This window comes from Vipera ursinii, assembly GCF_947247035.1.
Source record: "Vipera ursinii genome assembly, chromosome: 4".
NCBI classification, from domain to species: domain Eukaryota; kingdom Metazoa; phylum Chordata; class Lepidosauria; order Squamata; family Viperidae; genus Vipera; species Vipera ursinii.
Genome location: NC_139514.1, coordinates 34,157,255 through 34,229,343, shown reverse-complemented (window position 1 = coordinate 34,229,343; position 72,089 = coordinate 34,157,255). Strand labels below are relative to the sequence as shown.

Sequence of the window (72,089 nt, the reverse complement as noted above, 5' to 3'; positions counted from 1 at the left end):
TTTAATTGAAGTCTGAGGCAGAACTTTGAGAAATACCTAAATCAATCAAAATTGAGGTTGCACAGATACTGTAGGTCAAATGTCAGACTTAAGATTAAGAAACCCCAGTTTATGCTCTCCACCGACTAGAACTGTTTCTTTTTGAACAGAATCTGATATACAGTGGTTCATTCTTGAGAAGTAGTTTAAAGAAAATGTTTTCTAGGCTTACCCATATGCTTTGAAATTGATCCCAGATGCTTTGGACTACATGAAACAATGGACTTCATGAAACAATGGTACCAAAGACTCAGAAGCTGATTTTCAAATGGGTATGTGAGCATGGACAGAGATCCCTACTTCTTTTTTTTTAAACAACTATATAGCAGACATGTCAAACTCATGATGTCACGTGACATCACGCAACATATCAGAACTTTTTCCCCATTGCCAGCAATGGGCAGGGTGCGGTTTCCTTGTGATGCATCTGGTCTGCAGGCTGGCAATTTGACACCCCTGTTATATAGGATCATCTGCCCTTTTTTTCAAAGGATTTTCACATGTCTATCTTCCAGCATCAGAATAATAAATTGAGGCATTAAATTGAAATTCTTTGAAACAGCAGTAGGTTTGTTTAAAATAATGTTATATAACTTATAGAAATTAAATGTAACTCCCTTCCATTGTGAGGAATCAGTACATAACTAAAATCATAAAAATATCTTTGAATAATAAAGAGATAGTTGGGTATATCAAAGGAAAAACAACAACTTGAAAGAAGTGTAAATAGGTTATTTTAGAAATGTGTACACTAAAGCAAAATCAGGGGTCAAGAATTATGGCATCTGAAATAAATACACCTAGAATACAAAAGAAATGGCAGTAAAGAAGCATGTTAAGATCATAAGGCCATAGAGACAGACAATGAGAATGAACAACACAATAAATATGTGAGGTACTTACATATGGTTCAGAGGAAACTGGATCAGTGAGGTTGATGAGTTTCTGAAAAATAAAAATAAAAAAGATAAATAATTTAAGAACAAAGGGAAATGTATTAAGTGAATGGACATTTCTTGGAAAAATGAGTGACAAGTAAGGAAAATATGTACTGTACAGCAGCAGGAGTTGTATTGGTGAAAAGTACTAATTTCTATTTTTTTTCTTTTAGCATATACTTTTTAAGCTTTTTTGCTTACTATTTTTTACTCTTTTCTTTTGCTTTAATACCAAAAAGAATAGTAAGAATTCTATGTATGTATGCAAAAGAATAGGTACAAGCATTTTGCTACACTATTTTAAAGTTAAATTTTTTTAAAAAAAAAAAAACTTCATATTTACAGCATAATTACAAAGAAAGGCAAAGTACTGGGGAACATTGAGTGATTGCTTGCATTTTGAAGAAAAATCTAGCAATAACTTCTTCTCCTTTCTTGTCCCATTTCTCTAGAGTTTTACAATGATATTAATCCTAGGATTTTCATTGTTTTAAAGCAGGGGTGTCAAACTCAATTTCATTGAGGGCCGCATCAGCATTGCGGTTGCCCTCAAGGGGCTGGGTGTGTGTGGCCTGGGTGGGCGTGGCCTACTGAGTGGGCATGGCTAGAGTGCGTATGGCCTACTGGGTGGGCATGGCCAGTTCTACATCGTTCGCATCAAGAGTGCCTATGGGGGCCTGGGCAGGAGTGGGACAGATCTGAGGGTCTCTGGCAGAAGGAGGGTCTCTGGGCCAGGGCCAAGGCAGTGGGGGCTGTTCCCTCAATGTTTCCAGGATGGCTTCGCGGGCCACATGAAACCACGTTGCGGGCCGGATCCGGCCCCCGGGCCTTGTGTTTGACATGTCTGTTTTAAAGGAATATCTGCTATTTTTTTGTTGAATCACTGTTATAAACTTTCATCCAATCTTAAATCCAAACTTTTATTCACTCATAAATCCAAGACCCAAATCTGCTTTTCAAAAGGCAACTGGTTTTTTGGGTTTTCCACCTCCCCCCCCTCTTGAAAACATTTCATTTCACATCCAAAAAGCTTATTCACTTCTGGCTGAATGGTAAAGAATAGAAAGATTTATATTCCTTAGCAGTCATCTGGGGGTTAGCACTCTGAAGGTTGGTCATTAGCTCTCTGAGAGTCTTTGAGGCTACTTTGGGGGTTATCTGTACTCTCAGGGTTACCTGAATTGCAGTGCAATTGGGTGTGGAACCTTCTTGGGACTGCTGAAAAGACTATGTTGTAGACAGGGAATAGGTGGTGTTCTATCTTGAGAGAGGGCTGTTCAAGAAAGTCCAATTGCCTTTTGAAAAGCAGTTTTGGGACAGCCATGACCTGAATGGTTGAAAATCTCCATAGTCATAAATCCAAGTATAATTTAGGTCATTTCAGGGCAATCTTGTTCATTTTAGGATACAATATAACATGTTCATAATTTGGTTATAATTTAGGAAATTCTTATCTACATTTCCAGTAGTTTGTGGGGTAAATTAAGAAACTTGCAAGTAAAATTTACTTTGGGTTCCTTGGCAGCTAAAGTTATTTCAGCTCATTTACTTATTGCATGTTCTCTTCCAAGTAGTAGTCCATAATGGTTCACAGTATATAAGTTAATTAAAATGAATTAAGTATCTTTACAGAATGTTTATAGTGATTAATTTTCAGTTAGCACTGCATATTTGCATAATATCTTGTCAGACATTAATTATACCAGAGTTAGCACATTACCTTCAACTTATCAAATTGACTGTTGCCATTAATTCTGTCACAAATGGAGAAGATTATACATAGCTTTATTACACAGGTTATTTAGCAGAGTACAAGTTATTAGTAAGGCAAATGTATGGCCTAAAGAAAGAGGATTGTGTCTGTATTGGGGGTATAATTAATAGCAGTATTATTACATCCAATTGTAGGGTGGTGGGCAATTATCACCTCCACTAGAAATGAAATTAAAAGCTAAAAATTTAAATAAGGAATGAAAGTAATGTTATGAAATTTAAGATTACAAAGGTGGTAATAAGATTAATGTGGAAGGAACAAATGCAAAGAAATTAATTTATAATAAGGACATGGATAGTACCCCAGGCAAAAGTCTCCTATCTTCAGACACATGAGAATAACCTATTATGGTTATAATTGTATAATTGATACACTCAGAGTGTGTGACATTTTACAGAATTAAGAGATAAGTCTGGTATTTCTTACAATGAGTTTGTGTGTGTATATGTGTTTCTGTGTATACCATTGTATTGCATTAATAAGGCATTTATAGTATGTAAATGTTTTAAATGAAAGAATAGTATTGTGCAAATCCTTTGAAGAAGTGACTTGGAATGAATGGAGTGTATTTGAAAAAAAAAATCAGTGTGCATCTTTTTCTAAACTCACAGTGGTGTAGCTGCTCTCACAATGATGTCACAGCTGGGAGTAGCTTCCTAGGCAGCCAGGTGAGTTTGCAAAAAGTCACTAGCACTTTAATATTTGAAAAATAAATGAATCTTGGGTTGCATTCTTGCACATTTCAAAATTCTTCTTTTAAAATATTTGCATACTTTTTAAAAATAATTAATAGAAATTACTTTGTGAATATCATTTTGAGTGTCACCATGATGTAGGATGCTCCAGTGATGATTTATTTAAAAAGTGATATTCTCGCTTTAGATTTCACACTAAAGTAAAAAAAATGTTATTTCTAAAAAATATCCAGATATTTATCTAATCAAAAGACAAGTATAGTACAGTTAGCTTTTTCAGATGTTTGGGTGAGTGCTATTTGATTTTAAACAATATGTAAACAATACTAAAACCAGGGCTTTTTTTGTCATAGAACGCTCAGAACGGAGTTCCGGCACCTTTTTTGGATGGAACCTTATAGGGTAGACAAGGCGGGTTGTATGACATGTGTGAGTTCCGGCACCTTTTTCTTTTACAAAAAAAGCAGTGACTAAAACTGTATTTTTGCAAAATACTATGTGCAAGGCCACCTAAGTTTAACTGTGCTTAATCCACTAGCATTTTATTGGTTATATGAAATGTTATAAGCATCCTTGCAATACATGGTCTTCTCTTGCTGGGTAATAGCATAAGCTTCATGAATGAATGACCAAGCCAATATATATTTGTATACTTAGTAAATATATTAACATTGAGTTGATTAATAAACCTTCAATATGAAATTATGATTAGATTGTCTAAGCAGCAAATGTTATGTGGAATTTTACAAGAACCATTTTTTTTAAAAAAAAAGTAATTTGTCGTCCTAAATTGATGAGACACAAACTTTGAAAATATTTTAAAGACAATATTAATTCCATAACATCTTTGTTTTCTGTGTCAGTGCTTGAAGAAGTATAATTAATAAATATACATAGAGCTTCAATATCTGGTATGTTTCTGCCTCCCATCCCAATAGGTCCTGGAAATGGGGAATGATATATCCACATCTATCTATCCTTACTTGTGCCTTGCTTTTCAGTAGATAGAAATGTTTTAGAACCATTAAAAGAACTAGGAAGTTGGTGCGCTCCAGCCTATGAATAATATAAGCCTGTTAGAAAGCTTTTCAAGTTGCTAGGGCATTTCACATATCCAAAAAATATAAAACTTGATGCACACCAAAAACAAACGAAAAAAGAAAAGAAAATTCATATCAGTGTACTCTTTATTTCAAATGCATTAGGTAATTTGAAAATACAGACACTACAAATTATTCATTCAGAATAGACCCAAGTTATAGATGTTGATTCAAATCTCTCTCACGCTCCCTCTCCCTCCCTCCCTCCCTCTCTCTCTCTCTCTCTCTCTCTCTCTCTCACACACACACACACACACACACACACACACAGAGAGAGAGAGAGAGAGAGAGAGAGAGAGAGAGAGAGAGAGAGAGAGAGACATATAAATATAGATTATATAAATAGATATACATATATGAATGGATTCACTTACAATATGTTTTAAATGCCTATTCTGGTTTCATACTGATGTCTATATCACACAATTTGAAAAAAATGTTAATTTTTTACAATAGCCAAATTTCAGTCTACATGTTAGCTTGCAAAGTGTAAATTATACTACCTGTGTATCAATTTGCACAAACCAGTTTCCTAAGTATCCTTATGGGCATTCAGATGCTCTCATAATGTTTGTCAAACAGTCAAGGAAACCCAAGATTGAAAATGTTAAAATTTAATATTCTTACAATTAGCATTGCCACCAATACTTACAAGATCAGTGGGAAATCTTATTCTTCTCTGCACTCACAATTCTTTTCACTCAGTCTTTACTCACTTACATCCATTTCTTTGCAAACCTGGCCAATGCATTGCCCCTGTAATCATTTGTGTTATGTTTCGGGATTGGTGAGGCATTGGTGAGGCAGTACCATGAAACAGCAACACGTTTATTCAGTTAACACAGAAGCAGCACTAACTGCTGCTTAACCTCTATTTATACGGACCATTGCTAGGTGGTGGCCAATGAAATTAAAGCAGTAAAAGGTAAAGGTAAAGGTTCCCCCACACATGCATGCTAGTCGTTTCTGACTCTAGGGGCTGGTGCTCATCTCCGTTTCAAAGCCGAAGAGCCAGCACTTGTCCAAGGATGTCTCCGTGGTCATGTGGCTGGCATGACTAGACACCAAAGGCGCACGGAACACTGTTACCTTCCCACCGTAGTGGTCCCTATTTTTCTACTTGTATTTTTATGTGCTTTCGAACTGCTAGGTTGGCAGAAGCTGGGACGAGTAACAGGCGCTCACTCTGTTACGCAGCACTTGGGATTTGACCTGCCAAACTGCCGACCTTGTGATCGACAAGGTCAGCGTCCTAACCCACTGATCCACTGCATCCCTTACATTAAAGTAGTTGCATCCCTTACATTAAAGCAGTACTTCCTGCCTAAAACCCAAGCTAAAGGTTCTGGAGACAAGCAGTCTGGAGTTAAACAAACACAGCAGTTAACTATTACTCAACAGTGTCCCAGCAATTAATGTCAATACATAACAATTTGTCCTTATGATCAATTGCATGGAATTGAAGAGAGTTGCCCTCTGTTTATCTGTCCCTATCCCTCCTGGATCCCTGAAGGCCTTTCATTCCCTACTGGATTCCCACATGCCTTTCTCTCCCCACTTATTCCTAATAGGCCTTTGCCTTTCCCATTCGCAGGGCCCTGCAGGCCTTAGGCCTGATGCTCCCACCTTCCAGGCCCCACCCCTTTCTCCTCACTTACCTTTTAAAGAGCTCTGTAGCCCTCTGCAAATGGATGAAATGGACCACTTCATTGCTTAATCATGCAGCATGATTCTGGAAGCAGCGGCCAAGTTCCAATGGCCTAGAATTCAATGCAACCACTGAGAAGATGGAAGCTACTTCCAAATTCTGCCATGTGGCAGTGTGATAAATTACTCTGTTTTGCTTACTTAATGTGGTCTGCACAGCACTGTGAAAAGCACCAGATTCCCAGAGCTTTCTATAGGACTGCCTGGACTGTATTAATGAAGTAGATTGGGTTGCTTTGTCATTGGGCTGCGGGGTGTGATTCTGAAAGCAAACACCATGTTTCAGGTCCCTTCCTGGGCGTTCCCCACTACTGAGGCACCATATTCACAACAAGCGCCATATTCATTTAATGGTAGCATCAGATAGAGCAAGGATGGGGATAATTAAATGTCTCACTTAATAGTGATCATGACATGCAGCCTTAATGAGCAGGGTCCATTATGGTTGTATGTTGAGTACTATCTGTAATACATTTATATATTTATTACATGTCTTTATATTGCAATTTTCTTTTAAGGTTGGCCTCATCTGCCCTGCCCTACTGTCTGAAAATTGTGGTATTTTATTTCTGAAATGAATGTACACTAATCGGCATACATTAAAATGAAATTTTGTTGCATTCAGCTCTCAAAGGGTCACCACCTCCGATATACACTACATAAATATGACAAAAATAGAGAATATGCATATAACCACAGAAATATAAATATACATATATAATATAGGGGATTTGCTATCAAAGAGCTTGTTATTTGTTTAAGGAAATAATATTTTTGTTGACCATTTTTAATGTGTGATTGCTCATTTTGGGAAAATTTATGCATGAACATAACCATAGCCAAATGGAAACACAGCCGAATGCAATTTAGCTTCTACTTTTGAACAGAAATCTGAAAGAAAACCTTATTCCCATGATTAATATTTAAGAAATAATATTAGTTCTAAAATGTTAGCCATTTGCATAGCTTATTTTGCTTGGGACAAGATTCTATTCTAACCAACATATTCTAATTCCATAAAGTAGAAATTTTAGTTTGTTTTGAATAAATAAAGGCCCTTGAATGTAGTGTAATTTTTTACATAAAACGGTGAGGAATTTAGAGTGCAATGTTATTAAGTTAAAACAATTTAAAAATCTTAATTAGAAATATCCAATGGCTAGTAATGATTCACTATGAAACCATTTGCACTGAGTGTGCTATTTAAATGCAAATTTATTTTACATTTTTTTTTCAAAACCAGAATCTCAACTGTACTTTGATTAGTATCATGCTTAATGCAGATGCTTTTAGGACTGTGACAATCTGTGAAGTTAATGGAATTATATCAAGGAGCAACTGTGCACTATATATCTCTTACACACTACTAAAAATAAAATCTAACTTAATTAAGAAAAAAGCAATTAACCTTTCTTAGATACTGCATTTACACTATTTTATAGATGAGAATTATAATTCCTCTTTAACTGCACTGGTGTGCCTTCATCGCTCAGCTAGAACTTGAATTACTTGATATTGCTCATTTAGTTACAAGTGTAAGTTTGGTATTTTACATACAAATTAACTTTACAAAAATAGCAGCCTTTGTAGTCATATTCACTGAGTCAATTTTCAGGAGCTATTGAATGTAATTTTCAGCAAGTCAAACATTTGGGTGCTTAATATACAAACTACTTTGCTAGTAAGCATTTCAAATTTGGTACTTCCTAGTGATGTTATTATCTCCCAGACTATAATTGAAAGGAAGAGATTGATTGACTGAATATATGCCAACAGGCTGTTGTCGACTCAGCAAACACATCGCTAGATTTTTCCCCACGATAATCTATACCTAATCTTCAGCTGTTGCAACACTGCAATTTTAGCCATATAACTAAGTCTATCCTCTTGCTTCTGGTCATCTTATTCTTCTTTTCCTTCTACATTTCTCTGTGTTAGAGCCTTTTCCATAGAGCTTGGTCTTCACATAATCTAAGTAGGAGAACTGGAAACTGGTTCTTTATGCCTTGAATGAAAACTCTGACTGATTTGTTCAATGATCTATTTGTTTTATTTGCTGTCCATAGTACTCTCTTGAATCTTCTCCAACACTAAAATTCAAAATCATGGAGATTATAGATGCTATAAAAAGGCAAAAAAAAAAAGGATAAGACTCCTGGCCCAGAAGCTAATATTACCTTAATACTTAAAGAACAGTTTGATTTAACACAAATAAAAATTATAGACCAATATCATTACTAAATGTAGATTACAAAATCTTTGCTTCAATAATGGCAGAAAGACTAAATAAATTTTTGATTGAATTTATACACACAGATCAAAATGGTTTTTTACCCAAAAGACAGATAAAAAATAATTTAAGAATGATTCTTGATGTGTTAGAGTATTACGAAACTCATCCAGGGAAACAGATGGCTCTAATATTCCTTGATGCACAGATAGCGTTAGATAACATATGACAATTTATGTTTCAGCAACTTGCAGAAATGGACTTTGGAACAAGCTTTATAAATGTAATCAAAACAATTTATTGTAAACAAACTGCCAAAATAATTGTAAATGGAAATCTTACAGAAAACTTCAATATTAAAAAGGGCACAAGACAGGGATGTCCACTATCTCCATTACTATTCATATTAACATTGGAAGTACTGAATAGAAACATTAGACAAGATATAGAAATTAAAGGACTGGAGATAAAAGATGAAAAACACAAATTACAAGCATTTGCAGATGACCTGGTTTTTATACTGGAAGATCGACTGGAAACAAGCACTAACCTTTTGGAGAAAATACAAAAATTTGGAAAAGTGGCAGGGTTGACAATAAACAGAAAAGACCAAACTGCTAACAAAGAATTTAACACAAAAATAAATCAACTAACAAAAAAACAAATCTTCAAATAGTTAAAAAAGTCAAGTACTTGGGAATTTATTTAACAGCAAGATGGGAAGTTATGGGAAAAAATGTTAAATTAACTAAAGCAGTTCCATATAAGGAAAACTTATATAAAATGTTTTACAGATGGCATATGACACCAGTGAGATTAGGAAAAATGTTTAAAAATACTTCAAACAATTGTTGGAAATGTAAACAGAGACCAGGTACTTATTATCATATCTGGTGGACATGCCCTAAAGCAAAAGGATTTTGGGTTAAAATATGTTTATGGTTGGAGAAAGTGACTAAAAAACAAATAGACTTTAAGCCAGAATTATTTTTGTTAGGAATAATAGGAGCTAATTATGAGAAAGATTGTAGATATCTAATATTACACATATTAATGGCAGCAAATTTTTTATTTATTTATTATTTATTTATTTATTTATTTATTTATTTATTTATTTATTTATTTATTTATTTATTAGATTGATATACCACCCTTCTCCCGAGGGACTCAGGGCGCTGTACAGGGCAATTAAAATATAACATACAAAAGTTAAAAATAAATTATTTATTTATTTTTATTTTTTTAAATTTTAATTCCATTTATATCCCTCCCTTCTCCGAAGACTCAGGGCGGCTTACAAGCTTAGCAGTTAAATTAAATTAAATTTAGCCCCAAACAAAATAAATTAAATTATGAAATTTAAAACTCCAATCCCTCAGTCCAGGCTGGCAAGCTCGAATAACCAGGTTTTCAGGTCACGGCGAAAAGAGCGAAGGCTGGGAGTCATCCGGAGCTCCACAGGCATCTGATTCCAGAGGGCAGGCACGCCCACAGAGAATGCTCTCCCCCTGGGGGCCGCCAGCCGGCACTCCCTGACCGACGGCACCCTGAGGAGACCCTCTCTGTGGGAGCGCACAGGGCGATGGGAAGTTGACGCCGGCAGCAGGTGCTCCCGTAAATAATCCAGACCCAAGCCATTTAGGGCTTTATAGGTCATCACCAGCACCTTGAATCTCACCCGGAGGACAACTGGGAGCCAATGCAGCTCACGGAGAAGAGGTGTTACATGGGAGTATCGGGAGGTATTTGACCAACATTTGAAAAATGAAAACTTACCAACTGAAGAAGTACTAATTAAGAAAATTCTAGAGTGTGCAAAAATGGATAGATTGACTCTAAACATAAAGGAGAAAGAAGACTCAGTGTACTTTATAATAAGGAATATTTTTTATTTATCCAAGCACTCTTGTCTTACATTAATTTAACTGATTTCCACTTTTAAAATATATTGATCTCTCACATTACAAAAACATTGATTTCTCAGCTTAGAAGTTAATTCATTCCTTCTCACAACACATCTTTTAAAAATAAATTGAGAAATTAATTAAGTTGAATATTGTATATGATGGTTCTCTTAGAGCAGATTATTCAACTTTCAAATTAAACTGATTTGCTTCTTCCTCCATAAAATCAAAGTAAATACTGAATGATAGTTGAAAATGGCAAGAGGAATAGAGATTGGGGCTGTTCTCTACTGCTCAAAACCCCTGAGATAATCAAAATAGATGGTTTGGAAATGTATCGTATGATGGGATAAAACTGAGCATACAAGACAACAAGTCACAAAATAAAATCAGAAGTTGTATACTGGCTCTGATAAGCAGAATTTAAAGGACAGAAAATCTTTCTCTGACATATACATCTAATGTATTGTTTGCTTATGCTCGGACAGATTTTTATTATTTTATCATTATATCCCATCTCTATTGGATGGAAGTTACTTATCATAATAAAGAACTTCCCTTATGTTAACTGGCAATGAAGGTTATACTACATTATTTTCTTTATGTCAGCACACAGATTAAATGCCTTGTAATGCAGACATGATAGAAGAAAGAAAAAGCATTTTCTTGATCAATATAAACATTGTTAATTCATTTTTGCAAAACGTTTTACCATATAAGGAAAAAGTATACTTGTAATATGATGTGTAGAAAACATGTTAAGCATTCTTTAAACTGGAGTTCTTTGGAGATCTTTCTTGTTTCTGGTGAAACATTACACATTTTATGAAACCATAAAATCAACATTCAAAGTATATTTTGTTCATTATTTTTTCGGCTTTCCAGCCAACAAGGCCAGCATCTTAACCTCTGCCCTTAATTTAAGTTTACCATGGTTTATATTCAAATGTAATTCCAAATACAGTAAACAGGTGAAATTATAAAAGAAATATCTTGAAAATATCCCCGTCTAAGTCTCATTAGAACTGTAAACTACCCAGAGTCATTTGGCTGAGTTGGAATGAATAAATGGAATGAATAAATGAATAAATAAAAATTGTTCTTGAGTGCTAGAAACTATGAGATATGATTTGAGCTTAAGACCAAACTAGCTGCAGTCATGTTTCCTAAAGACCAAAATCATTTTCAGCCAAACATGAAAAGAATTGGAGTGCAGCAGTTACCAACAAAATGACACCTGTAAACTTCTGAGTTATTAGATTAATAATAGAAGGCTGTTTTTCAACCATTGGTTAGTTCATTAGAACAGTATTTTCTATCACTTTGATTATATGGCAGAAGAAAGCATATACTATAATTCACTTTGATATGAATTGTAGATAGGTGGCTTGATGGGCTAGTCTAGTGGTTAAGATGCTGGGCTTGTCAACTGAAAAGTTGGCAGTCTGAGATCCAAATACCATCTGACGGTGTGAATTCCCATTCTTGCCCCAGCTTCTGCCAACCTAGCAGTTCAAATTCATGCAAATGCAAGTAGATAAATAGATATTATTTTGGTGGGAAGGTAACAGTATTCCTTACACCTTGGCATATGGTAATGTCGTCTATATGACCACAGAAGCATCTTTGAACAATGCTGGCTTCCTCACCTAGGAAACAGATGAGCACCAAACCCTAGAGTCAGACACAACTGAACAGGGGAAATCTTTACCTTTACCTTTTTAAATAAATTTTAGTGTTTATCTTTTTCCCAGACCATGGCTATCTGACACCTGTTCTTGTGTAGTCTCAGAATTGCCTCCATTATGTTCATCAGGAACCTTAGTGCAAATGTATTCCTTATCTTGTATTTTATTAAAATAATAAAAATTTAGATATTAACCATGTGATTTTCAGAATTAAACACATCAAACGTAAATGTTTCCTTAGTTTTAGGATTCATCCCTTACTGTGGGTAAAGCCCATATGTGGTTGTCAATACAAGCACAATTTTATGCAAATAGAAATGTCTGGATACAAATATGTTCAGTCTAACTCATGAAAGAAAATTATGCACAGTAGGATAATAAAAAGTCGGATTGTTTAGTTCTTAGACTTTTCAAAAATGTAGCAGCAACTTACCTAGGCTACAGAAACCCTATTTTTTGTGCTACTTTCAAAATGCCAAGGTATATACAGTAATTATTTATCTGACCATTCAATGTAGATGTAGGTGCAGATGTAGACAGATATAGATAAAAATAATACACAATCAGACAGACAGACAGACGGACAGGAGTTTGATAAGATATTACTCCTTAGAGTAATACCAGTGAATTTCCAGTGATCACATTTGAAATATATTAGCTCACTGATCAGCAGAAGTCTATTATTATGTTGCCCATTTCACAAAACCATCAATTTTCTCTAATTTAAGAACTTGTTTTCACTGAGAATATCTGCTGAAAATGTCCTTGTAAAAGGAAAATAAATACTTGTTAAGAAGGAAAATAAATGTCTTAATTCTGATGTAAAAGTGACCTATTTTAAAATGGAAAATAATCTATTTTAGCAAGTTGTGTGCAGAGATGTGTGTTTGGAAAATTGTGATCAAAAACTTTTCTGCTTTTCAGAACAATTTATCCCCATAAAGCACATGGTGTATAGAATGGATAATTGACTACAGGTGCAAGGAATTAAATATCCATTTTTGGAGCCCAAAGAATAAAAGGATAAGAGATGCATTGATTATTCAGAAGCTGCTATTCATTATGGCAGCAATGTTCTAGAGCTAAAAACATCTAAGATTATAAAGGATGTACTAAGACATGGGTAACAGCGTTACATGGGTAACGCTGAATAACTATTTTTAAAAAGCAAGCAAATAAAAATGCTGACAGATTATATCAGTAACTCATTTACATTTTAAAGAGAAGTACAGTTAAGTTGATCCACATCCATTGCCCTCAAGATACAAGGTTTGCTGAACAAATATCTGTAGTTAACACTGATTATTTTTCATTTGAATGGATATATTTTTCCTAATGAGAAACTTTTTGAATTGCATTTGTCAAATTACATTTGAAAACAGCATTATTTACATCAATGGGAAAAATCACTTCACTTTTTATAGTATTTGTGCATAAAGAATATCTATCTTATTGGTAGGACTCCATTTCCCCATTAGCCTTAAATAATTAATACTGAGCAGATTGCTAGATAATCCAATACAGGTAGTCCTCGATTTACAACTACAATTGAGCCCAAAATTTCTGTTGCTAACTGAAAGATTTGTTAAGTAAGTTTGCCCCATTTTACGACTTTTCTTGCCACAGTTGTTAAGTGAATCATTGTATTTATTAAGTTAGTAACATGGTTGTTAAGTGAATCTGGCTTCCCCATTGACTTTGCTTGTCAGAAGGTCGCAAGAGCTGATCACATGACCCTAGGAGAGGGGTCTTCAAACCTGGCCCTTTTATGACTTCTGGACTTCAACCCTCAGAATTCCTCAACCAGTGTGCGTGGTTGAGGAATTCTGGGAGTTGAAGTCCACAAGTCATAAAAGGGCCAAGTTTGAAGACCCCTGCCCTAGGACACTGCAACTGTCATAAATATGAATCACTTCCGAAGCATCCATATATTTGATCATGTGATCATGAGGATGCTGCAGCAGTTGTAAGTATGAAAAATGGTCACAAGTCACTTTTTTCAGTGCTATTGTAACTTTGAACAGTCACTAAATGAACTGTTGTAAATTGAGCACTATCTGTACTGCAGTTTCTAGCATTCTAACTCTACCATATTTTCCAGTTTTAAAACATCTTTCCTTAATAAAAGTATACCATAGTGATATCGGTTGGATGTTTTTCATAGAAGCTTATTATTCATGAGTAGATCAACGTGTATCAATATTCCAACATTATATGAGAATTTATATCACGTAATTATATACTAGTATCAATTAAAGAGTCAGCTGGTTTCACCTCATCTTCTGGGTTAAGCTCAGACAAATGAAAGGTACTGTATTATCTATATTATATCTATATTACAAAGTAGTCTGCGTCTAATTCCTATTTCCGCCTTTATTACCTTTTCCTGTGACTCCACTGAATGCTTTATAAATGATGTTCATGTTTTCATAGCTATCTCAACATAGTTTGTTTCAAAACGTATTTCTCCACTGAATGGTATTTTCCCAATGATAGCTATGTTCTATGTTGTTGTCATTTCCCATCTATATGTTTTGTTTTTATGTGGTTCCATAATAAAATCCAAGTCCTTATTCTGAGTACTACATATAGCCTTTTTTGAAATACATCCTTACTCCGGAATGCATAGTTTGTAAATACTCATTAGTTAAAACATCTTGTTTGCATGCTAGTTGTTGCTGATCAATCCCTGTGTGAGAGTTTATCATGTCAAAAGTTTGGATCTTAAATATTGCTTTGCTGATTTTAATTCCACTGAACAAATTAGTGTCTTCTAATGATTTATAACTTGAAGATAGTCAGTGATAACATTTCCAGTTAAGTGACGCTACCTAAATTTCTTCTAACATTTATAGATGTCGGCTGGAATAATTTTTTTTAAATCTTTGTTGGAAATATAGTTAATTAATTATGCATTTGTAGATAACTTTTGGTCAGATGCAATTATTTTAATGTAAACTGTTTTGACATTATTTCTGATCTGTAAAAATATATAAATTCATTAATTTGAAGAAGTGACAGGCAGAATCAAATTTCTACCAGTTTAATTTTGGTTCACTAGAGCCTTCAATTTGACAGGCATAGTTCAGTTTTTAATTATTTTTAACATTTGTTCAAATAAGATTTACTTTGGGATCATAATGTGAGTTCTCTTTGCATATTGCTATATTTCAATGACATCTTTTCAATATGAAGATGCTAGCTATCATAGAGATATTAGATATTAGATATCATTAGATATTACTCTGCAAGCCACATCCCATGAGATAAATTCTAAACCATTTCATTAGGAGGATATCAGTATGATCCAGTATCATTGTCATTCTGGTTATGGCAAAGTGTATTTGTTGCTAGTTGTATGACCCAATTCATCAACTTTAACCATTATGACTATATGTGACAAACTGACAAATCTAAAATTCAGATTTTAATTTTACTATTTCTGATAGTAGAAAAATCAACAATAATATATTAATTAACATTTGAATGTCCTGAACCTTATGTTAACATAACACTATCTAGAAGTGTACTGTATTATTTTGTATGCACTGTGGACAATAATTTTCATTCAAATTTGAAAACTAATTGTATTTTAAATAACAACAAGGACATCCTTCATGGTCACTAAAATAAATATTTTACAAAGTTGTGGGTAAGTGTGGATCTATTATGCAATGTACTATAAAAATGTACTCCATGAAAATGCTAGAAATAATATTTTACCACTAAAGATTGAAATGGACACAAAAACTTTTTTCTTTTCTTTTTCTCTTTTGATCTAGTGGTTAAGGCACAAAGCTAGAAATGAGACTTCATGAGTTCTAGTCCTGCGAGGCATTGAAAGCCATCTGGATGACTTTGGGCCAGTCACTCTCTCTCAATCCAACAGACCTCACTAGATTGTTGTTGTGGAAAAAAGGTATGCTCACTGTCCTTAGTTATTTATAAAAATAATAAAGATGGCATAAAAATAATAAATAAATGTCTGGCATGGTAGAGCACATTCAGATACAATTGCAGTTGCCATGGCAATTTTTTCAATGCTATTTACCGTATATGTAATTAGGCATGTAAGCCTCCCTATGTCTATTTGCTTTTTGTAGCATTGACCTCTGGATCTGAAAAAAGGAATCTTTATCATGTCCTAGTAAAAAAGAAATAAGTACAATTTCTTTCATTTTCATAATTCATATATTTTCATAATTAACATATGCTTCCTTTATTTAATTTATTTTCACTTATTTTATTACGTACAGATCTAACTTATCAAACTTTTTCTGTCCCCTCTTCCCTGTCACAATGGATAGTACAAGTAAAGGAGACTGAAATTATGCTGTCCTAATTATAAATTATAAATAAAGGGGTGTGGTGGCTCAGTGGGTTAGGACGCTGAGCTTGTCGATCAGAAGGTTGGCAGTTTGGCGGGTCGAATCCCGAGTGCCACGTAACAGAGTGAGCGCCTGTTACTCATCCCAGCTTCTGCCAACCTAGCAGTTTGAAAGCACGTAAAAATGAAAGTAGAAAAATAGGGACTACTACAGTGGGAAGGTAACAGTGTTCCGTGCACCTTTTTTGAAACGGAGATTAGCACCAGCCCCTAGAGTCGGAAACGACTAGCACGCATGTGCAGGGGAACCTTTACTTTTATCTAATTATAAATGGATGGAAATATCACTTTCTGAGGTAAAATTTCTTTCAGATCTATTCATTTTTGTAATATTGTGGCAGTTTTTAGAGATTTACAGGATTGCTATGATTCCATGCTTTTGTGTGTCAATATTACATAGCAGCCACATAGATGAAACTACAGTTCTTATCAAAAAGAACACTGATGGAAAAAAAATATGTGTGTATGTATGTGTGTATTGTTTTACTTACTCTTACACATACAAATACAGAGTTGTACAAGATTTCACTCTGAGAAAGAAATCAAATTTAGGTTTACATACAAATGGTAATTTACATTAGTATGCCCATATAGTTTGAGGTGAGGTAATGAAAAGAATCAGTACTTTTGTATGTGCATCACACATAGGTAACAGAATATTGGTTGCATCTTCTATATGTATTAAGTTGAATGGTTGATCCAACAGCTATTATACATATCACATTGCTGAAAAGTTGTGAGAGTAAGAAAAACTGCTGTGCCGGGAAATGGCTTCAATATAAGTAGACTTTTTGAATGCAGGAAATGAATTGTGACTAACAACATGTAATATTGCTCCCATTAGTATTTAACATTTGTGGTGCATGTATTGTCAGAAGATAGGAATAATATAACTCTGCAAGAGCAAAAAAATTAAAAGCTATTCATAGCTGAATAATACTATATGGTAGAATAAGCACTGTAGCATTGGGACAATTGCAATTTTTCAGAGCAGTTAAACAAATGGTGTTAATATTTTCAAGACTGGGGTCTGCCTTTGGGGAAGATCAAAATCCCAAGAATGAAAAAGCTAGTAAATTTTCAAATGATTTTATATTAGCTATGAATATTTGCACAGGTTCCTGATTACAAGACTAATTATTAAATTCTCTACCTGAATACTATAATATGCTATAATATGAACCATATTGAAATCAGGTGCATGAAATGCATACATTTTAGAAGCCTGAATTTCTCAATGTCATGATCTTTGCTTAAAACAGTTTTCAGATGAATCCCAGTCCCTCCTCAAGTGCTTCCCTTGGAAATTCCATTTCTCCAAGCTTGCTCTTAGTATCTGTGGAAATAAGGAAAACCATAAAAATCCTTGATTGCTTGGTTAATATCTACCTAGTCCACAGAATGGGAAGGCAGGGTGTGGTAGGTTCCATCTATTAAGAAAATGTACCTGATGGGACCTAGAAGAAGGGGCTTTATTGTAGTGACACCTTTCCCTTTTGAATACCATTCCTTTAGAAATAAGGTTGGCCCTCTCCTTACTACTTTTCTAGAGGACTCCAAAGACCTGGTTCTGTCAGCAAGCTTGGGGATCCTGGGTTGATTCTGAGCTGATCAAGTGGCATGACTGTGTTTGTCATCACTCTGGCAGTTGGGAGTTTCTGAGGTTTATATATTGTTGATTACTAACATTGTACACTACCCAAGGCCACCATGTGTGATTTAGGCAACCATATAAATCTATTAAACAAACAAATTACGGTATGAGGATTTCTACTGACTATAACGTAAGGAGTCTGTTTATCTCTCTAAGACAACGTTCTTGATGTAATCACAAGATCCTATTGACAGTGATCAGTTGAGAGGGTTGATTCTGTAACTTGATTGTAAGCAACAGATAATCTAAAGACATGTGTGCAATGTGCATATGTCTGCCTTTTTGTCTTTCAATTTGTATTTCTGCAGCTGTCAAAATATTTTATCCTATTGGGCATGAGAACTGACTTTCAGAATATAAATGTTTTTAAGGATTCTGATTTCCACTAACTTGAAAAAGAAAAAATATTGAAAGATAAAGAACAAAGTAAAAGAAAAAGAAAAGGATTTAATCTTAAGGATTATGTATGGAGATGTGTATTATCTCTCATATTTAACAACTAAAGGTTGTCATACAACTTTGAAACATATAAAAAAGCTCTTAATGTGGAGGAATGTACTATTCTAAATATATTCTTTGTTCACATTGGACTAATTTCAATCAGTTACTTAGGTTAGATTCATTTTCTTCCAGAATCAATCCATAGAGATACAGATCATTTCTTGCCCATGTTTATGCAAAGAAAGCGTTGATTCCCTATTTTCATATTCTGTAGAACAATATATTCATGTACCAGAAAAAAAATCCTGGAAATATTACAAACATCCTTTATGCTCATTACCTTATTTTAAATGAAATTAAAAAAGAGAGAGGAAGATAATTTTAGAAAAAACTTCCAAGGAGGGAATGGTATGGATTTCATAATGGTAATAGAGAATTATTTCATTTTGTGATTAAAAAAAACAGAATTTTGATTTATATGAAAAGATATAGACATTGCAAGTATACTGGGAGAGCCAGAGAACTATCAGATCCCATTTTCTGCCCATCTATCCCCTTTGCTTTGCTTTTACTTTTATTCTATAAAAATGGTCTTGAGGAAGCTGTTGGTGCAGCAAATATGGGCAATAGTTTACAGTGTTTTTCAATCTCAGCAACTTTAAGCAATGGGAATTCTGGCAGTTGAAATCCAAATGAGATTGAAAAACACTGGTTTATCCTGTGTCTCTTTGGTGTAAATACACCTTTCTCAGTCAACAACAATGCTGTAACATTTGACTGATTCTGAATATCAATTTAAAAGAGAGAGAGAGAGAGAGAGAGAGAGAGAGAGAGAGAGAGAGAGGGAGGGAGGGAGGGAGGGAGGGAGGGAGGGAGGGAGGGAGGGAGGGAGGGAGGGAGGGAGATTCACCTAAGGTATAGCTTTAAAGATAATTTCTTATTTGGTAAACATCCTAGTGGGTACAGCATTCACTGGGTGGAACCTGGCAAAGTTAAATCCTATTGATTTCCACAGGTATTTACTTCTCTTTCATTAAAATCAGTGGGAATTATGAAGGCTTAACTGTAGTTAAATTACTTCTAAACATTTAACAGTTTTCAAATGTTGCATGGACTGGGTTTTTTTTATTTAAAAAATTTATCTGGGGAATTTTTTAAATAGTATTTTTTGCTTATACTACTTACCACTCCTGCTGAACTGTATAAAGCTTTCACCCACTCAGACTTTCAGACCACACATATAATCCTCTTGAGTTGTTTTTCCTCTTAAATCTATTTTCAGAGACATTGTTTCTGCCAAACTATAGCCTTTAAACAACATACTCATTGTCAGTCCCAGACCACAGGTACAACATATTCTCTGTTGTATTCTCTGTTGTCACCTTTTAAAATAGAATGGCTTTTGGTGACATATACAAGCCAGATGAATAAAACCATGCTGTGAAAAATAACTACACTGAATTTCACCACTGGCAGCACTTATACCAAACACAGACGTTTACCAAACACATATGTAGGTTCTCTAATAGCTGGCAAAGCAACAAGAGAATTGTTGGTCTCTTATCAAGATCTTGGAGTATCAAGAATTTCCATCCCCCATTTTTTAAGGAAATAATAATGTTAATGTGACAGGAGAAAAAAAGGGAACTATAAAATGACTATTTATTTCAGTAGATTTAAAATTCATACAAATTGAATTAATTCAAATTTAATTTTTGTCCTCAGCTTGCCAATGTTTTTATCTTGTTCCCATCTGCTTTTGGAATACAGCATGCCTTTCTGCAATGGGGAACTCTTTATATATACAAATTTGCATGCAGAATATATAGAAATCTGCACTCAGGACTCCAGATGTTTTGTGTCATCACATCACATCACAGACTCCATCTTCTCTGTGATTAGGTTTTCACCACTTAATTGTCAAAAGTTACCTACATTTCAGTTCATATATCAGAGATCCTTTGGACAACTCTTTTCCAATAATTGTAGTCATATTGATGTGCCAATTATACATCCATTTATCAGAGGCTGTATCAATTTATCTGAAATCAATCTATTGTGTAAACATGAAGCAACTTACATTGATGCATGCAACATTATGAGGGAAGTATACAATGACAATGTTTGTTAATGACATCTTTGCAGGCATGTTGCTGTTGTTCTTCAGTGTCGTCACCTGTTTAAGTATATATAAAGAGAATAATTAAATAAAAAAACTGCATTGGCAATGCAATGTTCACCTTTATAAAATGGCTATGTTCAGAATTATGATTTAGAATCCTTCTTCCAAGTAGGTTTTGTAATTTAATTTCCTCATATTCTAAGGAACCCCTAGGTGGTGCTATTGTTTCAAACTCATTAGCTGATTTTCTAGTTTTAGAATACAGCTATATCTTGTTCAGGGTTTGAACAATCAGCAGTTTTGTGAAGGAAAGTGGGAGAGAAAACAACATCCAAGTATAATAGCAGACAGTTTTCATGAGCCAGAAATTTAATATGCTTCATGGATTGGAGACAAAGTAAGGCAAATTTAACTAACTTTATTCTTTCCTTTTTCCATTAGAGATTTAAATTTGTTAGACTCACTTTCATGCAGTCTATGCTTACATGCCAACAGAAAGAGCTTACAAGTGAAGTATGTTTCCTTATAGACTTTAATTTGTGTAATTACTTTATATGTAAGAGTTACTGAGGGCTTTGTTTCTGTGATAGGAAAGTACCTGCATTTGATTGATGGTATTATTTTGCTTATATTGATTAGGCACTTTTGAAATTGTTGGCATATAATGGATAGAATTATCTCCCACTAAATAGGTCTAAAAAAATCTGTCATGGTGTTTATGTTTGTATGTCCAATAATTGGCTCAAAAATTCAGAAAAAGCAAATCCGCTAATAATAAGAATAAAAAAAACCTGAAAAAGGGGAAAGCATTGTTCCAAAGATTGTTCCATATGAAAATTAAATGGTAAATTAAGCGTAGAGAGTATGAATTGCTTCACTTATATGTTAATCAAAAGATATGGAAAATGCCACTGCATTTAAAGGCGCCACTGTAATCAGGACTAAGTCTTTTGCATTTCCCATAGATAAGGTTTGTACAAATAGTATACATATGTATAAAACTATCTATGCTTAGAATAGCATTATTTCCAGCTTTATCCTAGTCAATAAAAATTAAAAGTGCTGCATTTTGCCATAATCAAAGATAAAATTGGGCATTCACTAGTTTAAATGCATAGAATGTAAATGTCTCTTTATGTTACAATCTGGTACAATGGACTATTATAGCAAACAATATTACAAAATACTTTGTTCTGTTTGCAGGCACTGCATTCAGGAAGGATAATTTCACTGAATATGTCTATAGAGAGAATTTTTCTAAAGGTTTTTCCCAGTGATCAGGTGATACAGAATCCTTTCAGGCCCACAAATGTCGCTCTCTCAAGTCTTCTCACTGCATCATACATCACTAACTCTTTCTTCTTTCACTGAAGTCAATAACCCAGTAATTGGGAGTGTGTGCAGAAAACTGAAATATTGAACTCTTGCCATTTATCTTATTGGAATTGTTTTGCTGCCTTGAATGAAAAATATTGATCTACTCGATCCCTTTAAGTACGAAGTTATACTCTGAAATGGGCCCCTCCATATATGGGCACAAGACAATTCTCTTCATTGCCCTGCTTTGGAAAAATTTCAGAGAATTTGAGACTGCAGAAGAACTCACTGAAGAGACTATATGATAAAATTATTAATTTGAGAAGAATGACAAGATAAAATTTAAAGAAAGATTTACATTGCTAGAAATGTCATTGGGGAAAAAATAAAGCAAGCAAGCAAGTAAAAGGAAAACAGCAGGAAGAATGCATGATTTAATAAATATTTATTTAATAAATGGTATGTATCAAAGATATCTTAGCCACAAGACTTAACACCTGGAAATTGCTACAGTCTCTAACCTTTGGGACAAGTTCCCTGACTTGGAATAAGCCATTTCAGGTTGAAATTAAAAAAGGAGGGAAAAATAAAATGATTTCAGAGAAAAAGGCTAACTACATAAGGCATCTTGGAAAGCAATAGCTACTACAGCTGCCAGTGGCCACAGCTTCATACTCTTTAAACCACTATTAAAGCTGTGTGAACAAATGAGAAGAAACTGTTCCCATGTGGACCTGTGTGGTACTTGGGTTTTTCAGGGAAACATCTTTCAGATGGACTCTATGCAGGCTGGCCATGGGCTCCTTTAGGAATTTTGGAACTTTGTTTGATGAACAAGATTATAATATCTTTATGCAGGGCTTTCTGCAATAAATGGTCAATAAAATCAAAATGGTGGCCACAGCAATAACTTGACAACTCTGCTTCTTTTTTTTATAGGTTTGGCCTGTACTGCTGGTTTGGTTATCCTTATTTCAGTTTGGTTCTGGTTCTGGTTATCCTTATTTCATTTTGGTTCTGGATCTAAGCTCCTAGCTCTTGATGCAAACAAAATTGTACCTGATGGTCCAGCTGACACTGGTTGGCACAGTTGCAAAAGGTTTTTTTAAAAGATAGGAAGAAAAATGGCTGAACTGAATTTTTTTTCTCCTGCAATTTTGAATCCTGAACTTTCTCTGGAAACTAGTTCTTGTGCAATAAATACAATATTTAACTGTTATTCATTGAAAGGGCAAGTTGAAATGTGGTTTAGCTTCAAAAAGCTTTGAATTTGCTTCCATTCTATATTTATGTGGTTTTTCCCCTTTCAGATCAGTATTAACCACCTGTTCTTAAGAAGACTTTAGAAACCTGCCCAGGTTCCCCCCCCCAAAAGGATGATTTGCCAAGAGACTGTCAGTCTCCTGGGTCTTAACTGGTATTAGAAGATATCATCAGTCTCTAAATTCTTTGAAACATTGCAAAAACTCATTCAAAGCAATTGGGATAGAAAATTTATCAAGGAAAATGCAGAGTATAATATTCTCTATAATATTTATACAAATTCATTAAATATAAAAACATTTCTTGATCAAAGATTTTTTGTTGTTGTTAGCTGTGAAGTCGTGTCCGACCCATCGCGACCCTATGGATAATGTTCCTCCAGGACTTCCTGTCCTCTACCATCTTCTGGAGCCCATTTAAGCTCACACCTACTGCTTCAGTGACTCCATCCAGCCACCTCATTCTCTGTCGTCCCCTTCTTCTCTTCCCCTCAATCTTTCCCAGCATTAGGCTCTTCTGCAGTGAGTCCTTCCTTCTCATTAGGTGGCCAAAGTATTTGAGTTTTAGCTTCAGGATCTGGCCTTCTGAAGAGCAGTCAGGGTTGATCTCCTCTAGGACTGACCGGTTGAAAAATGGCTGAACGATCGCCTTGCAGTCCAAGGGACTCGCAGGAGTCTTCTCCAGCACCATAGCTCAAAGGCCTCAATTCTTTGGCGCTCAGCCTTTTTTATGGTCCAACTTTCACTGCCATACACTGCAACTGGGAAGACCATAGCCTTGACTATACACACTTTTGTTGACAGGGTGATGTCTCTGCTTTTTAGTGTGTTGTCTAGATTTGTTATGGCTTTCCTCCCGAGGATCAAGCGTCTTTTAATTCCTTGGCTGCAGTCCCCATCTTCAGTGATCTTGGAGCCCAGGAAAATAAAATCTGTCACTACCTCCATTTCTTCCCCATCTATTTGCCAGGAATTGAGAGGGCCGGATGCCATGATCTTAGTTTTCTTAATGTTTAGTTTCAGCCCAACTTTTGCACTCTCCTTCTTCACCCGCAACAAGAGGCTCTTTAGTTCTTCTTCACTTTCTGCCATTAGAGTGGTATCATCTGCATATCTTAGGTTGTTGATATTTCTTCAGGCAATCTTAATTGTCCCGATTGTCGGGACCCTGAGAGATGGCTGGGCAGGAACAGGGGCCTCAGATATAAATTTAATAAGAGGCCCCTGGTTACTTTTTTAGCCAAATTTGTTGTAGGGTTAGGGAGGGGGGAGGGAGGTGGTTGGTTGGAGATGGGGGTAATCCACCAACTGTTGTTCAGGCCAGGTCCAGGATAGATCGCGTAGAGAGGGAGCCGGGGTCGGCCACCTCCGGAGCTCCGGAGTGGGTTGTGGGATTGCCTATTCCCACGACGATAGGGAATGGCAGCAGGTGTAAGATCAGAGGGCCGTACCGACCTCCGGGAGGGCATCTCCGCTATTTACAAGCGGTGAGGCGCTCCGACCCACTGTCTTCGACCCGAGGTCCCGGGAGCGGGGATGTGCAGCCACCTGAGCTCCGGCTGGTGTACCTGAATGCCAGGTCCGTCGCTAATAAGGCTCCTCTCGTCCGGGATCTGGTCGAGGGTGAGCATGCGGACCTGGCCTGCATCACAGAGACCTGGTTGGGCCCAGAGGGCGGTATCCCCCTGGTTGATCTTTGCCCACCAGGCTTCCGGGTGCTACACTGGCCTCGGACTCAGGGTAGGGGTGGGGAGTGGCTGTGGTTATGAGGGAGACCTTATGTCCGCAGGAGGCCACCGTTCTTCAGATAGTCGGGTGCGAATCTCTCTTATTGAGGTTTGGTCCTAGGGCGCAGTTGGGCTTGCTGCTGGTGTACCTTTTGCCTAGTCGCGCAGCAGTAGCCCTGCCTAAGCTTCTCGATATCCTCTCAGGGCTGGTGATTGAGTTCCCCAAACTTATGGTTTTGGGAGACTTCAATCTACCATCCCTGGGAGGAGCATCTGAGTTAGCTCGGGAGTTCATGGCTTCCATGACGGCCATGGACCTGACGCAAGTAATTCATGGACCAACTCATGAGGGAGGCCACACCCTTGACTTGGTTTTTTTATCTGGACGGTGGTTAGATGATCTTGGTGGGGGCTCCCCAATTGTTATGCCCCTGTCATGGACTAATCATCATCTCCTGCGGCTGGTCTTCCGTTTTGCCACTCCCCACTGTGGGGGTGTTGAGCCAACTAGATGGTTCCGCCCCAGGCGCTTAATGGACCATGAGAGGTTCCAGGCAGCACTGGGGTCCCCACCTGCCTCCTCTGCTCACAGCTTGGCAGATGCCTTAGTGGAAGCCTGGGAAAGGACGGCCACGGAGGCACTTGACCACCACATGTTTATTGGACCCGTGCCCTTCCTGGCTGGTTTATGCAGCCCAGGAGTGGACACAAGGCTGGTTCCAGGCGGTTATATCTGCCTTTTTGAGTGAGGTTAGTTTCCCCACTGCCTTGAAAGAGGCGGTGGTAAGACCTCTCCTCAAGAAGCCTGCCTTGGACCCGGCTGTGTTAAATAACTTTTGTCCGGTCTCCAACCTTCGCTTTTTGCGAAGGTTGTTGAGAGTGTGGTGGCGCATCAGCTCCCTCTGGTCCTGGATGAAGCAGATTATCTAGACCCGTACCAATCGGGCTTCAGGCCCGGGTACAGCACGGAGACGGCATTGGTTGCGCTGGTGAATGATCTCTGGAGGGCTCAGGACAGGCGATATTCCTCTGTCCTAGTCCTATTAGACCTCTCAGCGGCTTTCGATACCATCGACCATAGTATCCTGCTGTGGCGCCTCAGGGGATTGGGAGTGGGAGGCACGGTTTTACAGTGGTTCTCCTCCTATCTCCTGGGACGCTCGCAGTCGGTGTTGGCAGGGGGCAGAGGTCGACCACGAGGCCTCTCGTTTGTGGAGTTCCTCAGGGGTCGGTCCTCTCGCCTCTCCTGTTCAACATCTACATGAAACCGCTGGGTGAGATCATTCGTGGTTTTGGAGTTGGGTATCATCAGTATGCTGATGATACCCAGCTTTTCATTTCGACCCCAAACCACCCCAGTGATGCCCTCGACGTGATGTCCCAATGCCTGGAGGCGGTCCGGGTCTGGATGGGGAGGAACAGGGTTCGACTCAACCCTGACAAGACTGAGTGGCTGTGTGTACCGGCATCTCGGGATATTCAGGATATCCCACCCCTCACTATGGGGGCTGAGTTATTACCCCCTGTAGATAGGGCTCGCAACTTGGGAGTCCTCCTAGATTCACAGCTTTCCCTAGAAGACCATATAGTAGCTGTGACTAGGGGGGCCTTCGCCCAGGTTTGCCTGGTGCGCCAGTTGCGGCCCTATCTAGACCGGGATGCCTTACATACGGTCACTCATGTGCTCGTGACCTCTCGTCTGGACTACTGCAATGCTCTCTACATGGGGCTACCCTTGAAGACCACTCGGAGGCTCCAACTGGTACAGAATGCAGCCGCAAGAGTTGTATTGGGAGTTTCCCGACACTCCCATGTCACACCTTTGCTCCGTGAGCTGCATTGGCTTCCAGTTGTCTTCTGGGTGAGGTTCAAGGTATTAGTAATGACCTACAAAGCCCTACATGGCATGGGTCCGGAAAACCTTGGGGAGCACCAGCGGCCGGCGTCAACTTCCCTCTGCCCAGTACGCTCCCACAGAGAGGGCCTCCTCAGGGTGCCACCGGTCAAAGAATGCCAACTGGTGGCCCCCAGGGGGAGGGCGTTCTCTTTGGGTGCACCAGATCTATGGAACCATCTTCCGGTCGAGCTCCGGATGGCGCCCGATCTCCGCTCCTTCCGGCGCGATCTTAAAACCCATCTCTTTGAACAAGCTGGCCTGGCCTGATGGGACGGGGTTGGATTTTATAAATGGATTTTAACTTTTAATCTGTATTAATTTATTACGGGCACTGTTTAATTACTTTTTAATAATTTTTAATTTTTGTATCTTGTTTTTATGTATTGCCCTGTTCACCGCCCTGAGTCCTTCGGGAGAAGGGCGGTATACAAATTAAAATAATAATAATAATAATAATAATAATAATAATAATAATAATAATAATAATAATAATAATAATTCCAACTTTTGATTCATCTAGTCCTGCCTTTCTCATGATGTGCTCTGCATATAAGTTAAATAGGCAGGGTGACAGTATACAGCCTTGCCAGACTCCTTTCCTAATTTTGAACCAATCAGTGGTTCCGTGTCCAGTTCTCACTGTTGCTTCTTGGCCCACATATAGGTTTCTCAAGAGACAAATAAGATGGTCTGGTACACCCATCTCTTTAAGAACTTGCCACAGTTTGTTATGATCCACACAATCAAAGGCTTTAGCATAGTCAATGAAGCAGAAGTAGATGTTTTTCTGGAACTCTGTAGCTTTCTCCATGATCCAGCGTATGTTGGCAATTTGATCACTAGTTCCTCTGCCTCTTCGAAATCCTGCCTGTACTTCTGGTAGTTCTTGATCCATATACTGCTGGAGTCTAGCTTGTAGGATTTTAAGCATAACTTTACTAGCATGAGAAATGAGTGCAATGGTGCGATAGTTTGAACATTCTTTGGCACTGCCTTTCTTTGGAATTGGAATGTAAACTGATCTTTTCAAATCCTGTGGCCACTGTTGAGTTTTCCAAATTTGCTGGCAAATTGAGTGTAGCACTTTTACTGCATCGTCTTTTAAGATTTTGAATAGCTCAGCTGGAATACTGTCACCTCCACTAGCTTTGTTGTTGCTCAGCTTTTCTAAGGCCCACTTCACTTCACATTCTAGGATGTCTGGCTCGAGGTCAGTGACCACCTCATTGTGATTATCAGGGACGTTAAACTCATTCTTGTATAGTTCTTCTGTGTAATTTTGCCACCTCTTCTTAATCTCTTCTGCTTCTGTTAGGTCCCTGCCATTTTGGTCCTTTATCATGCCCATTTTTGCATTAAACGTTCCCTTCATCTCTCCAATTTTCTTGAAAAGATCTCTGGCCCTCCCTATTCTATTGTTTTCTTCTATTTCTTTGCACTGTTCATTTAAGAAGGCATTCTTATCTCCTCTAGCTATTCTCTGGAATTCTGCATTCAATTGGGCGTATCCTTCTTTTTCTCCCTTGCCTTTTGCTTTCCTCCTTTTCTCAGCTATTTGCAAAGCTTCCTCAGACAGCCATTTTGCTTTCTTGCATTTCTTTTTCTTTAGGATGGTTTTGGATGTTACCTGTTGTACAATGTTGCGAACCTCTGTCCATAGTTCTTCAGGCACTCTGTCTATCAAATCTAATTCCTTAAATCTATTTGTCACCTCTACTGTATATTCAACCGGGATATGATTTAATTCATACCTGAGTGGCCTAGTGCTTTTCCCTACTTTCTTCAGTTTAAGCCTAACTTTGCAATGGGAAGCTTATGGTCTGAGCCACAGTCAGCTCCTGGTCTTGTTTTTACTGACTGTATAGAGCTTCTCCATCTTTGGCTGCAGAGCACATAGTCAATCTGATTTCTGTGTTGACTGTCTGGTGATGTCCATGTCTAGAGCTGTCTCTTGGGTTGTTGGAAAAGAGTGTTTGCTATGACCATCGTATTCTCTTGACAAAATTCTATCAGCCTGTGCCCTGCTTCATTTTGTACTCCAAGGCCAAACTTGCCTGTTATTCCGGTTATCTTTTGGCTTCCTACTTTAGCATTCCAATCCCCCATGATGATAAGAACATCATTTTATGGTGTTAGTTCTATAAGGTGCTGTAGGGCTTCATAGAACCGGTCAATTTCATCCTCTTCAGCACTGGTGGTTGGGGCATAGACTTGGACTACTGTAATATTGAATGGTTTCCCTTGGATTCGAACTGAGATCATTCTGTCATTTTGAGGATTGTATCCCAGTATTGCTTTTCCTACTCTTTTATTGACTATGAAGGCTACTCCATTTCTTTTGAAGGATTCTTGCTCGCAGTAGTATACTGTACCTGATGGTCATCTGAATTAAATTCACCCATTCCTGTCCATTTTAGTTCGCTGATACCTAAGATGTCGATGTTCAGTCTTGTCATCTCTTGTTTGACCATGTCCAGCTTTCCTTGATTCATGGATCTTACATTCTAGGTTCCTATGGAGAAAAAATCTTTACAGCATCGGACTTTCCTTTCACCACCAGACATATCCACAACTGAGCGTCCTTTCGGCTTTGGTCCAGTCGCTTCATTCTTTCTGGCACTACTAGTACTAGCCCTCTGCTCTTCCCCAGTAGCATATTGGATGCCTTCCGACCTGAGGGGCTCATCTTCCAGCGTCATATCGTTTTGCCTTTTGGTACTGTCCATAGGGTTTTCATGGCAAAGATACTGGAGTGGTTTGCCATTTTCTTTTCCAGTGGATCACGTTTTGTCAGAACTCTCTGCTATGACCTTTCCGTCTTTGGTGGCCCTGCACGGCATAGCTCATAGCTTCATTGAATTATGCAAGCCCCTTCTCCACGACAAGGCAGTAATCCATGAAGGGGGATCAAAGATTATGCATGCCATTTTTAACTATAAATATTTATAGATTGGCTTTCTGTGTGAATGAATTAAATTCAAATTTCTAAAACTGTAAATGAAACTCTCATGTATGTTTACTCTGGAGGAAGTCCCATTCGAAAGAATGCTGAGAAACAAGATTTCTGCAACCAAAGAATAAAATCCTATTTTTAAAATTAATTTCCAAAGACTGAAGGTAAGTGGGGTTAAACCTAAATAGATGTGCACAAAATGTTACCTTGATTATTAAATGACCTCTTGGGGAGATGCACATGTAAATACAATGCAATGTGAAAAGTGAAGAGGAAGGGAGCAGCTCATCACAATCATTTGTAAGAGTTTGGGACAGACAATGAGTTAATTTTTATACATGTTCATGAAAAAAATAGTGGTTATTGTGGATGGAGTGATTGCAAACACTGGTGATATACAGCTAGTAAGAGGGGAAGAACAGCATCAAGGCTGAAGCAGAGGGCTGAGTGCTTTCAAAAGATGGTACACCCCCATGTCCTTCTTAGTCCTTCATGAGACATTTTCTTTTTCTTTTTTGTCCATCACGGTACTCATTCAAGTCTCTGCAGAACCCAGTTTGAAACATCAGGAGAAGTTCCTTCCAACTACAGAATCATTAGAATGTGGTCTGATAAATTATCACACTTCACTGTACCTTCAGTCTTATCAGGCCTGGTCAATAGTTATCAGATCTGAGCAGTGAAAAACCAGAACACCATGATGTGGCAGCAAACAGATACTGTAAATTTACTTAATCAACTGGATTTTTTCAGCCAAGTATAGCCAAATAACAGTGGGATGAAAGGAACAGAAACACCAATTTCTGCAAAAACCTTTTATGCAGTGAGCCCACAAGCAAGAAAGTAAAAAAAACTCCTGCATTTTAGAGTGGCTGTACTGCTTGGAGGCAAAAATGCATTTTAACTCAATAAGTTTTATTTATACTAGCAAAAATATTGTATTGCTCCAAGTTAAAATGTTCTTCATGTTGACTGCTTTTTAGCAAATAAGTCAAGGAGAATAAAAGATTTCAGTGGATGACTGCTTAAACATTTTATTCATCTTTCTACCAAAACAAAGAAACAAAACTAAACCATCCATAATCCAATTTTTAATTCTCCTGTTTTCAGGAGAATTCTCTCTCTGTGGAGAGCGAAAGAAAGAAGGCTGAACTCCCAAATATATCCCTTTTTCCATTTTTTAAAATAGTGCTACATCAATCACAATCAGATATTGAAGACCATATTATTGTGGGTGCTAGTATGGTTTTCAAACTAATTTACTAGAAATGGAAAGTTTGGGGATGAAAGTAAGTATATCATGGGTTTTGGAATCAAGTGAAAAACATTTTTCTGTCACTTCTGCAGAAAACAGAAATAAATACTGTTTATTATAAATAAATACTTGGGTAGTTGAGTAGTTTGACTATATCTAACACCACCAACAATACCAAGGAGATTATAGGTGCAGAGCATTTCAGTTATATTTCCTGGTATTATTTAGGTCATTATTTATATTTAGACCTTTTATAAAATGACTATTCTCATCGTTGCTAAACTGGGAACTTCCAGATGTGTTGATTAGTAATAAAAGGAAAAGATAAAGATTTCCCCCTGTCCATTTGTATCTGACTCTAGGAAATGGTGCTCATCTCCATTTCTTAAACAAGGGAGACAGTGTTGCCTGAAGACATTTCCAGCATACCACATTTTTGCTGAGGCACCTGGAACACTGTTAGCTTACTACCCAAGGGGTACCTATTTATCTACTCACATTTGCATGCTTTCAAAGGGGCTTGGGCAAAGACAGGTGGTCACCCTGTCACATGGCGCTCAAGTCTAGGCTGTCACCTTTCCAGCTCAGAATCTTTAACTAATGAGCTATTGGTTCTTATCCTTTTCTTCACCATGGAACCCATTTATATATCTTTTGTGGCCATAGACTATGGTCCTAAAACAAGATTTAAATCATAACATTTCTTCAAGCTTTCGCAGAACCCTGTGACGACATCACAGACCCCAGTTGAGAACCAATGTACTCAGCCATCATTTCTCCTTATAGCAATAGTCCCAGTTAACCATAATAATGCCAAAAGATTAAATGTATAACTTCTTCCCTTTCATATTTGTGTTGTGTCACTGTATGTAAGATTTTCACAGATGGTATTTGCTTCATAATGTAGAAGCATGTGTTTCATTGCCTTCTCACTTCCACCAGTATACTACAATTGTGTTTGTTAAATCTAGCTGGAATAGTATGTTGGCTAAACATGCAACAAACTGGGCAGGTATGCTATGGAAAGTATTAGGATTTTTTAAAACAAGGGAAATTATAACCAATTTTAAGTGTATTTAGTTTTCCTGATGATACGGCTCCAGGTCTGAAAGTTAAGCTGTGGCATACTAAAATCAATGATATATTATAGATGCATATGGAAAATTAATATATAAATCAGTTTTAGAATATATAAGCATATGTAGGAAAAATATATTTCCAGGGTTTTAGCTATAAATTCAGTATAGGTAGTTTGACTTATGACAGCAATGGAGCCTTCCTGTTCATATCGGGAGTCAAGGACTCCTGATATGAAGCATATAATTCACAATCACCCTGACCCTGCTTTCACCAATGCATTCATTAAACAAATAGGCAGGTTGTTAGGTAGAGCATGGGGTGACTCAGGAATGGGAGAAACCAAGTGTTCTGTTCCAGCCTACTACCGGCCCTGCAGAAAAGGCAGGGACAACTCCTTTACAAAAGGCAAAAGGCTGGAAGTAAGCCCGCCAAATTTATTTACACAAAACAGATCCAAAAAAGATCAAACTGAGCAAAACAAAACACAAACCACTAAAACAGGAGCTATTCAAACGGTTGCCTTCAGCAAACCAGCCCTCCCACACATTCCCCTTTTAAACAGTTCAAGGCGTGGCTTCTCTCTGCCTCCTTCTGATGTGCCCCATTGCCTTCCTCTGTTTACTCCTGATTGACTGCTTCCTGCGTCGGGCATCCTTGAACAGGGCCAGCTGTGGGTCATCTTCATCCACACTGTCAGGCTCACACAGTGTGCGTAGTAACCAGATGGGAGGCGCCTGGCTGAGAGCTCTGCAAAGCCTCAGAACTCTCCTCTGCAGGCTCTCCAAACCCCTCCTCCTCCTCCTCCTCCTCTGAATCGTCCGACCCAACTGCCGAACCCACAGGCTGACCCTGAATCACAACACCGAGGGAGTCCTAGTGCAGGCACAGACACTTCCAGGAGGCCTCCCCCACCCTGTAAGATATCCCATGCTCTGCCTCCTCCCACTTGGTTTCTCCAAAGCCCTATGGGCCTCCTCCATACCCCACCTCATCACTCTTTGCTTACTTAGCTTTTGACGATATCTAGAACTCAGCAAGTCAGGATAGAGAAGGACGCTCCCTTGCTGGGCACAATCAAGGAGAAATCCTGTCACTTTTGCTTCTGTTGCAATCCTTTTTTTTCCAGTCAGCATAAATCAGTATGATTTCTTCTTAGTGCCACCAGTGCTAGCTTTACATTAATCTTACACTAGTGGGGCTAAGAAGAAATTGTGCCTATTTTGCTTTCTTGCAGGGCTTTCCTCTTGTTGTGACCCTGACCCCTGACCCTGTCCTACCTGAGGAAGAGGACTCTGAGGATGATGGGGAGGAACTGGCAAGGCCTCCCTCTCTGGGACCCTCCCCTCTGGCAAGGCCTCCATCTCCATCTGAAGGCCGACAGGAGCAGCCTGTGATTAGCCAGGCTGGGAGTGAGCCAGAGCAGCTGCAGCAGATGGAGAGTAGCGGAGATGAATCATGGCTAGATCCCCAAGAACGGCGCAGAGCCAAGCGTTTACAGCAGCGTAAGAAGAGTAGGAGGGTCAGGGATTAGCTGAGTCACTGAGCCACACCCCACAAGGTACAAAAGGGGGTGTGGCTGCTCTCAGTACTTTGTGATGAACAATAATTTAATCAACTTCTGGTCACATCTTCAGACTTCTGTCAGATATACTACCTGTTTGAAACCCTGGCCTGAATTCTTGACAACGCTTCTGTACTTTTGTTTCTGGACTGTTTGCTTGTTTGCTTGGACTCATTTTGAGTAATTGTTTGGAAGTTATCTCAATCCAGTGGACGCTTGAGGTAACGAGCCTATTTTGGCTGACTGTTTGTATTTTGCTGCCAAGGCCTTATCAGAAGGCAATTACTAAAGCCTCAGGAATTAACCCTTGCTAGTCGTGCCTGCTTGTCTGTCTGTTTGTACCCCGGGGGGGGGAACAGAACACCTCTCCAGCCAACATAAATCACTACAATTTCTTCATAACACCACCAGGGTAAGACTAGCATAAAGCTAACGTTGCCATCACTAAGAAAAAATCATACCTATTTATGCTAGCTGGAAAAGTGATAGGATTTCCTCTTCTTGATTGTGCCACATGGCCCCGCAAGAGTGTGGCCTTTTCTACCCTGACTTCCTCAGTTCTGGATATCATCAAAAGATTAGTGAGTGAATGGTGATGGGGGAGTGCGAGTGAGGAGGAGTGCATGGAACCCAGTATGCTGGCAAAGCAGGCCCAGTGCTTCTGAGGACCTGGTGGGACAGGATGGCAGAGTAATAAGTGGGTGGGTGTCATAAGGACAAAAGACTGCAAGGGCACTGCAGAATTTGTAACTTTGAAATGGATTTGTATTCAGCTTTTGGGGTCTGTGTTGTAACTTCGAAGGTTCATTAAATGGCCTATCGTACCTCAAGGATTCCCTGTATATACTCCTACTCAGTGGTTTACATTTTAATTTGAAATAATATGTCATTTTCATACGATTTGGTTGCAATATGAAACCAATGCAATGAAAAGCAAAGTGAGCTAAACATAGTAGGTTAAAAACAGGTTCATGTATAAGCTTAGCTGATTGCATTTGTTATGTTGGAGAATGTCAGAACATTTCTATTTTAACTGCAGCTGTTACGAATATCATTTTATATGCTGTGAAATAGAGACATTTTTCAGAGAAAGTAATAGAAATTAATATTAATTAATATTTCATAACATACTACACATTTCATCCTAGCTATATATTTGTGGAAGGTAACTTTCCACTTTTTATCTCTAAATCAAGGGCAATGAAACATTTTCTCATGTATGTGATAACATAGGAAATGAATGCTGCAATTGTATGTACATTTATCTGAATGTAAGCTTTAGTGCATTCAATAGGTTTTAGTTCTGAGTAGCTATGAACAGTTGTTCATTGCATCAGGTCCTCATCACTTGAAGCATTATGATACACTTGAATGCAACAGTCTTCTATATAGAATGCATTAAATTGTAAAGGATTTTATAAGTCATCTCAGTCAACCCCTTCTCATTGAAGGAATCCTCTAAACCAGCATTTCTGAAAGTATAGTCTGGGGATCCCTGGGATCCCTGACACCCTTATTGGGGGTCTGCAAATAAATATTTTAAAATTTTTCATTTTAAATATCTAATATAGTAAATATTCTGTAGATACATATAACCTAATAAGCCAAAGCTCTTCAATCACTTTTCAGAATGTAAGGGAGTCCTGAGATTAACATATTTGAGAACCGTTACTCTTAACTATCCCTTTCAGATATTTCTTTTGAGAATCTCCATACATTGCTTGCAATGTTCTAACCAAACTGATTCACTGCTTAACAGTCTTCTTGTCAAGAATTTCCTCTTGATAGTCACTCTGCCTCTTGCATTTCGTTTCGAGCTCTGGTCCTTCCAGTATTGGAATTTCTTTCTGTCAGTTGTCAATAGCCATTCAATCACACTGAGGAATAAATGGGAAGAAAATCTAACTTATCAACTCCATTTAGTTCATCATGACTCAGCTGTTTTTTTTACACATGGACATTCTAGTATGTATTATGAAAGTGTTAATGATTTTCTTTTTACAGATTTTATTCTTAATGTTCACATTGCACTTTTTCATGTTTAAAAATACCTAAACATTATGAAAAGATGTAGTGCCATGAAAGTATTTAAAAGAGGTGCTTTAAATGTATGGGAGCATGAATGAATTCTTTCTTTCAATTAAATCAGAAACATCTTGATGTGAATTTATAAACCCAGTTTTCTCTGCGCTTAAGTACATGCATACCTCCTTCACTTTTCTTTCTTTCTAGCAGCTATTGGTTAAAAAAAAAGGAAAAGATTTTATGACATTAACATATGGAAAAAAAACTGGTCTGTACAGACTGTGTAGAGATGGACAAAGAACAATACAGGTAGTCTTCAACTTATACCTGTAATTGACCTTGGAATTGTGGTCTAAGTTGTTGCAGTCATTAAGTAGGTTACCACATAATTGTTCCCAATTTTTTGGCCTTTTTTGTGGCAGTCTTAAGCAAATGCCACAGTTAAGTGAATGCTGCAGTTGTGAAGCAAACAGCATGGTGTTAAGCAAATCCATTTTATCCAGTCAGCATATTTTGTCTGAAACTGGAATTCCAGAAACCACCAAATCCATTGAAAAATGCAATCAAGAGGTGAGCTGGTTTCCAAGTGCCCAAAATGTGATCAAGTGGCCGCAAGGAGATGTAGCAATTGGAACTTCAAAATTGGTCATAAGTATTGGGGGTTTTGGGGGTGGGGGGTGGGGGGAAGGGTTTTCTGTCATAAACAACCAGTGGTTAAGTAAAAACTATGTGTATTGCCTGGGCAGACACAAAAAACTCACACGTTTTTCCAATAATATCAGCTGGCCATGATCTGCCTTTCCAAATTCATTTTAGCTGATATGATGTCCTCCTGGATAATTGTAGCTGATAAATCATCAGTTAACAATAAAATAAAACATACTATATTGCTATTACAGTGATGTATAAGCATATTGTTAGAAGCTAACTTTTCAAAAAGTTAACCAATAAATTAATTAAGCAGAATCTGAATGCCATGAATAACATTTTTGTTTTGCACTGTCTCTTCTATTTTGGCAGTTAGGTAATGTGAGAGTAGTGCTTTCAATTACATTTGATTTCCAAATATTTAAATTATTTACCACAATTGTTTTCTGCTCTGAAGTGAATTTAGCAATGAGATAGACTTTAGTGTCAATACGCTAACTCCAGCCATGAAGCTTAACCAAAAAGCTAGAAAAATGACACTGAAATTAAGGCTACTGAGCTACCCCTCTAATCTACCAAGAAGTTTATATAAATACTGTTTACATAAAACGAAACATGAAATAGACAAGCTTAAACAAGTACTAAATCCAAGCTTTGCACATGACTAGAAAGTTACAGAAAACAATACCTGGTTTGTATGCATCTCTTTAACCTAATAAGGTTATCTTCCTCTTACAGCCTCTTAAATAAGCTTAATTAAAAAGAATGTAGAAAATATGTGAGCAGAGAGAAAAAGTAATTCTTCTGCTAAAAATGCATTCAAAAATGCATTTGCATAATCGTAAAACAGGTTATTTTCATCTAGATGCTGAACAGGATAATGCATAACAGTTATTATAAGGAAGTATACCTGTCACATATTTGTATTAACCATGAGATATTTGCTAGCATAGCAGAGGCAGTGTGACACTAATTTTTAGAAGACCTTTCCTTAACATCTAACACAGCAGATATTACTCCTCTTTGGAGGCAACTGATTTCAGATAACCGATGTCTTCTTGTACCAGAATCTCAAGGGATTCATAAAATATTGACAATGACTTTCCTATTCTCCTGTCCAAAAAGTCTAAACCATTTCTTTATACCCACTAAATTAAACATGAGGATCAGGGCTGGAGACTGCCATTTTCTTGCTTTAGTGGGGGAGAAAAAAGTATAGTGCCATTCTATCTGCCAGTCCAAATGCCATATCTTTAAAATGCCATTGACTTAGAAGGTTGGCTTATAAACCCTTTGCTATTTGCTAAAATCTATTCTATATATAGTAGCATATTTCCCCAATATTCGGTCAGTTGAGCAAATGCCAAGTAAAAGAAGCCTATATATGCATCTCCAACTGCAGAAGGGTAATGTTATGTACTGGGCTCTTGAAGAATACCACGTGGGCTGTTGGAGCAGCTAACGGCTGTCCAGCAACCCAGACTACAAGTCTCCTGTGCTGCAATTGGCTATCCCTAGGCGGCAATGGTTGATTCAAACCTATTGGCTGCCGCCTAGGGGCTAGACTATATATTGCGGCTGGTTGCAGCCTTTTCCCCAGTACAGTTTCTGCACGAAATAAACTATGAGTTACCTTGTACTCAGCTTCGCGTCGTCATTCCTGCATGAAAGAACCCGCTATTTAACAGGTAACATACATGATAGCTCGACCTCCCCCTCCCAAAGGCCTGTGAATAATCATTTTTCCACTTGTATGTAATACGTCATAAGAAATAATTGTTTGCTACCTTGTTTGTAATCCTAGAACTCCCACAATTCATGTAGAACTCCCTGCAGGCAGGAACTTTCCTATTCTTTTTGATAAGCAAGAAGAATGCTCTACACTCACACACACACAGGCAAAAAATATGAGAGAGAGAAAATGGGAAATGCATTAATCTCTAAATTAGTTCTCTGGGATGCAGTCTCTGGTACAGAACTGATACAGAAAGCAGCGTGGGGAAAAAAGCAAATATAAATAAGAGTAACAGATACCAATACAGCCATGCATATTGCCTCCATGTTGATTTGAAGTCCTAAATACTGCAAGTTAATTAACCTTTTATTTCTCAGGATGTTAGTTACTGATTAGCTTTCTCCACATTAGCACATTCATAAGACTTCAGCTACAGAGAAAATGGACAGCTTCCTGAGAAAGCATCAGATCATGTCTGGAATGAAACCAAATTGAGGGCTCATTTGAACTTACTCTGCAACAACAGAACAGACAAGAATGCTTACTGTTTTGTTTAAGGCTGCACAAAAGGCTGACATTGGTATTCCCTACTGTGGCATTTTATTGGAGGAAGAGAATGTGTTAAGGAATTTGTTGTGCAGAGGTCTCCTTGTGCTACCAAAGAGTTGCACAGACAAGGAATGGTACTGAGAGCAGTAAAAGTCACACACAAGAGTACACTGAGTTCTAAAAGCAAAAAGTATTTTACTTTGAGGTGGTGTAAGAACAAAAATGCACAGTCAAAAATAAACAGTCCAGGTCATAAACAATAGCAACAGTCCAAACTACAAAGTCTTCTTACCGGTCCAGAGGTCAATACACAGTTTAGGTTACAACAGTAGTAAACCAACAGCAGAGCAAAAACAGTAACAGTAGAGATCAGTGAATTCAGAGAGAGAGAGAAGCTACGTTCCTAGCTTCCTCTTATGGCCATGAGAACACTTACACACCCATTGGCCAATTAACATCTTAAAGCCATAGCATTATGGTTAATATATTTTCAACCCAACATTGTAGGCTAACACCATATGCCTAACAGAATGGACACACAGTAAATGACTTGGGTGATTTTGCAGATAATATAGATTAGGCTTCAGCATGGGGGCAGGGTATAGGGATGTAAACCTGACAACCCCACATTAAATGGGAAAAAAACTGCATGAGTCCTGGTGGACTCTGAAATCCACAAAGCCATAGAAAGTTACAAGTTCCAAATCCTATTTTATGTTCAAAGTATAAATAATTCCATAGTATAAAATGTGTCCTCTGTAAATTTTCTTTCCCTTTTTTAACTTTTTGAGATCTTCAAAATGATTTTTGAATATTTCCAGCATTTCCTCCATATCTTACTTTTTTAAAAAACAACAAACACAGTAAGACACCACAATATAAGCAAACATGAAGAACAATTTGTGCTTTGGCACAGGATATATCTAAAATTATTTTTAAAATCTTACATTTTGTACATAATGCTGCATAAACATCTGTTAGTACAGGTATCATCAAATGTTCTTTGACAATTCAGTTCTTTTCAAGACTTCAACAGCCAAATGAATATTAATAAAAGTAACATTATAATTCTTACATATATGATTTTTTTCTGCAGTTCTCTGATTTCTTGGACATTTCTTGAAAAGTAGAGTTGGTGATTTTCTTACAAAGTGAAATGAAAAGCTGATGAAGTTGCCCTAGCAGTGAACCATTGGATACAATACTCTGCATCACTGGATATCCAAATTATTTTCAGGTATTTTGGCATATATACAATTTATGTGCTGCATTCTGTGAGCTAGTACTGAAGGGCTATTTTTCAAGCATGGATTGTTCTATGAACTGCTCACCTTTTGTTCATACTACTCCCTTTACCAAATCTCCTACGTATTCTGTAGAAGGTTACATTAATTTGAATGAATTCAAATACTCTATGAGTCTGTTCGTACTGGAGGCCACAGTAAAAATTAGATATGCCAACACTCCTGTTGTTTTAAAATCCCATCCAGCTTGACACAAATGAGAAACATTAAAACATGTTGACAGTAGTTTGAGAACACCCTTAAGCCTACCCACAACACGACAAAAATGTCTCTCAATGAAAATATGTCCATATCCATTGACTAGAAATTGAAGCAGTAAAATTGTTCCCTCTCATCCTGTCTAGCAACTTAGGATTTATTTATTTATTTATTTATTTATTTATTTATTTATTTATTTATTTATTTATTTATTTATTTATTTATTTATATGTTGGATGCTGTCTCACCAAGCTGATCTTTGCCTTCTCAGGTAGTTATACTTCCAAATAAAATGTTGGGTTGCAATCACCCAATATGATTGTTTTCCCTAGGATATGATCTTTTGATATATGAATGTATCATTACAGACTGACATAATAGCTTCTTGTTTAATGAGAAAAATGAACATTGAATGTGGCAAGGAAACTGTCAGGCATAAATGCTGGTATCTATGGATGAACCAGTACTTAGGGACACTAGGTTGGCAATCCTGCTGTAACTGAGTCACATCCTTCAAGCTTATCTGCCTAGCCAATTTGACTCAAGAACAATGATGAACCACTAACCATTTCTCAATGGAGATAATATACAATGTCATCCTTTATGGATCTCAGCCCATCTCTGTCTGCCTCTTCTTGCAATATATCAAATGAATGTTCTCTGATGTGTGTTAGCACAAACATTACTACCTGGTTTGCCTGTTAATGTCTGGTTTCCATGCAAAGAACTCAGCGGTTTCATCCCAAAGATGCTTTTTCAGGAGGCAACTGAAAAAGCACCTTTGGAACAACCTTGACTTGGATGACTGAGAATCTCTATAGACAGAAACTCAGTGAACTACTGTTGTCACAGGAACGCCACTTGCATAATAGTCGTAGGTCATTGTCCTCTGTGACCATTTTGTTCTTGGCTGATGGATTGTACTCCTTTGTCTGAAAATAACTGGTAAATCTTTTCTCTTCTTTGTTTTAACCAGCGGACTGAGAGAAGAAACAGGATTTGATTTCTCACCAATCTCTCCACGCCAGGAAAGAATATATATACAAGCTAGCTCTTCACAGTAAAACAGGATATATGAGTGGGCAGTTATTTTATTTTTTTTTCCAATTTCAGTGATTAATAAAATCAAACTGTCACTAACACAAATTTAGTTTCGGAAAACAGGAAAACCTGTTTAAAATATTTGTTGTAACTTGTTACTATTATGACATAGCTCAGGAAAAAGAAAAGGTCTCTGCTTTCCACAGTTTTCTTATCTGTCTAATCAAAGTAATTTGAGCTGACAGCTGACAAAAACAGAACAAGATAATTTACCTGCATGCAGCTGAAACAGAAAAACCAAACCATGAGTACATTCACACTCCCTGGAGAAGTAGATAGTTATATGCAGAGATGAAGGCAGAGAGGCTCACACAACACAGGCTTAGCTTGAGAGAGAGAAAGATGTTTGCAGTTTAAGGTGATCTAATAATTGAGAGTTGAGGTGATACACTTAATGCCTGTCAAAGAGTTAGAATTCTCAGACAGAATGAGAATGCTTGGAAACTGGGCTACCAAATCTGTCTTGCAAAAATCCCAAACCACTTGGTAACAGCAAAGAGATACATACAATTCTAACTTTCTGCTGGCTTGAAGCACATGTTTTGAATGATATATAACCTATATCCAATAGTTCAAATGCAAAGGGAAAAGGACAAATTAAAACAAACGAATATAAATATAAGTACATCCTAAACCAAACACTAACTGAAAAGGTAGAGACTAAGTTACTTTATGGGGAAACAATGGCTTGATTATTAATATTAAAGTGTAATAATTATCAGTGAACACGCACTCTTTGTATCCACATAGCTTTCATGTTATTTCCTTTGAAATATTCAAATCCACAGTTCTTGTTACATTATGCAACTATGTTGCAAATCATCAGAGTTGTCAGCCAATAGCAGATTATTTGCACTGAAAAGTTCATATATATTCATGCTACCAACCAATATACATCTCAGATAATCACAAACATGTTTTCTACATTCATCTATGCCTACAATAAACAACTAAGAAAACATCACTGTTTTATTTCCAGGTCATGGTTGAATCATTCACTAAGCATCTATTCTCACTGGACTTTGCTTCCATCACATACCACTTTATTTCTTGTTTTGCAATTTCACTATAATTCTGTTGTTGTTATGCTATCATATCACAGTCAATTCTTGATGATTTTGAATAAAAGCTCATTAAGCTATCTTTTTGATTGCATTACACAGTTCTTGCAGTGTATTTCTGTGGCTTCCAATACTCCATCAATCTACCACATGTGCATTGTAAGCCCTTTCTCCTACTCTTCATCTAGTTTTCATAATCCTCTTTTTTCAAAGTTGCATCAGACTTCATGATATGTCCAAAGGATTATAACTTTTGTTTCATGTGCATTGCTTCCAGTCACTAGTTTGGCTTAATTTCCTGTAGTCTTGTATTGTCCAAAAATGCAATGAAATGGTACATACCACCAGCAAGAGGATCATTGATATCTTCCTGGACTTGCAAGAAGACTTTCATTATTTAAAAGCTTAATAAATGAACTTATTCCTTAATCTGTAATTCCACACGTCTATGCCTATGTGTGTATCTATATCCCAAAAAAAATCTATAAACAATTGTTTTTTTTGTTCTTTGAGCTGTAGGAAAGTCTTTGACCACCTTGAAGTTACTTGGCTTATGTTGCTGCCAGCTGATGTTCTGAACTGCTGCTGAAGCATTGGCTTAGCAAAATCGTTCGGTCTGTATTGGGACCAGGGAGTACAAAGGTGCTTTACCAGCTGCTGCCTGACTGTGGGCTGTCAACATCTCTGAGGAAGTGGAGTGGCTGGCAGGCTCTGCTCTCTCAGCTCTTCTGCTATTGGCTTGCTGAAATCCACACCTACTTCATTGTCATCATCAGTTGCCTTCTACGCTTACTGTAGTCTGATGGTGGCTGCTTTGCTTCCTCACTTGCAATATTTTCTTCTCTGTGGTCTCCCACAAGAATGTCCTTGCTGCTGCCGATAAGTGCTTTTTTTATTAGGGGAAACTAAACTTCACCAGTGTCGCCTTCAAAATGAAACAGGTCCACTTAAAAGCAATTATGTGACAGCCTAAAAGAAAACCATTCACTTTCCTGTCTCCTGCAGGAAATGATGCAATTATTTATTTGATTCATTAATCAGGAAGAGAAGGAGCCTGCTAACTATACTTAATTGCAGCAGTAGGACATTGCCTCTCTTTAAGGGTAGGAAATCTATAGAGATTTATTTTTATTTTTGGTAGTTCTGCAAATTATGGGTCCCCTCACCTTTCACCAGCTGCCCTGAATCAATAGCATCATTTTGGCTAAGTAAGCAGTGGCAATAGGATGCTTTAAAAACTGTTAATATAATATATGATGCTGTTGACTTCAGTGATACAATGCTTGGCCATGGCTGGAATAACGAGATACAAAGCCAGCTACATCAGCTATATGTTTTTCTGTTTATTGTGTATATTTATATAGCATATAAGAAGATATATCTGACTTATCTTGTCCAACATTTAAGGATCCTGGAAATCCAGAAATGATTGAATAAGGATGTATTTCTACATCTGCAGCTAGCATTTAGGCTTATATAGGATTATATAATGCAACAGTATGTAATGTATGTGAAGAAAGATTTAAAACATATATATCATAGTCCAGTGATTAAGAATGTATTAAAAAGCAAGAGTTTTTATTTTAAAAATATCCCCGTTTCATTAACTTAATTCCCACTGCAGCACAATAAAAAGAAGCAACAAAAGCAGCATTATAGCAATGATAAAGGTAAAGGTAAAGGTTCCCCTGCACATGCGTGCTAGTCATTTGCGACTCTAGGTGCTGGTGCTCATCTCCATTTCAAAGCCAAAGAGCCAGCACTTGTCTGAGGACATCTCCGTGGTCATGTGGCCGGCATGACTAGATGCCAAAGGCGCACAGAATGCTGTTACCTTCCCACTGTAGTGGTCCCTATTTTTCTACTTGTATTTTTATGTGCTTTCGAACTGCTAGGTTGGCAGAAGCTGGGATCAGTAACAGGCGCTCACTCTGCTATGCGGCACTCGGGATTCAACCCGCCAAACTGCCGACCTTCTGATCGACAGGCTCAGCATCCTAACCCACTGAACCACCATGTCCCTATAGCAATGATACTTCAGTATAATTTCAACCAAAAGCTTAGGTGAATAAGTAAAGGTTTAGTGGGTGCTGAAGGCTAACAAGACAGGGACAACCATTACTGAATTATTACTGCAACATTTTTACAGGGGACTATGCTTGAAGAGTATTCAGAAGCTACAACTGGTATAGGATGCAGCAGCACATACCGTAGGATGGAAAATGCAACACGCTGTTGCACAATTGCATTGTTGCTGGTTTGCTTCAGGGTCCAAATTCAAAGTGTTTAAAATCCTTCATGGCATGGCTTCAGGATATCTGAGGAGCCATCTCATTCTAATGGGATTGACATATCCCACTTCCTCCAGCAGCAAAAAGATTGCTGTAGACCTCATGTGCTAAGGAATTTCAGCTGGTGGGGTCCAGGAAAAGACCTTTTCTGCTATAATTCCAATTCTTTGGAAGTAAGATCTCCTCCCACCTTTGAACTTTCAGAAGGATTTAAATCTGGCTCTTCCAGCTAGGTTGGAGCCCTGATGGGGGAGCTATAAGCTGGGGGTGGCTGATAGGATAGTAGAAGACCCTAATTCCCATGCTGCCCACCCTCTTGGGTTTTGGCTTTTATCTAATCCTTTTCAATTTTAATTGTTTTTATGTTTATCATTTTATCATTTTGTGAGCTATTGCTTCAATAATGAGATGAGCAGCATATAAATTTAATAAATGCATAAATAAGGGGATAGCTACTTTTTAGGTTGTTGAATAATAAATGTTTGGCTGTTGCTGCATTTTTTCTCTCCACCATCCTTCATGTTCTTTATCACATAATTCTTTTTCTTTATAGAAAGTGGTCATACTTCCTCACAAAACCATGGACTGCAATCACATACAATCTTTTTTTAAAGAATGAAATGAGACTTATGTAGAGTTAGAGGTATCATGTTTTTTCCAATAAAAGCTAATCCTTCTCTTTGCATCATGGTAGTTTCCCATTTATTTTTCCCCCATAAAATAATCTTAAAAATTAAAAGGGCAGATGGGATGGTAAACAGCATGCAAGGAATGTATCAAATCAACCAGACAGGATGCAAAGAATTTTTGTGCTATATTTATTGATATACCATAAGCTTCAGATGCCAAGAGTATAAACAATTTATGAACATTTGAAATTTTAAAATATGAGCAGTTTGGAAGATAATTCTAAATTACTGCCTAAATTACATAGATATTTTTAAAAAATCAGTGAAGGTATAGACACTTGAGAAGACCTCTGTGTTTTTAACTGACTACTACAATAAGCTTTGCTTATTTAACATTTTTATGTTAAGAACTATTGTAATAAGAATGCACCTTTTAGGTCTCATCTGTCCTTGAGGTTCAGAGTATCCTTGGTAACCTTTTATTCCTTCCTAGATCAAAAGGAGGTCTTTACTTTAAATTTCTTCCACACAGAGGGTGCCCATGAATATTTATATTGTCCACCAGTGGTTCAATTAACACTTCTATAAAGAACAAAACATTGTTTTGAAATTTGTATAATTGAAAGATATTTCATGCCCACAAGTATAGTTGATACATTTGATTGCAGAGAAGTTGATGACAATTTTAACATAAGCCAGTAGTGTGATATGGCTGCAAAAAAGGAAACCTTAGTAATTACATCAGTAGAAATATACAGTAGTTTCCAAATCACAGGAAGCAACACACAAAGTCTTTGAGTTTATCATGACCAACTCAAATCTTATCACTTCTTATCTTATCATTTCAAACTTTAAGAGGAATTATGAAAAACTAGAGCAGGAGATGGAATGAAAGACAATAAAGATCATTGTGTATATTCTACAAGAAAATATGATACTAACTTCCTAACAGAGCATTTCACTCGTAGAACCAAACATGAAGATAGATAGTTGACTTCCTTTTCACTGGTGTGTTCAGTTAGAAGTTGAACAGCCATCTGCCAAGGAAGCTTTAATCTGGATTCTTGTATTGAGCAAGATTAAGTTCAGTTGCATAAACAACACTTCTAAGTCTCCAGAGATAATACTCAATTTACAATCATAACAGAGCCCAAAATTTATGCTGCTAAGCAAAACAAGTGTTAAGTGAGTTTTGCCCCATTTTATGACCTTTCTTGCCACAGTTGTTAACTGAATCACTGCAGTTGTTAAGTTAGTAACACAATTGTTAAGTGACTTCCCCATTGACTTTGCTTGTCAAAAAGTCACAGAAGCTGTTCACATGACCCTGGGACATTACTACCGTCATAAATATGAGCCAGTTGCCAAGCATCCTTATTTTGATCATGTGATCATGGGGATGCTGCAACAGTTGTAAGTGTGAAAAATGATCATAAGTCACTCTTTTCAGTGCTGTTGTAACTTTGAACAGGCGCTAAATGAACTGCTGTAAGTTGAGCACTAGCTGTACTGCAGTTTCTAGCATTCTAACTCCAGTTTTAAAACATCTTTCCTCAGTGAAAGTATATCATAGTGATATCGGTTGGATGTTTTTCATACAAGATTATTCACGAATAGATCAATGGTGTATCAATATTCCAACACTATATGAGAATTTACATCACATAAGTGGGTTAGGACGCTGAGCTTCTTGATCAGAAGGTCGGCAGTTTGGCGGGTCGAATCCCGAGTGCTGTGTAACAGAGTGAGCGCCTGTTACTTGTCCCAGCTTCTGCCAACCTAGCAGTTTGAAAGCATGTAAAAATGCAAGTAGAAAAATAGGGACCACTACAGTGGGAAGGTAACAGCGTTCCGTGCGCCTTTGGCGTTTAGTCATGCCGGCCACATGACCATGGAGACGTCCTCGGACAAACGCTGGCTCTTCGGCTTTGAAACGGAGATGAGCACCGGCCCCTAGAGTCGGAAACGACTAGCATGCATGTGCGGGGGAACCTTTACCTTTACCTTTATCAATTAAAGAGTCAGCTGGTTTCACCTCATCTTCTGGGTTAAGGTCAGATGAGGGTGCTGGGACATTTGTAACTGTAATAATAAGTAACTTTTTTCAGTGCCATTGTAACTTTGAACTGTCACTAAAAACTGTTGTAAGTTGAGGACTACCTGTAATTTTATGACATTTGCACACATATCTCAAAATAAGTTATTGAAGTCCTGATTACACCAATTAAATGAGATCTGAAGATAAGAGATCTAGATTAGGCATTCATATCTCTGAATTAATTGTTACCAATAAACAAATTCATTTGGGGAAATGCAGGCAGATATATAATCTGGCAAAAAGCACCATGCATGCATCGTAGATGCTTGATGGAGTAGTTTTCTGCGTACAGATGGAAAGACACAAAAATTCATGGACTGCCACTGACTGCCACAAAAAGTACTAGACTAGGCAGATTAAGTGCTCTGATGGTGTAGAATAGCTTCACTTTTCTATCAAAAAAGAAACTATATATATTGCTTTCAGTTAAAACTATATGAAGTATACATGTTTACAGAGATTTTTGTATGTTACCTAGAAAGCAGTATCAAAAATTTAAATGCATCTTCATGTTCTATGCATAAGATTAATCTTTTGAGTGAGTGAGTGAGTGAGTGAGTGAGTGAGGAAGAAAGGAAGCAAGCAAGGAAGGAAGGAAAGCAGTGAGTTTTATAATTGTTGCAGTAATTTAACTTTATGTTTTATTTAAATAAATCACTCCTCTATAGTGTTCCTCAACCAGATAGATCATATATTAATTAGGACTTTTGGACATGTTATATTTACCAAATGGACAAACCAGTTTAGAGATCTTCCAGCAAGTATTGTGACTTTATTCTCCTTTTACAGCTTCCACAAATAACTGTGTCCCTGAACAAATTATCCTTTCTTTGATGGAATATATTGCTAAACACTTTACCTAAATAGATATTTCCAAGGAAATGTGGTATCATTTCCACCTACAGTAGCCTCAAGACCTTCCCATTTTTCATAATCATAGAGGAATTGATTTCCTGTTGATATAAATTGGTTTCTACTTTTTGGGTGTTACAAATGTTATCTTAGGGTAACAGCACTCTCAAAGCTCAACAAACATGAAAACTTAGTTTAAGAAACATTTAACTTACTATTGAGACCTCTTAAATTTGGTTCATTGAATGAGACTAAATTTGGCATTGTATATTCTTCATTATAATTCTGACACGGTTTTCAAATATTCTTGAACAAACTTGTAATTTGTCCCAAAATAATTGGATCTAGTAAAAGAATGTGTAAGCTTACTTTAATATCTATTAAATGAGGAGAAATTCATGACCTATAAAAGAATTTCTTACACAATATATATTCCACAAACTCTTTGCGGTTTTTAGAGATCCTGCAGGGCTTTTCTTGTGTTGTTGTGTATTTCATTGTGTAAAGATACTTATTTAGTGCTGTATATTTTAATGGAATTGAAGGAACAATAGTTGGTAGGAATTTTGCCTGAGAAAGAATATTGGAATGAAGACCACCGCTGTTAGATTTGTTTTCTGGGGTCCCCAGGGCCAAGTTCAGAAATGATTTTCATGGTCTTAACATAACCAAAAACTTAAATAGAGCTAAAGCAGCAGATATAAAGATGTTCCTTTCATCTAAATCTGACAAACTATTGTGGGTGCCTCAGGCAAGCACTGGTCAATTACTCTATAAAGCATTATGTGTTAAATAAATAAAAGACTACATATTAGAGAGAAACAGCAAACTATATAAAACTACCAAATAGCAGAATTGTGCAAAGCTTTAATGTTTGGTTCAAACTGTTTCCTCAAAGCTTCTTAACAAAAATAAATGTTCCTCCATTTCAAAAAAAAAGAGAAAGAAAAAGAAAAAGAAAAAGGGGCACCTCTAGTTCAGGGACTATGCATTTTCAGCCCTTGCTATAGATTAATGAAAGGAAAAATCAAAAACCCTCCTCCTCTATATGATTATATATTTATTTATCATATAAATGTATGTCCCTGTAGTGAAGAGGAAGCTATAATAATTTATCTACAGTTCTACAGATAACCACCAGTTATCAAATATATTAGCTTAATGGCCTTTTGAATATAATTGTGCTTAGTAGCACCCACTTTATGCTATGGAAGAATATTATCTTTCCACCTTGCTTTTTACTTCTTTTGAATGTTATCTCCTTCATCATTTCTTAAGGGACCAGCTAATGTTACAGTCTCAGCAAAAAAATACTTGCAAAGGCCCCCATAAGCTTCAGGGAGGATTTTAACCTCTTTCTTGAAGATAAAAGTTTGTTATAAAAGAAGCCCTTAACACTGTGTGCACTGCGTGTGTTAATAAATGTCACTTATGTTTCACCTTTAACCCAACTATGCAGCCAATTCAGTTTAAGAAAATAAAAATTGAAATAAATCTCTTTTAAAATTCATGTTGTTATCTACTGGGTTGTTTTTGTTCTTTCACACCTAGAAAGTACAGTTAAAGCATTATACTTTTGTAAAATAACGACATGTTTCCTCTGAAAAACCTTTTCAAATTTTCTGCAGGCTGATTGATTGGTTAGAGGTATTTCTATGCTCCAAAACATCTCTGTGATGCTTATAACAGAAATAAAAGGTTAAAGTCATCAAAACAATGACAATATTTATTATAGCAGCAGAATCAGTGAACATCCTCTCTTCTAGAACCAACTTTTCACCTCATTTTGAAAGCTCTGTACATGAGATCAGTTTATATATGTGGGGGCAAATTGTTATGCAGATAGAAGATCACCGTTAAGGTGGCCCTGCTCTAGAAGCCCTGTAGGTGGATTTTTCTTTAGAAATGGATCCAAAAGGATCTCTGTCATAACCTTAGAAGAGGGACAAATCCAAAGAGCTCTGTGGAGATTAAAAAGTGATACTCATCATGTGGAATTAAACCTGGAAGCCAAGTGGCAGCCATTGCAACTCCTACAGTAGAGATGTTACCCTATCTGTGGCATGCTGACCAGTTCAATTTCTAGGTGGTCTTCAATGACAGTCTCATGTAGAGTAAGTTTCAGTAGTTCAATGAGATGACAAGAGCCTAAGTAACTGTGAGTAATGCATCCTAGTTCAAAAAAGATCAAAATTAGTATGCAAGATGTAATTGGTTAATCCCTGGAATCACAGTTCTACACCAATTCTATTTTCTAGAATTCAGTCCAAGTCGGCTTCCCAATCCAAATCCTGAAACTCTGCAAATATCAAATTATTATCTTCATTGCATCACCTGTTTGAACAAGAGTGGAGATGCATAATTATATATCATTCACATATTACTAATATCATATCACATATTGATATATGACCTCACCCAGCAAGTTTGTGTTGAAATTATTCCTTTTGATTTTACAAAGTTTTTTATGGATTGTAGTTGTTCAGAATTAGTTTGTTGTTGTTAGTTGCAAAATCATGTCCAACCCATCGTGACCCCATGGACAACCTTCCTCCAGGCCTTCCTGTCCTCTACCATCTTCTGGAGTCCATTTAGGCTCATGCCTACTGCTTCAGTGACTCCATCCAGCCACCTCATTCTGTCGTCCCCTTCTTCTCTTGCCCTTCCCAGCATTAGGCTCTTCTCCAGTGGGTCCTTCCTTCTCATTAGGTGGCCAAAGTATTTGAGTTTCAACTTCAGGATCTGGCCTTCTAAAGAGCAGTCAGGGTTGATCTCCTCTAGGACTGACCAGTTTGATCACCTTGCAGTCCAAGGGACTCACAGGAGTCTTCTCCAGCACCATAGTTCAAAGGCTTCAATTCTTTGATGCTCAGCCTTTCTTATGGTACATCTTTCACAGCCATACATTGCAACTGGGAAGAGCATAGCCTTGACTATATGCACTTTTGTTGGCAGAGTAATGTCTCTGCTTTTTAATGTGCTGTGTAGATTTGCCATGGCTTCCCCCCCCCCCCAGGAACAAGTGTCTTTTAATTTCTTGGCTGCAGTCCCCATCTGCGGTGATCTTGGAGTCCAGGAAAATAAAATCTGTCACTACCTCCATTTCTTCCCCATCTATTTGCCAGGAATTTCAGAATTAGTTAGTTTCTTACAAAGGGGGCACCAGCTCCTCTTTCAAGACTACAAATAGAGCTCCTTTCTCAAGAAGATATTAGCCACTTAATGTATCCAGTCTACCACCACATCTTTAGACCTTTTATTGGGCAGAAGAAACAGAGATTCATTACACAGGATAATGGATTCACAGCACAAGTATTCTGTCCATTTCCTCAAGATTTTATGGCATGTTCTGATAGCCAGTGTGATCATGTCTCCATCACTTCAGTAGGACCTGTCTAGCTCATATTCATGTCTATACAAATACTAGCAATTTGATTTTCCACTTATGGAGCAAATTTCTCCCAACAACCCATCATCAGTTTTTCTAGACCTGATTTCCCTAAAACAAAATGGGCCACTTTAAATAAGGCTACTGAGTTACTATTTCTCAATGTATACAGAACAGATAAATAATCCTACTGTACTTCATGTTCTTATTGTATGGTATTGATGCAATTATGAACAAATTAAATTATCTAATTTGTCTTAGGGCATTTCAGGGTCTCCTCTAGTACTTCATGTCCCAGACCTCTTCAGAAAACTAAGAAGCTTCTTTGTATCAGTGGACATGGAGGCATTACTGGGAATCGATTATATTAAGAACGGCTATCAACTTCACATTCTATTGGTCAATTATATCTACTGCAATACTGTATGCCATTTTTTCCCCCAAGAAAATTTGAAATTCCTTTTGGTCATCTAGTGCCCAGGGTCATCTCTTCTACCTGTGGGGCATCAAGGCTTAAGAGAAATCCAAGCAAAACAGATAGTGTTCTGATTTATGAGAAAGGACTGGCAAAGTCTCTCCATTTTCAGATGACAGCTCAGTTACTCATGAAACATTGAAAAAGTGAAGACTTTTGTTCTTTTTCTTTTTTAATAAATTCAGTGATTCAACAGTAAATATGGTTTCAAGATATTGCAAACAGTATCTTAAACTAAGTGAAATTGATATAAATTTGTCACTCTTCTTAAAGTCTAAATAATAGTAAAAAAAAATTCTAGGAAAAAGAAAATTGGGAATCCAGCAATTGCGAGTGACATAAAAAATGAACATCACATCAGAAGTCAAAGCAGAGGAAAAGTTTGAAAATGATTTCTTAAACCAGCTTTATTTCTAGCCAACTTTTGCTCAGCGGGCACAGATAAGGCCAAGCAAAAATGTCTCTGGCAAGGGGTATTTTTTGTGTAAATTGTATTAGTTTTTATAGGGTTAGGAATGAGGTGGGATTGGGATTGGGATTTGGATTAGGATTAGAGTTGGGGTTGGGGTTCTTCCAAATAACATTCTCAATATTTAGCAAACAGTATAATGTCTGGGTTCATGTGTTTAACAAGAAATAATAGAAAATGCTTAATTATCATAAACAATATGTTAATTAATCACTTGATAGTCTTCTTCTTACTAATATATATTCAAAGTTACATATCACATTCCTTTCTCTCTAACTCATATTTCTAGCCATTGATAGAAATTATCTCATGTTCTAAAATGCAGAGTCTTCTTTCTCTTCTATCTTTAAAGTCTGTCTGTTTCTGCACGCTCTAAAATTTTCTTAATTAATACTTCTTCAGTTAGTATGTGTAGAATTAAATATATACAATCTTTCTCATAATTAGCTCCTATTATTCCTAACAAAAATAATTCTGGCTTAAAGTCTATTTGTTTCTTAGTCATTTTCTGCAACCATAAATGTATTTTTACCCAAAATCTTTTTGCTTTTGGGCATGTCCACTAGATATGATATCAAGTACCTGGTTTTTGTTTGCATTTCCAATACTTGTTTGCAGTATTTTTAAACATTTTTGCTAATCTCACTGGTGTCATATGCCATCTGTAAAACATTTTATATAAATTTTCTTTATATGCCACTGCTTTAGTTAATTTAACATTTATTTTCCATAACTTTTGCCAGTCTTCTAATTCTATAATATATCCAAAGTTCTTTGCCCATATTATCATCATTTCTTTAACTTGTTCTTCCTCCACCTTTAAGCTTAACAGAAATTTATTGAGTTTTTTAATCAACTCTTAATCTGTTTTTAACAGTATCTGATCAAATTCTGTCTGTTCCTTATAGAATCCCATTGTTTTAACATCTTTTTCATATCTTGTTTGAATTTGCAGATATGACAAATCATGATAGATCAATTCCTTGTTCTTGTAAATCTTGTCTGTCTTTCAATTTTCCTTCATTGTCCTAAATATCTTTATAAGTCACAACTTTGTTGTAATTAATTAAATTTGGGTAAGCAAAAGCTTCTATTGTTGAAAGCTATCCAGGTATCTTAATATAAATTTTTGCTTTCATTTTTTCTGATTCTGAAAGAAGTACATTTCTTATAAAGTGGTTTTGAAAGTTTCTATGCGTTTTATTCTTCCCATACCACAGAAACGCATGCCAACCAATTTGTAGGTCATGCCCCTCTAGGTATAATAGTCTTTTGTCTCTAAGCATTATCCATTCTTTAAGCCATGTTAAAATAGTTGCTTGGTAGTATAATGTCCAGTCCGGCAATCCAAATCCTCCACTTTTTTTCACTTCTTGTAGCATTTGCAGTCTAATTCTAGCTTTTTTTTCTTGCCAAGGGATATTTTGAAACACTTGGCTTTCTTTTCTGCTGCTGCAGTTTGAGAAATTTAACTTAATTAAGTAACAGAAAGTAGGAAAAAAGATAGACAACAGTGCAATCCAAAGAACATAAATTGTGATAGTTAGTAGTGAAATAGACAGGAGACCAGGTGCTGGGGAAGAAAAATATTCTATTTACAGCTGCATATGGAAAAGAATGCTGACTTCTGTGACAGAAAATGCTTACAAATAGATAAGGATCATGTCAGCAGAAGACGTGAATAGCAACAATACATTTTCTGAAACAGAGCTGGTAATAAGGGAGAATAAAAACCAGAATTTTCATATTATAGGAAGGATGAGAACCCTGTGGCCTTTTAGATGTTCATATATTACAACTTCTAGCTTTCTAAACAATTAGCCAAGTAGGCTGAATTATTAGGAGATCTAGCTCAATAACATTTGAAGGCCTTGAATATGTTCCCAAATTCTCTAAGAAGGCTTACATTGGAAGGTGGCTCACATCACACCCAGCTTTGACTTCAGGCGTTGTGTGAATCCAACCATAGTTTGGACTGCCAGTCTAAAATGGAGCCAATTATAGTTTATTTAATAAAACTTTCAGCAAAACATGGCATGAATGATGTGTAAACTAGTAAGTCATGCCATTGATCCATCAATATTCAGTATTGCTCTGACAGAGAAAGACTCATCTATACTTTCAGTAAGTAGACACTGGCTTACCTTATGTTTACTTAGGGAATCATTAAATCATACCCATTATCAGAAGTGTTCAACTATTGTATGTAGAATAAAAATTAAAATGAGAACAAAGGGCATAGGTTTAGTTAGTTTCATGCATCAGTGAAAGGGATAAATTCAAAATTAGAAATATTTACTGTAGATGAAATAGAAAAAATACAATTATAATTGAAAAGCCAATAAAATATTACCAATGTTTCTACTCAATCTGCTCTTCAGAAACTATTAATAGACTACATCTGCTTTCTATTCTTACATTGCTTTGTTTTTTAAAACTCGAAAATGAACCAAACTTTGAACCAAACCTGGAAGTGAAATTTTTCAAAATACTGTACTCAAAATCTCAGAAAAGTTTTTTTCTAAGCTCTGCCAGTTGGAAACTTCACATAATCAATCAGGGACACTTTATATGCAAAGCATGTACTACTCCATTGAGCAATGGAGAAAGACTTTGGTTTAACTATTCTTAGACCCATAATAAGTGAATGATCCTTATATTCATATTAGGCCATTACTGTTTCTTTGGCAGCCAAACCCCTTTTCAGGAATGTTTTATGAAAATGAGATCAGTGACATCACTAAAACAAAAAGTTTAATTTATATCACAAAGAGACAGATTTGAACTGGTAGATTTAAACCAGCTATTACATATTAGGTGTGGATAGTTATCACAATGCTATAAAACAGACATGTCAAACTCATGACGTCACGTGATGTTGCACGATGTATCGGAGCTTTTTCTCCATTGCCGGCAATGGGGTGGGCACGGTTTCCTGATGACGCATCCGGCCTGTGGGCCGGCAGTTTGACACCCCTGCTATAGAATGGATCCACCGGAAAATTGCCTGTGATTGAGGTCTGCTTCATATAATCATACTTGGAAATCCCTTTTTTTCAGGGCTATTGTATTCAGAGTCACTGCTCTTCTTACTCTATGACATTTTTTTCAAATCTTTGATACAGATATTTATGGTTTATGATTTATGAAGCAGTTCTGAATGGCTAAAAGTACATAAGTAATATTGAGCTTTTGGGGATAAAGCTGTATGAAAAGAACTGAAATACTTTCTTTATAGTGATAAACCAAATTATATTTTTCCCCATGTCCATGTAACTGGGATAAGCATAAATCGATACTATTATTAGTGTGTATCTCATTATGCTGTTAGATTACCATATATGCAATAATTTTATTACATTAAGTATACATATAATATATACTGCTTCAAATGTATTCTAGAAAAATGAAATCATTCAATAATCAAATTAGCACGTCCTATATGCATAACTGTTATGGCAAACCTAGATAGCATTTTGAAAAGCAGAAACATCACCTTGCCAACAAAGGTCTGTATAGTCAAAGCAATGGCTGCTGCATACAAAATTTTGGTATACTGTAGTTGAACTATTTAACTGGTATAGCTTGTTAACATGAGCATTGCAGGGGGAATAAAAAAACTCAAGATGGCAGCAGTGATTACACACTTAGACTGACATATTCAATTTTCTGAATTCTCCCCTTGTACAGTACCTGATTATGTTGTTATTTTAATCTATCTACTGAATTGAAGTCCATGGTAGTCAAAGCTAGTTGAGATTGAAATAATATATAAGCCTGAGTAATCAGCTGTGATTTAAGGTGTTAAGATAGTTGAATGTTTTTTTCTAATACTATGTAAAAATTACCAGGAACCACATATTGTTTCTTCTAACACTGAACAGAAATAAAAATTTTGTAAAGTGAAAATAATAATATATATAAGATTCAATTTCTTAATCTGTCCTAGTTCCAAAAAAATGAGTATTTAGAAGCAAGCGAGCTAAATGCAGTGCAACAGTTTTAAAAGTGTAGCTTATTCATCGAGGCACAAATATTTGCAAACAGAATGTGTAAGTTGCTTGAAATGGAAAATCAATTATCTGGCTTTCCCATTTGTGAAACAGGAGAGGGAGCCCTCATTACACCAACTGAGCGGAAATGAATGTGACTGAGAATCAGTCTTTGTCTTGATGTGGAAAGGGAATAGCCACGGCTCAGCTCACAGGAACAACTGCAGCTGGTGTTTGCCATGTGTTCATTTACTGAGACCTCCATCCTACTCACATTGGCTTGGGACAAATCCCAAAAGAATAGTTCATATCTTGGAGAAAACATAAAAAGCCAAAGAAATTGATCAACCTGGAAATTCATTATTTCAGAATTTAGATACAAGGACATATCCTTTAATAAATAGTAGGCATTTTGCTCGCCTAACTCTAACACCAGATTCATTATTTTTTAAAGAGATTATGTTATCACAAAGTTTGAGAGCTCCTGCCCTGCAGTTCTTGTGCGGGTATATGTATGTGTGTGAATTAACTTACTTTTGAAATATATCTTTTGCAACTCTCACTTACATGATTGTGTTTTGTTTTTCTTAGGCAACACATCTCTTGTCTGAAATATGCTTTTTGATCTATACTTTCAGAGATAACCAGCATTCAGTAGTGGGCTTCAGTAGGCAAGGAGCAGACCAGCATAGTTACAACATTATTTATTGACTCAAACTAGAACTGGAGAACTGCAGGCAATTGCCTGTAATTTATACTCTGAGCCCACAGGGCCTTAACCAATCACAATACTTGAAAAACCCGCCCAAATATGAATGTTCAAAGTTTCCCTCCAGAGCAGTTGGAGTTAACAGTCAGGGTCATCTAAAGGTTAGTTGCATTTTAGCTTCACATGCAGTTGGAGTTAAGTTAGTTTCACTTTAGCAGGGATTAACACAACATTATATATCTTCAATATATAACAACAAGGCTGGCTCTTTTTCTGACCTGCAGTATGCATTATAGCTGAGGTTTTATTATCTTGGGCTTTTAATTAATCTCCCAGCATGAAAATTTGACGACCTTGATTTTCTGTTTCAAAGTTGCTTTTTACCCAGTCCTCATTGTTTTAAAAGCTTCTCTTTTAAAGTCATATGTGACTGTATTGGAAGTCCTTAGCCAATTTTCTATTTATATGTAAGTAAAATTTCACCTTCAGCCCTTAAGGATGATTTAACTTTTATCTATTTCTTGCTTTCCAAAAAAGTTCAGGTTGAACTATCACCTGATATCATTTTAGTTGTGGGATTTTATTCTGATTCAAGTGGATCTCATCCCTTTTGTACAAACTTAGTTCTTTTCAAATTATTCTGAGTTCATACCATATCTAAACTATGTTCTCTTTAACTCTCACTCTCATGTTGAGACATTTCTGCTTTGCCTAACTAGCTTTGTTTGTGGAATACATGACTTCAAAAAATGCTACTTTGCAAGTCCATATTTTCAACTTCCTTCAGAGCAATCAAAATTTCCTTTACATCATCTCATACTGTAGCTCTATCTTCCAACATTCTGAATATGTATGTATAAGATCGCTCTTTTACAAAATAAGACAGAATTTTTCTATGATCTCACTTAATTTCATTTCTGCTGCTAACTATTTTTGTACCAATTGATTTTAATCTATTCATTGTCATACATACTGATATACAACAACCTTCAAGTTTATTTTGAAAATGATGATATAAATTTGCATCTCTGGAAACAGTAGAAAACTGCTTTGGCATTCAGAAATCCTTTGAGATCTCCTTCTTAGGATCAGGATAATCTCTCAGTGTCTCTGTGAATATTTTTTATTTTTTTTTAAATTTTAATTCCATTTATATCCCGCCCTTCTCCGAAGACTCAGGGCGGCTTACAAGCTTAGCAGTAGCTGTCAGAATCCATTTATATGATATTCATAAATGGAATGTTTCAAACATATCCCATGGATTCTGCCATCTCCCGAAGAGAAGAGGATAGATGTGTATTGAACCGGCAATAGGCATTTCAAAGGAAAGGAGAAGCCTTTTGAACTGGAGAAACAAAAGGGGGGGCTAGCATCTGGCTTTTGTCACGGTAGACAGCAATAAACAAAAGGGTCCTAACTTCCTCTTTCCCACGAGATGGATGATACGAGAGGAAGGATGGGGGGACTGACCAAATGGGGATTAAGGGGGGTTAAACCGGGAACTCTTTATAAGGATTTACATCGTGGAACCATTAAGCCCTGTCTCATTTCCTACAAGCGAGCATGTCATAGTAAAGATTTCTTTTGGACTAAAAACCTGACTCCAAGAGTTTTTGTCTTCCTAAGACGTGGTTTGGGGTGGGTCCTGACAGTAGCCTTCATTCTATGTATATGCCTGCTTATTAGGGCTTTCACACCCCCCCCAAGCGGCATTATTACAAAGTCAGCTTAATTGCCCCCAACAATCTGGGTCCTCATTTTACCTACCTCGGAAGGATGGAAGGCTGAGTCAACCTTGAGCCTAGTGGGATGCGAACCTGCACTAATTGCAGGCAGCTGATGTTACTTAAGGAAGCATTAGCCCACTGCTCCACCAAGGCTCTGTGTGTGTGTGTGGTTGTATGTATTTAAAATATTGACCTTTAAGATATTTTTTAAAGAAAGTACTTTGAGTTGATGAAATAGTGAACATATAACTTTTCTTTATACAGGATTGTAATCCACGTGAGAGCCAAATAGCACTGGATATGTATCACAAAATTTGTCTTCCATACAGTCAGATTAATTTCAACCTCTGTATTGGTTAATTGGATGGGAAGAATTACTATTAGGTTGGGAACTTTTTTATCATGAAAATAGCAGTTACAGAGGTCCTGATTGCAACTGCAGTAAGGAGAAGGAATAAGGCTCATATCACCTAATCAGTTATCCTAGAATTATTTCTCAAAGAAAATTCTTGCACTAAACTGTGCAAGCAGTGTTACTGAATTATCCATTCAACTGGAGTTTCAAGTTGCAGGATCCAATCTTGGTCAGTCTCCCTGCCCCCACGGTGTGCATACATGGAGGAGGGGGAGAAAAAGGAAAAAACAAGCTACAAGACAAACCACATGGCACACCCTGCCATACATCAAAAACATTTTATAAGCTGTAGAATGCAGCTTTTGAGATCTGCAAGTGGGCATCACACACTGCCCAGAGGCTACCAAATGAGGACAAATTATGCATTGTAAAGATTGCCTGGAGGTGGGAGATACTTCCATTTTAATCTACTGAAACCCCTGCATGGATTGTCCCTCTGACTACATAGGACAGACAGGGAGAAAACTAATCACTGGATTGCAAAAACACGAGTGGTCATATGAGGAGACGTAAACTCATTGGTAGCCTTGGACTGCAATGAACAAGGACAAACATCCAATTTTGCTGCTACCCAGATTGTTGTATGAGCAGGTACAAAAACAGCCAGGGAAGTGATTGACACATGGTAAACAGGCCCCTCATCAATCAACAGGAGTGCTGACTTACCAGCAGTCTATCAAGTACTGGCGAGGGCTGTGCAGCACAAGCAAATGACAGCTAATGACTTAAAAGTCAACCATAAACACACCACAATCAAGATCTAAAAAGTCACTTACAACAGGCACACAGAACACACAGCACAGCACACACTCTGCCAGAAGGAAGTTCCCTGAAGATGGGCTCCAGCACGAGTCCAAAAGCTCAGAAAATGAAACCTCTGGTCCCAGTGACTGACCCAGATTGGATCCTGCAACATTATCCTGGGACACGTATATTTGCCTTCATTCATGGAGTTTCAAGTCTCACAAAGCCATGATTTTATATACATTCACTCTGAAAATTATTTATTTGATCCTATAATTTAATGTGTGTAGTGATAAAATTTCTACCATGATTATAGACAGTGCTTTTTTTATAAAAGAAAAAGGTGCTGGAACTCACACATGTCATACAACCCACCTTGCCTACCCTAGAAGGTTCCATCCAAAAAAGGTGCCGGAACTCTGTTCTGAGCATTCTATGACAAAAAAAAGCCCTGATTATAGAGACATCTGGACTGTCACCTCTATAAGTGAGGCCTTGACTGCTGATTTAATATTATAGTTTCAATGTATTTAAATATCAGCAAAAATAAGAATAATATAAGTCCTGATACTTGAATCTCACAAAAGAAATATCCTTGATTTTGCAAAAACAATCCAGTTTTACTATATATTCTTGCAATTTTCTTAGTTATATGTGTCAAACCTCCCCCCCCAAAAAATAAAACTTACTTATGTGGTTCCATAAACTTCAGGTTAGTTTTTAGGGCTAAGCAGTTTGAAACCTTTTTATAAGCTCTTCAGTAGCTTGGAGTTAACTTCTTGAAATACAACTTCTTTGTAGCCTTCAATGATTTTTCAAAATGATAATGAATTATATTTTCATATTTTAGATCTTCTTTCATCACATTTTATTATATTATTATTTTGTAGATATATTTTAATAGACTCTACATGCAAAAATAATTTAGACATGAAGGTATGTATACATAGCATTAAAAATATAATGTGCAATAAGGCTAATAAATGGTTTTCTCATTGTCATCTTAATGTATCACCTTTCCTCCACCAAGCCCTAATTTGGAATTTTCAAATGGAACTTACGACAGCACCGTGAGGTACTCTAAACAGAGTAATAGAGACTTGCCAAAGATCAATCCTATGAGTTAAATTCTAGAATGGGAAGTAAATTATATTCAAGTATATTCAATGAGGCAAACACTCTTGCACTTAAATTTCTTTTAAAATTGGAATAAATTGATTGGTTAGAATGCCTTAAGATACATTTAAAGCAAGTAAAATAAGCCAAACAATTGCTTCTCCATGGCAAAAACATCTTCAGGAAGAACTAATCTTAAGAAGAAAAACTGCAGAGACAAAGCATATTTATATATTCCTTTGTTCACTTCTATCCCCATTGGAGAAAGATGTTTTAAAAATATCTTGGAAAAGTAAGAGGAGAAAAGAAGGTAGAGAGTTCCCTCACTTTCCATGGCTTTTCAACTCAATATTGGTGTTTATTATTTAACTCTGGATATGAAATTACAGTCCAATATGAATTTTTTTAAAAAAAATCACATTGTAAGGAACACACTAGTTGAATCTGTAATTTCAAACATTTATTTTGTTGACTTTCAAACAGTCTTGGAAAGGAGAAATACTTTGTGGTAGGCAAAGCTTGTAATACTGCCCTACAGTAATACAAAGCTTGTAATACTTGTGGTAGCTTGTAATACTGCCCTACTTGAAGTGGCCTTATGATGAAGAAGTAAATGTATGCAAAATGTTTCAGTGGTGTAGCAAAGTAATTTCTATTGGCACATTTTTTGAATCAAGCTACCTAAAATCCAGTAACTTATTGTGTATATGGCATAAAAATCTAGGACCCCTTACTCCTATGGAATTGAAGTTTCCAGGATGTACAGAGTTCAAAGTTATGGCTGTTTCAGCATCTCCTGTGATCATGTGATTGTGATTTATGATGCTCCATCTAGCTTCCCACAAGGAATTGAGGAAGCTAGGATGAAGATGGAAGTCACTTTGCCACTAAGTTTTTTTTGTCCACCTGTGACCATTCTGTTTATCTACTTAGGTAAGAAAAGATATTGGCTTATTATTGCTGCTACAGGTATTTTTACAGTTATGAAAGATCATCCCAGGACTGGCTGGAATTGGGTTAAAAGCAAAATATGTTCAGCCTAAATTTAATGTTTATTCTGGCCACATCAGAATGTACATATGCTTTTTCACAAGATTGTTTTGTGTGTGTTTCTGCATATGTATACTGCTCAAAAAAATAAAGGGAACACTTAAACAACACAATGTACTGTATTTAATAGTAGGATGTCTTATTTTCTGTTCCCTTTATTTTTTTGAGCAGTATATACGTGTGTGTGATTTCCATGACTCATACCACTTTGTGTTCCAGATATTGTTGTTGTTGTTAGCTGCGAAGTCGTGTCCGACCCATCGCGACCCTATGGACAACATTCCTCCAGGCCTTCCTGTCCTCTACCATCTTCTGGAGTCCATTTAAGCTCACGCCTACTGCTTCAGTGACTCCATCCAGCCACCTCATTCTCTGTCGTCCCCTTCTTCTATTGCCCTCGATCTTCCCCAGCATTAGGCTCTTCTCCAGGGAGTCCTTCCTTCTCATTAGGTGGCCAAAGTACTTGAGTTTTAGCTTCAGGATCTGGCCTTCTAAAGAGCAGTCAGGATTGATCTCCTCTAGGACTGATATTACAGTGCTAATATCCAGATATTACAGTAATATCCAGATATTACAGTGCTAAAAAGATGTAGAGAAGTCCTCGATCTCTTTTGAAAAAGAAAGAAAGAAAGAAAGAAAGAAAGAAAGAAAGAAAGAAAGAAAGAAAGAAAGAAAGAAAGAAAGAAAGAAAGAAGACATATGTTCTCAAGACTGGGAATGACATACCAGGAGGTCATTAATCCTCTTTCTCTATAGGATTATCCAGCTGGTACATTTTAGCTGAGACATTTGAAAACCAACTTTTTTCATTTTCTTTCTTATGGGAAAATGGAGTTAAAGGCCATTGGTATGTGCTTGCATGCTAAGTTAATTAGAGAATCAAGACACCCAAGGAAAATTGTTTTTTTTTATATTTCCAGAACAGTAAGCTAGTCTGTGGAGCAAATCCAACAGGTAATGTGCTAGTTTAAAGGGCAACATATTCATTGTAGCATATACATTTTGTGGATCCAAAAATATCAAGTCTAGCTTATATTAATGATATATGCATTAACAGTGATATAGTTACAAATGTGTTGATGTTAAATGTGCCACAAGAAAGACTATGTTTAAATGACAACATTGAGCCAGTCAGGTGCTCTTTCAGGCAAAGTATTCATCCCATAGACCAGTAGTATACAAGGATGTACATGCTTTTTGTGACAAAAATCTTCATGCACAAATTGGAATAGGCCTCCTTTCACTTATATAATCCCTCCTTCACTTTCCCATATGGGACTGAAGATGAAAAATTAAAACAAGCAATAAGAAGGCATTTTTACAGCAACTCTAATTGTTGTAAGGTCAGATTTCAACTCTAGTAGTAGGCACAGTAGGCGCTGGTTGATTGTCTCTTTTGCATAATCTATAGATGTTGTTACTCTCTATGTGTCTATTGATGGCTGATTTGTCAGAGTTCCAGACTTCTAGAAATTCCCTGGCATTTTTGGGTTTGCCCTGGTCTAGGATTGTCACATTTTCCCAATTGAAATTATGGTTAAATCTATCAATGTGTTGTGAAATTAAAGAATTTTCATCATGTCTTTTGACTGCCAGTTGGTGTTCATGGATGCGTTCTGCCAGACTTCTGACTGTTTTTCCTACATAGTGGTTGTTGTAGTTCTTATTCTGTATGTTGTAGATGACTCCTCTTTTTTCTTCTGGGGTTGCTGGATCTTTGGGTTTACTTAGGATGTTTTGAACGGCTTTAGTTGGCTTATGTTAGATTAAATTTTGTAGAAAAGCATATTGTAAAGGACTGGGCAGCCACATGAAAGTTCAAACACAAACTGCCATGAAATGAGCCATGGGCTATTGTAGGCTGGCTTCTTCAAATGACTTGGTGGATGGAATGATAGATGGATAGATAGACGATAGAGATATGAAAGGGCTTAGATTAAACTCTCATACAATTTTTTTCTTTAGTACTGTATAGCCTAAGGATATGTAAAACTTTGAACATCTGCTTGGCATTAACAAGTATTCAGAAGAAACATCCCCTTGAAGCTACTTAATAAAACAATGTCCTCTTAGTTTGAAAGTGAAGCTCCCTTTAACATTCTTTTGGCAGAGCTTATGCTACAAAACAAGGCAAAGTAGCCTTCTTTGGGAAGTAGACAAAGCTGAAAGGAAGGTATTCCAGTATTGAGGGATCAGGAGCAGATGATGAATTATCCTGCATTATACACATAGTACAGAGCCAGTTTGATGTAGTGGGTAGGGTTAGGGTTGAGATACTATAACTACATGAAAAAATGCTAGGAGGATCCTGCTGGGAGGATCTAATGCCAAGAAACATTTGGTAGCGTTGTAGGAGAAGGCTGAAAGAGCCATCTTGTACAGCAATGACCAAAGTGCTTCTGTGTTGGTGTCAGCACATGCCAATCTGAACCCTACTCTATGTGTTCTAAAAGATTTTCCAGTTGATGAGCTTTGGTAAAGGCTGCAGACAATATCAAAGTTGTCCAGCTGGAAGCCTTCTTGGTCAGCACTGGGAAGGAAGACTGAGAAAAGGTTTCTCCAGCAGCCCAAAATGATTTAAGACCACCTGATTTTCAGCACTTCATTGTGATGGATCAGGTAGCATTATCAGTTTGACAGAATGAATCTACAGTCAACTTCATGACTGAAAAATTTTTATTAGAAGGAAACAAAAACATTTCATAAAGCCTGTCTAGATAAGAGACAAGATAAAGACTTTTTTTAGTAATTCTAGAAGGAATTAACTGCCAATCTCCTTTTTCTAGATTCTTAGTCCCCATGTTAATCTTGGAGAAGGAGAATAGATAAAACACATCTTCATTTCCCCAAAATATGTATTTTCTTCCTGAATAATGCATGAAGGATAAATTGTCATGTTCTTCCACAGTTTCTAGTCCACTCTCTTTTTATTCCACAGAGAGATCTTGTTTGACATTTTCACATAATGGCTTCCACCTTGAGGTATGTAAAAAAGACTGATAATATGTACTGGAAGAACTCACCGGCCTTATTTATAAGTTGCTCATAAAATATGACTCAGAAACTAAACAAGTTACTAATTATATGATTAAAAGGATCAGAATTTAGTCACAGCACTTGATATGCAGCAACAGAACTTTCAATAAAAGAAAATATATTAAATTTACAGTGAACATTGTATTAAGAGGAAAAAAATGGGTTTCTGTGTGTGCCTTCAAGTCAGTGTTGATACCTGGTGACTGCCTGAACAAGTCCCTGCAGTTTTATTGCCCTGGTAAGTGGTTTACTATTGCTTCCTAGGGCTGAGAGAGCGAGCTATTGGTCTAAGGTTATTCATTTGACTTTGTATCTAAGTCAGGACTAGAACTCACAGTTATCTGGTTTCTAGCCTGATGCCTTGACCAGTAGTTCAAGTCAATAAGAAATTTTACTGATTGTTTATTACTCAAATATTCATTATTAATGAGCTCCTCTTTGAGGGAGATGGGAGGTTAAGAAATTTGATATGTTAGATAGATAGATAGATAGATAGATAGAGAGAGAGAGAGAGAGAGAGAGAGAGAGAGAGAGAGAGAGGCAGATAGATGACAGATATTTAGTTTGTGTTTTCTATTTTGCTCTTCTATGCTTCTTTTTGATTCTGCTTTTTTATGTTCAATAAAAATAAAAGTTAAAAAAGAAACTGCTGGAAGCAACAGTCTTGAACTATTAATCTGAGTCTGAAAATGTGTTCTTAGTGGTAGCACGTAGTCCCTCTCTCCATAATCTGAGTTGGGATGCATATTTTTTCAAGCCAATTTTTTTTGTTCCAAATGTTTTAGCTCAGCCAATGCTGTAGAACATCTTTGAAGTCAGGCACATTTGTTTGATTCATTCAATCCTAAAATTAAGTTCAGAGCCAGGAGATAAATTGACTACTACAAACTGCCCACTGAATTACTAAACATATGCTTTTGTTGCCAGATTATATGGCTGAATATATAGGTCCACAAAACCACATCCATTGTTTGTTATCAATTTCTTCCTGTCGTTTTGCATCCCTTACTCTTTTTTGTAAACTGTTAGCAATGGCTGAACAACTGAGTGGTCTTTAGGGATTTAGCACTTACTGATTAGACCATGGTAACTGTATTTTGTAAAACAATTCTAGAATGTTGCCTTTGTGGCAACTGTCCTATTATTGTAAAACTTATTAAAATATGCACAGGAACAGAACTGAGAAAGAAATAAAAAAGGGAAAAAGTTAGAAAAAATATCAAGCAAGATATTTATATCTCACCTAAACATGCATGTCTTTTATAGCCAATAATTGAAAGAAGTAACAGAATAAGAGCAGAAAGAAGTGACGAAATAGACTGTACCTGGCTAAAACTACTTCCTGGATTTAATGTGAAGCAATTATACATTGCATTAGAAACAGTTGAAGAGAAATTTATAGTCTTCCAACTCAAGATCATAGTTACTGAATTCAAATCACTGGATTAGGAGGGCCTCCAAAATGAATTCTTCTGTTTGGTCCTTCTGAAACAAGGAGGACCCTTACTGGAAAATATATTGCATGCTAATTTAGGATCTTATTTTCAGTATCAGTGCATCGTCACTGACTTCCTAATGGGTTGGTGAAGGAGAAAAGATGATTCATACTCAAGTTCATATTGTGTACCTGTTGCTCCCTTTCTGGATCACAAAGCACTTCTTTTGGTTACTCATACCCTGGTCTTTTCCTGTATGGACTACTGCCAATGCACTTTACACGGGACTATCCTTGAAGAGTACCCAGATAGTGCAGTTGGTAGAGAATTCAGCTGCATGAACAATTTTGAGAGCTGCACACCCCTGCTTCAGCATTGGGTACTGGTTTGCTTCCAGATTCAATTTCATTGTGTTGGTTATCACTTTTAAAGCACTCCATGGCAGTGGAACAGGCTACCTAAGGAACCATCTTCTCCCAATTACATTAACCTATCTCAGGCAGGCAGGCAGGCAGGATATGTTGTGGACCTGTTAGTTAAAAAAAAGTGGCAGGGTCTAGGAAGAGAGCTTTATCTTGTTGACCCTGCCCTATGGAACATCTTGCTCCCAGAAGTGAAGCTAGCACCCAATTTTTTGGTCTCCTGGGAGAATATGAAAACTTGACTCTTTTGACTAGCATGGAAATCTAAGGGTGGTATGCAAACGTGAGAGCACTGCCTCTTTAATTCTTTTTTTTATTGTGTCTTTTACATGGCTTTTATGTGTAAACTGCCCAGAATCACTGAGATAGTGAGATAGGTCATTTATAAATTTGATAAATAAATAAATAAATGGCAGCATCAAAAAGACAAAAAAATTCAAGAGAGAAGGGGAAGGAACAGCGTTCTCAGATTCAATAATTAAATCTAATCAAAGGTGATTACTTCATCCTAGCTACTGGATCATAGAAGGAAGAAAAACTTAAAAGGCAATCCAGCCTGGTTTGATGGGTTTGGGGTTGGGTTTTTAACATGGTTTTATTATTGTATATATCGGGCATAATTATTTAATTGTTTTTTTAACTTTTGTACTTTGTTTTTTAATATTTATTGCCCTGTACACCGCCCTGAGTCCTTCGGGAGAAGGGCGGTCTAAAAATTTAATAAATATAAATATAAATATAATTCTTAGCTGCATTTTTGGCTCTTAAATGTAATTTCAATGTAGTCTAATTTTTTTTGGCTTGACCATTTCTAAATTGTGTTAGCTAGCTGACATGCCTAATAACTGATATTTAACGAAAAATGAATTCTCAGCCCCCCTGAAATCTGAGAAAGCCCACAAAAATGTTTCTATTGTTGAAAATGTCAGCATATTCCATCTCAAAATAACACTCCCAGGGATTTTGTAAAAATTAAAAATATAAACTTGTGCAATAATTTTAATGAAATTTGACATACTTCATTTCCGCATGAAGTACTTATTGATGACATTTCACATCCTATTCATTTGAAAAGCAAATAATTGCAGACTTTGTGACTTTTTTAATGCATTCCTACAGCTCCGCTTTTCTGAATAATATTCAAAATAAATACCAATTCATATTGGTCTACTCCAAAAGCAACCTAGAGGAAACTGGTGTTTAAATAGCTGTCGCACCCCGCGGGCTCGACGCCCAGCGCCACGGGCGCGACACTCACCGGCACCTGCTTCACCTGCTCCTGGCGCTGACGTCCTCGGCGGGGCCTGGGCCGAGAGAACACCCCAACGGCTGCGGCAGTGACAACGGCCTGCTGACATCTGTGCGCCTCCACACATGCACGCCGAGCCGGCTGGAACCTCGACGGTGCGCGTGTGCATCATGCGGCCCAGCCCAGCCCTGTCGGCTACGGTGGCCTCGCAGGGTCCTGGGCCCAGCCTCGTCCTGCAAGCTACGGTAGCCTCGCAGGGTCCTGGGCCCAGACCAGCTGTGGAATCGGCCCTTGCGGCGCTGGCGGGGAGGTCCAGGGCAGCGGAGCCCGTTTCCAAAACAAGAGGACTGGGGGCTCGCCAGACCTGCGAAGGGGGGGCGAGCGGCAGGGTGCAGCTGTGTTTGCAACAGCGGAAGGAAAGGTGCCGGGTCTAGGGACGGGTGTGGAGGTGGCGTCTAGTGGCGATGGGACGAGCGTTCGTGAGGGAACTCACCTGGGGGGTGGAGGGTGCCGGGTGGCGGGGCGTGTCGCAAAGGGAGGTGTTTGGGAGAAATGGGCGTTAAGTAGGGGATGGGCGGAGGTGGGTGCGGCCGGGTGGGGCATGGGTGTGTACATGCAATGTGTATTTAACAGCGTTGGATGCAGGTAGCAGCCAACGCTGGCTTTGTTCCGTTTGGAGATCGTTTGCTTTTGCTTAATAAACCATTCTTGGAAACTCAGCACTCGTCTCGGTTGCTTGAATCTCCTGCTCTCCGGACGAGGTTTGAGAGAAAGCCAGCGTAAGGAAAGGTGCCGGGTCTAGGGATGGGGGTGGGGGTGGCGTCTAGTGGCGACGGGACGAGCGTTCGCGAGGGAACTCACCTGGGGGGTGGAGGGTGCCGGGTGGCGGGGCGTGTCACAAAGGGAGGTGTTTGGGAGAAACGGGCGTTAAGTAGGGGATGGGCGGAGGTGGGTGCGGCCGGGTGGGGCGTGGGTGTGTACATGCAATGTGTATTTAACACGTTGGATGCGGGTAGCAGCCAACGCTGGCTTTGTTCCGTTTGGAGATCGTTTGCTTTTGCTTAATAAACCATTCTTGGAAACTCAGCACTCGTCTCGGTTGCTTGAATCTCCTGCTCTCCAGACGAGGTTTCTCTCAACTGCACCTTTCCTTCCGCTGTTGCAAACACAGCTGCACCCTGCAGCTCGCCCCCCCTTCGCAGGTCTGACGAGCCCCCAGTCCTCTTGTTTTGGAAACGGGCTCCGCTGCCCTGGGCCCCCCCGCCAGCGCCGCAAGGGCCGATTCCACAGCTGGTCTAGGCCCAGGACCCTGTGAGGCTACCGTAGCCAGCAGGACGAGGCTGGGCCCAGGACCCTGCGAGGCCACCGTAGCCGGCAGGGCTGGGCTGGGCCGCACGACGCACGCGCGCACCGTCGAGGCTCCAGCCGGCTCGGCGTGCATGTGTGGAGGCGCGCAGATGTCAGCAGGCCGTTGTCGCTGCCGCAGCCGTTGAGATGTTCTCTCGGCCCGGGCCCCGCCGAGGACGTCAGCGCCAGGAGCAGGTGAAGCAGGTGCCGGTGAGTGTCACGCCCGTGGCGCTGGGCGTCGAGCCCATGGGGCGCGACATGCTGCCCCTCCTACCAGGGCCCCTCCTGCAGGGGAAGACATAAGAGGTAAGCAATCGCCCACCCAGTCCGCGGTGTTCCCCCGTCCCCTCCCTGGCTTACCAGGGTGCAATCGGTGAAATGCCCGCACCAACCGAGGAGCATGTACATCTGCGTCCCCTACCCATGTCGCTTACTCCACGGGATATCCCTTCCACCTGATTAGGTACTGGACACCCCCCCTACGAACCCTGGAGTCAAGAATCTCCTGGACCTCATAATGGTCGCCATGGGTGGGCCCAGGCCCACCCTCCCCCACTGCCGTTGAGGCTGTGGTGGCGGGCTTCAGTAGGCTACTGTGGAACACTGGGTGGAGTTTGCCTAGGATCTTCGGTAGACGTAGCCGTACTGTTACGGGGTTAATTACCTGTACCACCCGGAATGGCCCGATGTATTTGGGCCCTAACTTTTTACAGGGGACGTGGCCACGTAGATACTTGGTAGACAGGTAGACCAAATCCCCCACCTTCGGGATTGCGAACGCTTTTCGTTTCTTATCGGCCTGTTCCCTATACGTTACCGCAGCCCGCTCCAGCGCTTTTTTCGCCGCACCCCAGGCCTCCTCAATCTGCCTCATCCACTCCTGTGCCTGACAGGGGACTTCGTTCCCCGGGCTGCACTCGGGGATGGGGACAAAATCTTTACCCATCACCACTTTGAAGGGGGAAAACCCCGTACTGCTATGTACAGCGTTGTTATACGCTACCAAACTGGACCTCAGAGAGGCCTACTATTGTGTCCGAATCAAAGCAGGGGACGAGTGGAAGACGGCATTCAACTGTCCGCTGGGGAGTTTCCAGTTTAGGGTGATCATTTGCTTTTGCTTAATAAACCATTCTTGGAAACTCAGCACTCGTCTCGGTTGCTTGAATCTCCTGCTCTCCGGACGAGGTTTGAGAATAGCTTTGATTTCTATTCTAAAATATTTTTGCACATAGTGCACTATATATTATTACATTACATTACATTACATTACATTACATTACATTACATTACAATACTATACTATACTATACTATACTATACTATACTATACTATACTATACTATACTATACTATATTATATTATATTATATTAATATTCTTAATCCTGACTTTGATATAATTTAACTTATTTGCATTATGTCATACTATCAAACTACTTTACATAAATAGCATATTTCTTCTATCACCAAAGAAACTGGGAATATTCTACTTTACAGTGCAATATATATATTTCCATTTTTATTGTTTTAAAATATTTATCGCTTATAATTTTAATGTTTTTAATACTATAAGCCGTCCAAAGTCTCTTCAAAATGAGATGGGTATCAAATAAATTTAATAGTTTTTAAAATTTTGCTTATTGACAATTTCATCTTCAGATGCATATCCAGTATCACAAGAAACATTAACTATGTGAGCCTGAGTAAAGTATGTAAGGAAGGACAAAATGCTTTAATAATAATTTGATGCATAATTAATTCATATAGTTCTATTTTTATAGTTTACTTATTATCTGGGCTTTCCTAATTGAATTATGATCCAGTGCTCTATTCATTGCTGGATGCTGACAGATTTCTTTTATAAATAAGAGTTGGTAGTATCTATGTAAATTGCCTGAATTCATAAAATAATTGGATAGTTTATTGAAAAACTATTATATGTTTTCAATCTCTACATCATTGCTATTGTTATAAAAAATTAAATCCATATTTATTAGATAGCAAAAATGCTATTGGTAAGTGAACTAAGGAGAAACTTCCTGACAGTTAGAACAATTAACCAGTGGAACAACCTGCCTCCAGAAGCGGTGAATGCTCCAACACTGGAAGTTTTTAAGAAGAGACTGGCCAGCCATTTGTCTGAAATGGTATAGGGTTTCCTGCCTGAGCAGGGGGTTGGACTAGATGACCTCCAAGGTCCCTTCCAACTTTACTATTATGATTATGATTAGGAAAAGGAAGAACTTGAAGAACCTTTAAGTCAGGGGTGTCAAACTGCCGGTCCAGAGGC

General features: G+C 37.7%; 1 long non-coding RNA gene across 1 annotated transcript; it reads left to right on the top strand.

The window, feature by feature from the left end:
* The first annotated feature begins 20,960 nt into the window (after positions 1-20,960).
* Positions 20,961-42,301, top strand: LOC310639626. The gene is made up of 3 exons (XR_014492362.1): positions 20,961-21,076; positions 39,785-39,925; positions 41,167-42,301. It is a non-coding gene; the product is annotated as an uncharacterized lncRNA (long non-coding RNA).
* Positions 42,302-72,089: the final 29,788 nt, after the last annotated feature.